Source organism: Tauraco erythrolophus, chromosome 3 (genome assembly GCF_009769465.1).
Source record: "Tauraco erythrolophus isolate bTauEry1 chromosome 3, bTauEry1.pri, whole genome shotgun sequence".
Taxonomy (NCBI): domain Eukaryota; kingdom Metazoa; phylum Chordata; class Aves; order Musophagiformes; family Musophagidae; genus Tauraco; species Tauraco erythrolophus.
Window position 1 is genome coordinate 73,461,401 of NC_141467.1, and position 72,089 is coordinate 73,533,489.

The 72,089-nt window shown below is 40.3% G+C and overlaps 2 protein-coding genes across 5 annotated transcripts in view; one reads left to right on the forward strand and one right to left on the reverse strand.

Moving 5' to 3' along the window:
* Positions 1 to 1,151, forward strand: part of CHMP4C (charged multivesicular body protein 4C) — a 16,427-nt gene extending 15,276 nt beyond the window's left edge. The window contains exon 5 of the mRNA XM_086609430.1: positions 1,087 to 1,151. Coding sequence (XP_086465556.1) covers positions 1,087 to 1,151 — 65 coding nt within the window. The remainder of the gene's footprint in view (positions 1 to 1,086) is intronic.
* Positions 1,152 to 15,783: 14,632 nt separating this feature from the next.
* On the reverse strand, positions 15,784 to 44,729 carry SNX16 (sorting nexin 16). Of its 4 annotated transcripts, none has more exons than XM_086609431.1 (8): positions 44,699 to 44,729; positions 39,421 to 39,887; positions 35,713 to 35,799; positions 30,257 to 30,405; positions 24,620 to 24,689; positions 20,133 to 20,269; positions 17,814 to 17,930; positions 15,784 to 17,526 (listed from the first exon to the last, which is right to left on the reverse strand). In XM_086609431.1, the coding sequence occupies exons 2-8, from the start codon at positions 39,790 to 39,792 to the stop codon at positions 17,418 to 17,420; spliced, it is 1,041 nt and encodes a 346-aa protein (XP_086465557.1). In that variant the 5' UTR covers positions 39,793 to 39,887; positions 44,699 to 44,729; the 3' UTR covers positions 15,784 to 17,417. The 4 variants fall into 4 exon arrangements, with proteins under 4 accessions (XP_086465557.1, XP_086465558.1, XP_086465559.1 ...); XM_086609432.1 differs by lacking the exon at positions 44,699 to 44,729 and adding an exon at positions 43,897 to 43,919; XM_086609433.1 differs by lacking the exon at positions 17,814 to 17,930.
* Between the last annotated feature and the right edge of the window lie 27,360 nt (positions 44,730 to 72,089).

The following is a 72,089-nucleotide window of genomic DNA, read 5'->3' on the forward strand; positions in this document are numbered from 1 at the left end:
AAATTAGCTGGTTACAAGTATATAGTTTAAGACCTTGCAAAACCAGCTTATCATTTCTGAAACTGAATGCTTATTGTTACACAGCAATGGCAAAATAAGAACAATTAATGGTTTTGTAGTGCTTTTAATTGGAGATGCATATTACCCTCCTGATTTTAAAAATGAGGAAACTGAGATGCGAGCAAGGCATAGTGACCTTCCCCAGTTGCACAGTGGGCCAGTGGCATTTACCTCTAGAGGAGGGACAGGACCCCAGGTCTCCCACATCCTTCTCCCAGCTTTAGTCTTCAAAGGTGGTAGTTCCTTTGGGGACTAAAGTAACAGTGTTCTACTGATATTTGGAGGAATGCAAATCCTGACACACAGAGCCCACAGATGGAGACGGCCTGAGGCTAAACCTGGGCTGTAGTGCATGCAGTTTGTCAGTCAGTGAGTGAAGACTATTTGGGTGAGGTTTTAGTTCAGGGAATGCGAATATGTGTGATAGGAGATTTGGATTAAAAAAAAAAAAAGAGAGAGAGAAAAAGTGTGTGTGTGAGACCTGGTACAGAGCTGGGAATTGCTGTTGCTGTGACCACAGCAGTTAACTGATATCACCTGAGCAAAGATAAGTTTAGGAATTTTTTTCTCCCTTTTAATAAATAACACCTCTCATTAAAAAGAGGTGAGTCTATTTGGAGACTGGACCAGCACATGCAGAAGCCTTCAGCACTGTTTGGAAAGGTGGCAGGATGCTACTCGTGCAAGTTCAAGTGTCGGTGACAGAACTGGCAGCATTCTTGTGCACACTTGCTCTCTGTGACAGCTTTCAGAACTTAAATGTATTTTCTGTGGAAATCTTTCAGTGGGAGTTACATCAGACCTATGTTGTTAACCTCAGGGTTATATGTGAGGTAACGGTGAGGCAAAACAGTTGCATCATTCATCAGCTTCATTACTGCGTTACCTATGTTAAGCTTGCTCCTCTGTAAATCCATCTGAGATTTTAAAACTGAAAAGCACTATACAAGTCCTCATGCTAACAAATAAAATGGTTCTGACTGTTACATCAGTTGATGGTTATTGTTAATCTCTCTTTCTCTGCAGTGTCGACCAGGAAGAGAGTGGAGGATGAAGATGACATGAAGCAGCTGGCTGCCTGGGCTTCATAAGAGCACAGTCTTTTTATAACACTCAACCTTAGAGTGCAGATATAAAGAACTGTGATGCTGTTTTATAACTGTACCGATTTAGCATGGTTGCATTTCATACAGGATGTTTTTTTTTGTGGCCAATCTTGCTAAGAATAGTGTTACTGCCATACTACAAAACTAATTTAAAAACAAACAAAAAAATGAAATAGATGCCAAAGCCTTTGTGTGTTTCATCAGAGTTTTTTCAGCCTTGGCCAGAGATTTGTTGTGTTATTAGTATCAGTTCTTATTAGGAAATGTCTTACTGTATCTGGGTGGTTTGTAAAACCTGTGTGCCTCACTTAGGCACACAGCTGGATTCATTGTTGAAATGGAAAAGTTAAATAAGTCATCGAGGCCCTAGCCTATAGGGTTATTTGGTTCAAACTATTTGAATATTAGCAAAACAGCTTTATACATGTCCTGATTTGTAAGTTCCTTTGAGCCCAAGAGCTAACAGCCATTCATTTGGGCATGGAGAATTCAACAGTCTGCCTGGAACAACTTCTGGTGTCCTAGATATAAAGAGGAGACTCTTCTGTACGTTTTTTTGAAGTGGCATAGGTTTTCTGTTTTGTTTTAACTTTGGCCAGAATATCCCATGTGCTTCTGTAGGTCAACTTGAATAATTTTTTGAACTGTTTCCAACTCAGTTAAATAATAGTTTTACAGTGATTGGGGAAAATGAAATGCCCAAGTTCTTGTAGATCCCTGCCAGACAAAACTGATTTTGTCAAAAATCCAGAAGAGATTTGACCTTCCTATGTTACTCTCCTCCACTGTGTCTTTCTAGGGTGAGTCTTTACTTTGTATACTACTTATCCTCAAAGGAATTATTAACAGGTTTTTTTTAATTATACAATTTCAAATAATTTTAATTTCTGAGCATTTGGTTCATTTCTCTTACTCAGTTTCTGAACAGAAATAATACCAGGGTGTTGTATTTGAAATGCCTTTTTAACCCTGGTTAAAAGCTGATTCTGGATTACTTGTAAAGTTGACGTGTTGCTGTCCAACTGACGGCGTTTTAGCTTAAGGAACCAACGCCACTCTGAGTGCTGAACTACTACATGTATAGAAAAATCACTGTTCAAATACAAAACAAAAAATAAATACACTGCTTTGTACTAACAAATCTTATTAAATAAGACTTAAGCTCTATGCTAGTAGCCTGCTGTCAATCACAAGGAAATGGTAAAACACTGTGGAGTTCCTAGGGATGTGGGAAGCAGAGTCACATTGATCTAGGTTTCTTGTTTTCAAATGAATGTAAATTTATTGATGACTGAACCACTTGGGGAATAGTGGGAGGCTTGGTTTCTGTAGATCTATAGCAACAAAAGACAGATCCCTTCTCCTGTGGGCTTTAGCCTGTGATTTTCTGGATGTTTAGCTTCAATAGGCTACAACAGGCTTCAACTGGATTTTAGGTTAAGCGTAAGCTAATGTGTGTTTTTGGACGTGGCGTGCTAGCTTTCTCAGAGCCTTTCAAGCTGAGTTCTGTGGATGAAACCCAAAATGTACAAACCCTGTGGAGAGATTCAGTTTTTCAGGACTTTTTCCTTCTCTATAGTGGAATTGCTTTTGGTTTACTTGCGTATTAAAGGAGAATCAAGCCTTGCCACTTTACTTTGGCTAAACTTCCTGCCAGAAAAAATTGTGCTAATTCTGTCTCAAAGTTTGGAGGTACCAGGAAAATTGTCCCTTTCTGTTGAGTGTAGAGAAAACCTGGAATGGTTCAATTTTTGTTTTAAAAACAAAAATAAAATTAAAGAACTGCCTTAAATTTAAAAATACATTTGAACTTTCTGTAGGAAACCAGACACTAACAAAATGTTTCAGTTTTAATGCTTGCTGAAATTCAGGATGAGATGCCAGCTGAAAGTAGGCATATTTAATAAAATAATAAATATTCCAAGTTATTTAGAATCCATTTGCTAATCCTTTTGCTTGGAATCCTGTTTTCAAGGTATGCAGTCTATGCAAGTCTCTGAATTGGGTACTGAAGGTATTAGCAAACACTGATTGCATCCGCAAGTGGGGCTGGCCATGTGCTTGTGGACACATCTGGTATTTCGAAATGTGAGGCCATGCCAACATAGTCCCATACTTAGCTTGGAAAAGCTGGCTTCTAGCATCTGGTTTTGTTTTCCAATACTTGGCACTTACCTAGCACTTTAATACTGTAGAGCGTATTTGAAGTGCTCTACAACCTAACCAAAATAGGCCTCTAAGCTTCCAGTTGGAAACAAAAGTGATTTGCAGTCTGCTTTATAAAATGTGGACCTGCTGTTTTTGTGCAAGGACTTTCCATGTGAACACCCTACAGGGGAGGAGAAATTCTAGGGAAGGTTCTAGGGAAGCTCCTTTGCGAGCTAGCATCTGACTGCTGACCTCCAGCAATGTTTTGGCCAAGTTTGATCCTGGGAAGCTTCAGGTGTCTTCAGCTTACTGATTTCAGACCAGGTGCTTCAGGAACAAAATCTGTAGAAAAACTGGTCATTTGGGTGAGATTCTCTGAAAGATTATGTGTAGAGGCTGGTGATTCTGGAATAGAGAGTCACATACCAGTTTACTGACTGGGACATGTGTGGTTGGTGAAGCTATACTCAGAGATAGTATAGTCATGTACACAAACTAAAATACAGTACGGACCTCCAGAACTGGAGTGCTTGTTGCTGTATTTGTTTGGGAGACCACAGATGGCTGGTTTTCTTCAAAAACAAAGGAGTTTTAGGGATTGAATTCAGCTGAGGAGGTGGCTCTTGCCTGTGTAAATTCAGATCACACTGGGACAAATGGCTCTTCCTTTTTTTTTTTTTTTTTTGAACATATGTGTTTCATCATGCCAAGATGGTATTTGTTTCGTGTGTAAGCAGATAAGAGTGAATAGTGTCAATGTGCCATTGTAAATGTGCTCTCTATTAACTGGAACATATTTTACAAGAGGACTGTGACAGCAGATGGTGTACTGGAGGTGACTTCCTTTCTTGTTTCTTGTTTGTTTTGAAAAATATTTTCTTCTCTTAACAGGCTTGGGCATTTTTAATCTGGATAGCTTTAAAAGGATTAAAGTGTATTAATAAAAAGTAAAAAGATTTAATATATATATGCTGTAAATAAGTATTTTGCTGTCATATTTGTGTTATATGATTCTATTAAATTTATTTTCCTATCAGGCAAAACTGTAAGTACTCTCCTTATACTGTCATTAGGGATACAGTGTTCTTTAGAGGATGTGAGGATATTCTGAAACATTTTTTGATATATTAATCTTTCAGCATCAGATTAGAATTCTTCAAAGGTGATTTAGTTTAAAAAAACAACAAAACAAACAAACCCCAGCGTATGCTATGGTGTTTGGGCTGCATTCCTTCATACTTAGCAGATGTGTTGCAAGAGATTCTTTTCTTTTAATGTGTCCAAAATACCTACCTTCCCCCCCTCCCCAGAAGATCTCTTCATTGTTTCAGAAAAGTGTGTATTTCACTTTCCAGGCCTCAGTTGAAAGGAAGAATGGTCAGGTCTTTTAAACACAAAAAAAGAAAAATTACTGTAGGCAAGTATGAATTGAAACAAATAAAATAATGCATTTTTTCATGCATCTCATTAGAATCTCCTCAAATAAGATGTGTCTGTTTATAGTATCTCACATTTTATGTACACACACGCGTATGTTTACACAGACATATAAAGTGTTGGAGCAGTGATTTAAGACCATCATTCATTGTCTGGTGTGGAAAGGGTTCGGTTGCTTGGGCAGGTCATCTTTGCCTCTTTGTGAAGCCGAAAGGCTCCATCACAACATGTCAAGGCACTGTTCTGGTATGAACACGTGCCTGCTGTGTATACAGCTGTCGGGAAAAACAGGATGGACATGTATGGGGAATATTTCCAATGAGAAAATCTCACAGTCTTTCATGATGTTGAGCTGAAGTTATTTTGATGATGTCTTTTTTTTTTTTTTTTTTTTTTAGATGTGTAGGGAGGAAGCTTTAGTCTCAAAAATGACTTCACAGCAGGGACTAGCTTGAACATCTTAAGAAACAGCAAATACTATAAGTCTAGTCTTACGTAGCCGTGTAATTTTCTCACATTTGTCCCCATTGCAGAGATCGTTGCAAGACCCACCGTCGTAGCACTGTTCAGTGCAGATGTGTATTGTAGAGAAAACCTGCCCGGTTCTTGTGACTTTGATCACGGTTTAAGTGGTTTGTTGTTTTGTTATCAACACGTAATTAACTGGCCACCGCTGAACTATGAATCATAGAATCATATCATAGAATCATAGAATGGTTAGGGCTGGAAGGGACCTTCAAAGGTCATCTAGTCCAACCCCCCTGCAAGGAACAGGGATATCTCCAACTAGATCAGGTTGCTCAGGGCCTCGTCCAACCTGGCCTTGAATGTCTCCAGGGATGGAGCATCCACAACCTCTCTGGGCAACCTGTTCCAGTGTTCTACAACTCTCATGGTAAAAAATTTTTTCCTAATATCCAATCTGAATCTACCTCCATCTATTTTAAAACCATTACCCCTTGTCCTATCACAACAGGGCCTCCTGAACAGCCTCTCCCCATCTTTCCTGTAGGCCCCCTTGAGGTACTGGAAGACCGCTATAAGGTCACCCCGGAGCCTCGTCTTCTCCAGGCTGAACAGCCCCAACTCTTTCAGCCTGTCCTCATAGGAAAGGTGCTTCAGCCCTCTTATCATCTTCGTGGCCCTCCTCTGGACCCTCTCCAACTGGTCCATGTCCTTCTTATGTTGGGGGCTCCAGAACTGGACGCAGTACTCCAGGTGAGGTCTCACGAGGGCAGAGTAGAGGGGAAGAATCACCTCTCTCGACCTGCTGGCCACGCTCCTCTTGATGCAGCCCAGGACGCGGTTGGCCTTCTGGGCCGCAAGAGCACATTGCCGGCTCATATTGAGCTTCTCGTCCACCAGTACTCCCAAGTCCTTCTCCTCAGGGCTGCTCTCGATCCAATCTCCGCCCAGTCTGTATTTGTGCCTGGGATTGCCACGACCCAGATGTAGGACCTTGCATTTGGCCTGGTTAAACTTCATGAGGTTGGTACGGGCCCACCTCTCCAGCCTGTCGAGGTCCCTCTGGATGGCATCCCTCCCTTCCAGCGTGTCGACAGCACCACACAGCTTGGTGTCATCGGCGAACTTCCTGAGGGTGCACTCCATGCCACTGTCCACGTCACCGACAAAGATGTTGAAGAGGGCCGGGCCCAACACGGACCCCTGAGGGACGCCACTCGTGACCGGTCTCCACTTGGACATTGAGTCGTTGACCACTACTTTCTGAGTGCGGCCATTGAGCCAATTCCTTATCCACCGAGTGGTCCATCCATCAAACCCATGCCTCTCTAGTTTAGAGAGAAGAATGTCGTGCGGGACAGTGTCAAAAGCTTTGCACAAGTCCAGGTAGATGAACACTTGGGATCAGTAGCTGCGGTGCAACAAATGAAGCTGGGCAATATAGTTATGGAATGTTCATATGCGCCTAGAAACTTCTCAGCATCCTTTGTATAACTAGGATGGCTGTGTGGGACAGGGTCATGTTGGTCCCTCTGCTGCCCTGCTCCCCTCTTCTCCTGCCCGCTATGCATCCTCATGTTTTTGTGTGTTGCTTGTATGTCTGCTCAGCTGACTCCCCTGCCCCCGCCCCGAAAAAAAAAGTCTTCCCGTAGTTCCCTGGTTGCTGTTTAATACAGTTGATCATTGTCTTCAAACGCTCTCAGACAGTTTGGGCGTCCCCCTCACCCAACACCCTTTACACCCCCGGTGCTATCTCACCAGCCAGTGTTCCCCAGGCTGGTTTTAAGGCAGCGGGGCTGTGTAGGTACCTACTCAGCTGGCTTTCTCAAAGAGTGGGCATCTGATTCTCCTAGGCTAGAATGGCAACGTGTGTCTAAATTGGGGATCTGTGGTTTGTAAAGTGAGCTAAATTTAATAAAAGAGTTGGGAGGCTAACTGGTCTGAGCTAGCAGTCATTCCTTGCAGGTACTGAGTCTCCATACCTACCATTAGTAGGACATCAGCTTTCAAAGGCGTACCGCTGCCTTAGTGGGCAAGGAGTGTTTTGTGGGTTCAAGCAGGGTTTACGTGGACCCCCCTCCGCCCTAAGTTCAGCACCCTTTCCTCAAAAAATAAAGCATGCACTTTAGGAGGAATGTAAGTCTTCAGATATGTTTAATATGTAAATAGATGTATTATATTTACTTTTGTGATGGGATTCAATTTACCACAGGGTAAGTCAGCCAGCTAGGACCACCTATGTGTACGCATACGTAGGGTTACTATATTACCCTGTACCCCTCTATTGTGTATACCCCATATGTCAGGTGGTTGAAGTGCCTGGTGATGAGCTCGGTGAGCGGCAGAGCTCTGCAGCCCTCCAGGAGGAGCTCTGGGTTCAGCCTACAGCAAGAGCCTCCAGCAGGCTCGGGAGGCTGCAATTTTCACACAGGACCCAATTTCAGTCTTTCTTATTGCTCATGCTGGAGGGAAAAGGGCCTGCTTGGAACTGTGGCTCAGAAAGCAAGGGGGAACTCTCCCCTCCCCTCCCAAATCCCCTCTTTTTCAAAGCTAAAATGCACTGTTAAGTACTAACCCACCTTCTCAGCTGCTTTTCTGGCATCTGTCTTGTCTTTTGCCTTCCCCTGTCTGTGGCCACCTTGGTACCAGCTTGGTTCCCTGCTCTGGACTTGCAAACATGCAGGAAAGCAGGACCTCAGAAGATACCTTCATGCAGAAGTTTACCAGTCCCCTCCTTAAGCACCCACACCGGGACAAACGAGCTACAGCTCAAAGATTAGATCAGTTAAAAGTAGCCATTTTCGCAGAGTTCAGCCCAACATAGGGAAGGGACTTAACCTCTTTAATACCAGTTCAGCTAATTGTGCCTTGCAGTGACCAGCTGCAAGCCGGCTGTCATTGCAACACATTGAGGACAGTGAACTGCAAAGAGGGATTTCTCAGCCAAGTCTGTGTCTCACTAGGCTTCAGAGCGTTGTGTGGTAACGTCAGTGTTAAACTGGGTTAGGTGGGAACACGTGAGGCGTGCCTATAGGAATCACAGCTGTTGGCTCTGAGGCTGTTGAAGATGTTCAAGTGTAGAATTGATCACTTTTTGATTTATTGAGGATCTTACAGGTAGTTTTACCAAAAAGGAGAAGTCTTATTTGTCAAAGGAAGTTCAGTCTGAACTGACACATTCAGCAGATTGGCCCCATTTTCAGGACGGGCTGCACAATAGAGCTTAGTTGAGTTTGGGCCCTTTGACCACTGAGGAACAAACTCTGCAGCCCTGATAGCCGTTCTAGTGCAATGTCTGTGTGTAACTAGGGTTGTTGACTGAACTCTCCAGGAAATGCTTTACCACACTTGAAGTATCGCTGTACCCTGGAGCACCTCAGGTACCCCCCTTCAGGCACCCTAACAGTACCTCAAGTAAGGCACTATAAAACCTTCCTCCTGAAGGATGATAATGGGCTGGAAAGAGAAAACCGTAATAGAATAAATCATATAGATAATGCTTTGATTCTTTCTCCATGCTTTGCAAACATACTTTTTACACCACACAAGCAAGAACTTGAGAGAAAAAGCCCTTCAGATCTGCAACAAGAGGCTGTTAGAGTGTCCTGGCTAAGCTAGAAATGATGCTAGTGGCAAATACCAAATTTGGTGGCAAGAGCAGGTAGCTCAGGGCTCCTCTGAAGCCACCCTGCTTACTTTAACCCCACAGCTTTCTTCAGTGGTATCATCAGGACAAAGAGTTAGAGTGCTCAAAAAAAAAAAAAAAGCAAGCACTGCCTTTGTCTGAGGTAATTTCTGCTAAAACAAAACCAAACACAGTGAAACTGTGTACGGATGTACCAATAAAACGGATTATGTTACTGCTGACCCATGTATTGGATTTGCATGGCAAGGTTTTGGTAGCTAGAAGCTACCCCTGTGTCTCCTAGAGCCAATGCCAGCTGGCTCCAGGATGAACACGCCGCTGGCCAAGGCTGAGCCCATATCGGTGACGGTGGTAGTGCCTGTGGGATAGCAGTTAAGAAAGAGGGAAAAAAAATTACTGCGCAACAGCAGCCAGGAGAGAGGAGTGAGAGTATGGGAGAGAAACAACTCTGCAGACACCCAGGTCAGGGAAGAAGGAGCGGGAGAAGGTGCTGCAGGTGCTGGAACAGAGATTCCCCTGCAGCCTGTGGTGAAGACCATGGTGAGGCAGGCTGTCCCCCTGCAGTGCATGGAGGTTAACAGAGGAGCAGAGATCCACCTGCAGTGTGTGGAGGATGCCATGCCAGAGCAGGTGGATGCACCCAAAGGAAGCTGTGACCCCATGGGAAGCCTATGCTGAAGCAGGCTCCTGGCAGGACCTGTGATCCCATGGAGAGAAGAGCCCACACTGGAGCAGGTTTGCTGGCAGGACTTGTGACCCTGCGGGGGACTCACGCTGGAGCAGTCTGTTGCTGAAGGACTGCACTCTGTGGAAGGGAACCCACACTGGAGCAGGGGAAGAGTGTGAGGAGTCCTCCCTCTGAGGAGGAAGGAGCGGCAGAAACAATGTGCGACGAACAGACTGCAACCCCCACTCCCAGTCCCCCTGCACTGCTCGGGAGGTGGACGTGGAGAATTTTGGAGCGAAGTTTAGCATGGGAAGGTTAAAACCTTCAGCTCCCAATGCTTTTCAAGCTCTGTCAGCAGAACATGTCTAATCAATTTAGTTTCCCAAGCTAGGGAAAAAATCCTCCTGCCCGGACCAAGGAATTCTGGAAAAGGTTTGTAATAGCATTAACCTGACAACAAATCCTATCTATATATTGTATCAGACACTTGTGGTGGAACACAAAGGGTTTTATTCCCACAAAGAAGACAATAAGAGAAAAAAAAATGATGGGGGAAAATGATAAGTAGTCGAGACATTAATTTATGTAGACTGAGAATCTGTCTAGAGCAGATATTGTGTCTGAATAAACTGAAATCTGAGCCAACAGCTGCTTCACCAGAGCAGAACAGAGCAGCTCCTTTGTTGAGAGAAGAGATCTTGTGCTCTGACCTTTGGATGATCATGGGTCTTGTGTAACTCACGTCATCTGAGGAGTGAAAGATGTTGGCCTTTCTGTGGTTTTCCAGATTCAGAAGTGAAACACGTATCCCACAGAGGATGCCAGTAGCTGACTACAGCATGCTGACAGCAAAGCTAGATAAAAGTAATTATTGCACGTGTTCTGTTTCTCAGGTTAACTCACAAAAGGCTGAGCTTAATTTTTCATTGTTTAAGACGCCTTCATAACACATTAGTTTGCACGTTAATTCTGCAATGCTCTCAACTCATTTTTTAATTACCTATTTAAGTAGAGACGATAGAGTCAGATCTGACTCGTGTGAGGCGAAAAAGCAGCAATCTCCACAAGAAGCTGGCTTATCTGGGCTCTTCTTGCAAACATAAACAGAAACAACACCCCTATAGGCACATTACCATCTTACTGAATGGCTGATTTTAAAGCTTTTCAAAAGATTCCATAGAAGGAGACAGTATTCTCACCTGCCTCTTCCCACGCAAGTCCCCTTGCCCAACTCAAATCTAAGAGGAACTATGTGATGTTTTTTGTTATGTTTGCATTATCCTACAAGGTATGCTGCTGCAAGTTTTCAGAATTAGCACTGAACATCAATACAGAGAAAATAAACTTCTCAGGGCAAGACTTCCTCTAAACATACAAAGCAGCTGCTGCCATAATAGGGTAGATCTCTGGCCCGATGCCTCTGCTTATCCCTGTAATAGGCATATTTATACTACAGAACGAGGAGGAAAGGGAGACCCCTTCACATCACAAACTATCCACCCCATAACCTGGTTATTGAAAATGCTGAGAACATCTAGGAAAGACCCACAGGAAATCTGGGAGGAGAGATCCTGTAGGAGGTTTGCCACATGTTGCAGCTGCTTCCTAAACTACATTTTATCTATCTATCTATCTATCTATCTATCTATCTATCTATCTATCTATCTATCTATCTATCTATCTATTTTTCGAACATGCAAAGCAGTAATGAGATATTGAAAGGTCAGTGCACAACCTGCTCTCATTAGGCACTTGCCAGACGAGCAGTGCTTGACAAACTCACACTAACTGCCAAACAAACGAGGAGCATTTCATAGTCATCCTCAACATTTCCATAAAACAGCTGTGGTTTCTTCTAGATGAAAAGCATCGTTCCACAGGGGGTTCAGGGAGCAGAGGCTTGTTCTCCACGTTACTGCGAACGTCCTAGTGTTTTCAGTTTGAACTGGCAGAAGAAAGGAATATTATAAAATCTAGAATAAGCTAATAACTCATGAGCAAGGATATTTAGACCTATTTGAAACCCAGTCAAGATATCCCAAGACACAGCCCCTGTATGCTGGCAGGAGTCTCACCGGATCAGCGAATCATCTAATTTTAACCTGCTGACAAGCCTATGGGATCAGCAGTAATACTAGGACTACACCAAGTGACTTACTGTGCAATTAGGGTGAATCATGTAATTGCTTTCTTCCTCATTTGCCCTATTTGCAAAGCACAGGGAAATACAATACCTACTTCTCAGATACAAAGTGGGGACAAATTCATTTTTTGGAGAGCACCTTGATCATCCTCAAGTCCCAGGAGTGCCAAGTATGAAACACCAAATGTTTAAGATCTCCACGAAGAGCCTGAAAGGGGTACAAAGGGGAAAGGTCTCCACGAAGATTGTGTTGAAAATCGTGAAAACACAGGTTAGATTACTACTCCTGAAGGCTTAACAAAGGGTTGTGCAGAACCTGCTAAGACTTAGGCAGTGGTGGGAGTTGAGCCCAGAATCCCATTTATTAGGCCAGTGCTTTAAGCAGACGAGCCACAACACCCACTGGCAGGAAGACCCATGCTGATGGTTTCTGCATTGTGAGGGGTGATCTCTTCTCTGATGATGCATGTTGCTGTCTTCTGGAGCTGAAGGATTCAGCTCTGGCTAGCAGTGACAGCACTTTTGAGGACTCAAATTATTACTCAAGTTTACCGCTTCCACTTCCAAGTCTCCTCTTTCTCCAGAGCCATGCTACCCTGCCTGCGGTTTGGGATCTTTACAAGCAATACCAGAACTCCAGCCTGGGCTGGTCCTCTGTCATATCCTTGATGAGACCGAAGAGGCACAAGTCACACAAACAGCGCCAGGTGGAGGGAAACCATCTGGGTTACACCCGAGACAAAGGAGTTGCAGACTACTTTGCTGCCTGTCAGTTGGAGGTTAAAGGCATAACAAGAGAAAGAGAAGTTTCGCCAGTTCAGCTAGAACATCATTAGCTTTCCTGAACTGTCATTTTAGCGTCAGGTGCTGTTCTGTTGCAGAAAGACTTCATGCTAAAAATTTTCAGTGTCTGTTAAGTAAGAACGGCTTATATATCAGGCTTTCTGATTTATCCAGCTACACAGAATTACGTTTGAGAACTTGGTAACTTTGGCCATTTGTACAGCTCCTTCAGCCTTCCTGTTACTTCTAAATGACAGTGAAAACCATCTGTCTTCCAGAAACAACCTGTCTGTGCACATCCTGTGCTCCGGGCAGCCTAAACGTAACTCAGACTGACCCTTGTTAGAGAGGATCCTACAATACTAGTATCGCTTTATTTTGATGACGCTAGATAAAAGTGCAGCTTGGGGCTTTAAAATATGCCCACCAGAAGAAAAAAGATGCTTTGTATGTGATGTATGGGGTTATGCTTAGACACATCGCACAACAGCCTTTTCCTTGCTCTGGAACAACCTTCAGAATCGTTCTGAATTCATCAGCCCAAGCAGAAATGTGGAGAGAAACATTTCCTATTACAGTGTAACACTCAAGTTATCCAACTGGAGAACAATCTATAAAAGAACAGCAGGATAGATACAGCCAACGATCACTATTACTCTAAGTGGGGATGACATAAGTTTGCAATTTGTATCTATTACAAGACAAGAACACGTTAACCTCTTACTGTTTAGAATAAAACACTGCATTTTCCCACCTTTCCACTCTTCCAAACCTGTACAGCTGCATCAGATAACAAAACATAAGTCAAATGTTGGAAGAAGACTGAAAACATTTAATGAAAGCCCTAGCTCAGTTAGTTTTCCTTGCAATGCACAACCCGAGAAGGACCAGATACAGAAGGCTGCCCTGTTAAACAAGACTAGGATAAAGGTTAGCACAACAAGGGACTCTCCCAGTGCTACGGGAGAAGAAACCTTAGGAAGAGGTGCCTGGATGGGTTAAGATAACACAGAACCTAAAGCACTCACAAGACAGAAACTAACAGTGGAGAACTGCTTCTGCTTCACAAACAACTGAAACAATTTTCACTTTCAAAAAGGAAAGATCCTCAAATGTAAACTACGGACAAGGCAATCCCCTCTTTCTCCTGTGCCTTTTCCACTCTCTCATGTTTTCTTTCAGCTAGGAAGTTAAGATCCTGTGCATTAAAATGTGATGAAGATTACAAATAAAAATGTAATACAAAAAACTCCACTGGTCAGTACATTGGCTGCTCATCTGGAACACAAACCATTTAAAGGAGACGTTTGTTTGGAGACACTGTGCATTATCAGTATGCCCAGTTCAAACAAAGAAACATGGACAGGAGGATACAATTCAGTTACCCTAGCATCCCTTAAACCATGCCCTGTATTTTATGGAAACACACAGATCTAATTTTGAACATTGGACCTGCCTAGGAAATCTGGATGTTCTGATCTCTGGGACAAAGATTTAACTGAAATATAGAAAGGAATGACAGGAAGAAAGACCACTAGACCTGTTACTCCATAAAAAGAGCGTTGCCCACAGGATTCTTCACTTTTTTGGCGATTGATGACCTTGGACTATTTACTTGTGTTATTTGACATTTCTTAAAAAATACTGATTGCAGCAGCAGCAACTTCAGAGCACAACTGTTCAGAACTCCTCCCCCCGTGTGTATTACAGCCCTGCTGCACCACAGGAGAAAGCCTCCCACAAACAAAACCATGTGAAACTTCCTATAGAAAGTTGCATTTGTTATCAGTTCCACGAGAAACGCATATTTCTGGCAGGATAATTGCTTCATAACTACATTTCAACAAAGGGACAGAAACTGCGGAGAGAAGAATCAAACTACTTAGTGGTCTGATGAGATGCATGAAGTAAAAACAATATGGGACAGACGTGCCACCTGGAACAGGAGCTTTCCATGTCCCTTTCTCTGCAACTATGACCCCAGAGGTGAGGACAGCAGCCTACACACTGCGTAGGCTACTCCTACAACTGTCAGGAGAATTCCTGAATTTGCTGCCTTCCTTGAGGTGGTTCAATGGGACCATTATACTCACAGGAACTAACGGTCATCACAGCAGGAAAGGTATGAAGTGGGAGTTTTGTAGGGACTCATTCATGATTCGATACTAGTCAGCGTTTTAATTGATTGAGGAGTGTACACAAAGCAAAAGCAGAGAGGAGGCATGGGCAGACTGCAAGTGCTTTAGAGGATAAAAAGTCCTGCAGGATTATTAATTTTAAGATGTAGTATAAAAAAAACCCACAACCAAACCCAAACCCCAGTAAGATTAAGCTGGGTACAATGTACTAAAATCTAAAACTAAAGGAAAAAACCCCAATCCATTGTAAATCAGTAACTGAACTATTAAGACAATTACTTTTGGAATGATTTAACTACAACAGAGAAGAACAAAATATTACTGGTTGCAATTCTTGCAATTAGTTCACTCGGATACAATTCCAGTTCAAATACTCCTCTGCTTATTGTGAAGAGCACAGAATTCCAGTGTCGAATTCTTGTGAATGACATAATTGAAAGTTGGCTGCTTCTGTACTAAAATTGCAACAGTGAGTGAAATGAGAAGGAAATGGGTGGAAAACAGTGCCAGAACAGAAGTAAACACACCATGGAGAAAAAAAAAAAAAAAAAAAAAATCACTAAGGGAGAGACTTGGAAGCCACCTCCATTGGGATGTTCAAGTCCATTGTAGGTTATACACCTCAAATTTTGCATGTCTCTTAGGGGGGTAACCATTCATTAACCAATACCATATGCCAACTGACACCGCATGGCTGCTCAGCAAATTCACATTTTTCAGTTCAGTTTAATTAAAAATCCACATCTGCCTAAAGGAAAATGTTTATTCATGTGATACTAAATATTTCAGGTCAGCAAAATATCTTCTAAACATTCAGGACAGAGCACAAAAAAATTTCCATTCCTTTGCCCTCTCATGACTAAATTGTAAATAATGCTTTTTAGTGACTAGATTTGCAGATTTACCTGAAGTACTTGAGAAATTCCTAGCCTGTATGACCCAAGCACCTTTTCAAGATTTTTAAAACATTTATAGCTGTAAAGCTAACGCTATTTTAATATACACAGTTCATTCTTCTTTTCGAATATGTAGGTGACATCTGACAAAAAGATTACATGAATTTTCAATAAGGTGTCAAAACTTTATTGAGTTCATTCAACATCTATGAGGATTCATGTAAAATATATAAAAAAAGATTAATTCCTTTTTTTATTTTAATCTTCAACACAAGTACAGTAAGTTTTCTGGTGTCTTGTTACAGCATTCTAATTCTCTTTCATGCAGACAATTTTTGGTACAAAGACAAACAGAACTCAGCCCAAAAGTTGAGTAACTGTAGGAAATTACTGAGGTAAGAAATGTCTTTTTCTAACAGAATTTTTATCCTTCTACTAGACAAGGCATCAAATGTGTTTTTTTTTTTTTTCTACAATGGAGAAGAGAAGACAGGTGTTTTGTCCATAGTTTTATTTCACCAGGAAGGTTTATACAGTTCTGCACAACAGTCATTGTATGCACAGCCCGAAGTACAAAGCTCCCTTTGAAAACTCCAGCACAAAGACACTGCATATTGTCAACATTAAACAACGATGTGGGTGGTATAGGGCAAAAAAAAAAAAAAAAAGATTAAAACAAAACAGCATTCTTCCTATTGGAAAAGTGGAATAAAACAAGGCACTTTCAGTAAATAAGTGAGGAACAGAAACAAGCTGTATCAAAGATTCCACAGAGCTGACCCAGAGCACTGTAACAAAATTCTGCAGTAATGAACAAGTAAAATACAAAAAGGCACTACATAATCCTCTCCCTGCAACTCCCCTTTCTCAACCAATTAGCCAACTGAACTTGGCACAACAGAGTCTTAATTATAAAGTGCATCTCCTGTCTCAATACATTTTGAAAAATAGGCTATAGAACATATGTAGCAACATCCTCATGTGTACAATATATTGAAACAAAAATACATTGCAACTAGATTCGATTTAGTCACGAACTGTGCAGGAAAAAAATATGGCTTCTTTACAAGTCTTTCAATAACCTCCATATAATCTAGAATATTTTTAAACAAACATGAATGCATCAGCGAGATGGTAAGAGGTAGTGTTCCAAGTAAAAGGCAAACTCACAGATTTGATTTTTGCATGGGTATATAGCAAAAGTATCCCAGATTTTCAAAGCAGCGTTACTGAACAAAAAGTATTACAGCATGCTGTCTTGGCATGAAAATACACAGTGTTTTGGGGGTCTCATATTAGTTCCTTCAGCAAAAATGACCATTTAAAAAAAAAAAAAGTCCAACTATAATCCCATTTCGTTCCCATTTCGTAAGTACTTTTCTCTTGGTTCTGTAAGTTTTCCTATTGCATTGCATTAAAATTTCCAGAGAAATATTCTTCAACTTTTGAATTTAAAACCAACACATTCTACACTCTTATTAAATGTAAGATGAGTCCATTTTTACTTCCACAAGCATTAGTTTATGGCTATAAGAACATGAAAAGACAAAAAAGATGAACACATCAAACATTTCACATCAGTGGCAAGACATGACATGCTAGTTAGGTGTGTTCGGTGATTTAATATGAAGCTTTTTTCGCTCCGCTAGGAAAGTCAGCCAAATTGTGTATGTACATTAACTAAACTTTAGCTGATTTTAGCCCTTATTAGACTTTAACATATTAAATATAGAAAGGCTAGATAAAAACTGAAATCAAAGCAGCACTGGATATATTTCTTATGTTAATAATTCGTAAGGATTTATGTAAACATTCAATACGTGCATTCCTGCTCTTTGCTGTAAATTCTTCACAGCTACTCCATGCCCCTACCCACAGAGTATGTCCCAAACATGAACCTTTCCCAGGTGACAGCAGCTGCTACTGATCTATTCTTCTTCACCAGCAGTGTATGCTACTTCAGCGACTTCAATTTCTGGTACAGAGTTTTCAGCCAAAGAGCCACTCCAGCATGCCTCCTGGTTCTCTTTATCTGAGCTGCAACAACAGATCAATAAGCTTTGTCAAATGGAAACTAATATGATGCTCCACAGTCATTTTATGCGTGCAATCCACAAAACATTTACAAAGCTTGTTCAAATCATCACTTATTCCAGATCTAAAATTATCTACATTGAGGGCCTTTATGAAACATGGGATAGCTGCAGAGAGGTGCAATAAAATGCTGAATTCCTTATCTGTGCAGAATTTATGCAAGATCAAATATTTAAAAACATACTTTAAGAAAAATAAAAATGTATTATAAGTAAAATAATAGTATTTACCAGCTGTCCTCACCCAGGGCACCCTGGTCTGCTTCTACTGCAGACGACTCCACCTCGCCACTGCACTCACTCTCTTCTCCTGACGTTTGACGAGTCATTTTTCCTAAAGATAAATCCCTACAACAAATAAGAACAGAGTACCACCAATCCATACAGCAAACATTCATCACTGCAGCTGTTTGTTTCATTTTAAACTTGATAGGTTCCTAGAAACTGCAAATCTCCCTCCTACATGCCTCATTTCTTTTATTACTACAGAGAGGCAGGGCTTGCACCGGATAGCTATTTAAACAGCTTATTTGCTCCAGTTGCTTATTCCTCAACTAAATTCAATCCTCTGGTTGCATCACAATTTAGTAGCTTTAAAAAAATTCAAGTCCCAGAGGGGTGATTATTACTTTAGGTAAGAAATTACAAGCAAATTATCTAAGCCACACACATCTTGCCTAAATGGCAGAAGGATTATAACCAAAACATAGTCAGAAGGAAGACAGGCAGGACGATAAAACGACTTCTTCAATAGTTTCCCAAGTTTCTGATTGTAACTTTTAGTTGCATATAAAGTTGCAGAGCAATAGGTTTTCCCATTAACAAGAGACAGGTAATAATTCCTGTTAACAGCAAAATGAGTTGGCAGTCCAACTAGCCTGGCTACAAATGGGAATATGGTCATGTAGCATTACAAAAAACCCTTGTCTCCAAAGTATTGCTCTGTGTGGAAAACATACATCAATTCAGTGTTGAAAGCTGCCACTTGAATGGGAAAGAAAAGCTTGTGAACGACTGTTGAAAGGGATACTACTATATTTCATCCCCTTTTTAAGTGACTCTAACTCCTATTGTTTCTATAGTTTTGTTTTAATGCATGCATTTTAAGTAATACTTCAGCAATATTCTCCAATGTGCTTATTGGACTATGTTTGGGCCAAATCCAGCACAAGATGGAAAGGTCTACAAGTCTGATGCTTTGTTCAATTGTCCCCTCCTACCTCACATACCTTTTAGGTACCTGGACTTTAGAGCATATAGGCAGAAGACACTAAATTCTTGTTAGGCTATCACATCGACAGCCCACTTCAACAAGGCCAAAGGCAGACCCATTTCTTTTGGGTTCGATTCCCATCAGACAAGCTGAATTTCTTAAACAAGGTCACAGGTTTACTTGGTAACTTTTACAACTAAAAATCACTGGAGTAATTTTCCATCAAGACTTCAGATACTACTTTGCTGACTTTCAGTAATTTTAAAGGTGTTTGTTGTTTAAAAAAATAAATATCTATTTTCAGGGAAAGTACTAAAAAATAAAATCCCCTTTTGTTACTCATGCCTTCTTATTTTGTTTTCAGTCACACAGAATTTCCTATCATGATGGTTTAGCCAAATGTGAGTTATTTAATTTTTGTTATTTCGCTGTTTAAACCAGCAGTACGTCATAACTTTCTTGTCCAACGGGGAAAGCATCTTTCAAATGTAATGACTTGTGTTCAGGAGTAAGTGACAGACTGAATATGGTATGCAGATCAGAACTTTCAATATGCCACAACAATCCCATTTAAATCCTTTTCCAAACGTAGTTCGCTTAGACCTTACATTCAAAGATGTGATTTGTTAGTCAACCTGGATACGCTACTCAACAACCCAAGCGGTAGTAAAATAACTTCTAAAGGGATCATGGGAATTTACTCCTTTGCTAAGGAAACCCCACAATGACTCACTCAGCAGGTCTATCAGGACACTGAATAGTCCAACATCAACTCCCCTGGGGCTGCTACAAAATTTATCAGACAGGCACCATAAAGTTTTGTAACAGAACTCCACCTTTTTTTTCCCCCTTAGATTTGAAGGGACAATCTGCAGCGCTATTTAAATGCTGTCTGCAGCATCATTCCACGCAATTCAGAACAAAGTTGAAGACATTAATTCAGACATATATTTGCTTGAGCAGTATGCTCTCTCAAAGCTTTCAGTACAGGTGGAATTTTGTAACTCAAAGCAATTTTTTCCATTGCTCTCATCTCTAGCATTTCAAAAGCAGAATAGAATCTTTGCCTTATCCTCACAGGATTTAAAGGATTAGGAAACATAATCCCAGTTACTTTAGAGGGGAAAAAGATGGGACAACACTTTCTCAGTCATTTGTACTAAACAACAGCTTTTTAGCCAGCATATGAGAAAGAACCTACTGGAAAATATTGCTTTGTGTGTGGTTATGTGAGAAAAATTGTTTCCAAGAATACATTTAAAGCTGGTGCTTGTGACTAGAGAGAGAGAATGCCTTCATGGAAAGAAACTCTTAAAACCCATAAGATTTCTACATACCTAATTCTCCTTTCAATAGCATCTATATGCAGTTGCTTTTCACTTAACAATTTCTTCAGCGATTCAACTTCCCTTTGTTTTTCAAGCAGTTCTTTTTGTAGACGGTAATTTGTTTCCTCCAGAGTTTCACAGAAAGCCTAAAAGACAGATTTAAGAACATCTTCCATTTAACTTCAGTGGACTGTCTTTATTGATTTTTCTTTTAAAAATATCAACCTGTAACAGAATTGTAGCTGCTTGTCTTTGTATTGATTACCATGAAGAGCTATATAAACTTTTTTTCTTAAAAAATAATAATAAAACAATGCTACTTTGCTTGGAACGATGAATTTATTATGCTAAACTGCAATGCAAATACTTTATCGCATCATTTGTTTGTCTCACCAGAGATTTTAGAAAGAGGTTTCTTTCTTTTGACACGCAGTCTCTAATTTCGAACTTTTTTTACTATATGGAGCATCAGCTGAACTCTCCTACTCCCCTTTCCCTTCATAAAAAAATTGAATTCACATGACCTGGAAGTCGATTTCAAAGTATCTTATTATTCCCAAGATGCTAGAAATATTTTGATAAAGTCCATGTTCTTCCCTTACCCAGAATAAAGACAAAGTTGTACAGTTCTGTAACAAGTAACTGTTACATATCTGACAATCATTAAGAGTCAGAAGACCGATACAAAAACATTTCGGAAAAGCTTAAGGAAATGCTAAGAACACTAACTACTCCATCATGACAAGTATGTTGTTTTACCTACTGAGTATGGCACGTGTGCATAGCACATCCTGACGAATTTGACAGTGTGCAATGTCAAAACTTAATGTGAAGAGTCAACATATAATGCAACGTCCACTGAAGGCAGGAAGTGATGGAAGTGTTGGCACAGAGCCTGCTGATCTATTACTGGAAAGAGCAAGCCTACCAACAGCAATCTGCAATTATAACTTAATAATTTACATGTTCTTGCTAAATAAGAAACCCACGTAGGAGGCTTTCTTGGCTTAACATCACATGCAGCTAACCACTAATTCACAGAATCCACTGAGTATAAACATTTTATATGAGCTCAGTTAAGAACAACGCTGTTAAGACACTGTTTTCCTAAAGTTTTAAAACGGGCTACAAACATCAAGAAGTTACTATTCTTTGCTTTAATTGAAGCAGACTTATCAACTTTTTTAAAATGTTAAGTTTTCCTATAAGTATACAATTCAAACAAATGCAGTGTTTTTCAATCCAATAACTTCTTGCATTTTTTTTTTTTTCACTGAGTTTTAATTTATTTTATTGACGTGGATAGCAAATTTATCTTGATTGACAGGCACTGAAGCCTAATCATCAGTTAAGCCACAGCTTTATACACATCTACTAGAGCTGAGAACACGTGGCATGGAATTCATTCTTCACACAGCAATTTTGGTGATTGCTTTAGCAATCATTCCAGTTAAGCAGTCATCCTCTTTCATCCAACCAGTTAAGGAAACTCTAGTGTATTTCATAAAACTGTTAAGGGTTGCTGGTGCTCTAACTGAAAATTGACTATTATTTCCTTAAGAATATATTTAAGTTATATTGCTTCTACTTTAGATTTATGCACATGCAAATTTTCCTATTCACAGAATAACTAAAAATATTCCACAGATGTTGTGAACTGTTTCGTTGTTCTACAGGAAAACTGAACAAAGCCTTTTGGAAAAACTCATCTCTAGCTGTAATCTGTGTATCAGCTGCCCAAGGAAAGGAAGTCACTGTTCACAACTGAGTAAGAAAACATCAACATATTCTGAAGGATGGCGTAATAGCAGAAAGGCGAACTGAAGCTGAGACACCTATCAGAGAATTGTGTGACTATTTTGCCTACATTTCTGTGATTAGTTTTCTGTCAGACCTAACTGTTTTCTAATGGGGGAGGCAGCTGTACCCCTCACAAAAAGATAAATATGTTTTGGCAGGTCCTTCTTGAAATGGAAACATAGAATAGACATAAAAAAAATAGAAGATATCCGTATTTTCCATTATCAGGAAAACAGTAATAGAAGGTTTGTGGTTTTTTGCAATGCTTTGTATGACAACAGTAACAGCAGAAAGGTGGAACAAAAGAGATTTCTGAGACACCTTTAAAAATGAACTCCAGGAATAAGTATGTGAAGCACAGCACTTGTGCTGTAGTTGGGCATTGTTAAAAAAAAAGCAAGGGATGGATACAGATGCTCTCTGGTATGGAGAGGTTCAGGATACTAACAGGCAGAAGCAGGGAAAAGAAAGCAGGATTCAACTATCAATTTCTGGTGAGCAGACTTCAGCCTCTTCAGAAATCTGCTTGGCAGAAAGAATCCATGGGAAACCACCCTGGAGGAAACAGCAGCCCAGGAGAGGTAGCTGATATTCAATGATCACGGCCTCCAAGCTCAGGAAAGGTCCATCTCAACAAGAAGGAAATCAAGCAAAGGTTGCAGGAGGCCTGTATGGATAAGCAAGGAAGTCCTAACTGAACTCAGACATAAAAAGAAAGTGTACTAGCAGTGGAAACATGGAGAGGTGACCCAGGAGGTGTACAGAGCTGCTGTCTGATCTTATTGGGACAGGGTTAAGAAAGCGAAGGCCAACCTGGAGCTGAATTTGGCAAGGCACATGAAAGGAAATAAAGAAAGGATTCTACAAGTACATAATCAGCAAAAGGAAGACTAGGGAAACTATGGACCTGCTGCTGAATGGAGCAGGGGAACTTGTGACAAGTCACACTGAAAAGGTTAACGTACTCGATGACATCTCTGCCTGTCTTGACTGGCAAGACTGGCCTTAAGGAATCCCAGACCTCTGCAACCAGAGGGAAAGACAAGGAAGGGCAAGACACTTACCCTCACTGGAGAAGGACCAGGTCTAGGAGCACTTGGACCATGCGGGCCGACTGGTTACACCTAGGAGTGCTGAGGGAGCTGGCTCATCTCCAGCTTGTTGTCCATCAGGACCCCAGGGCTCATAATTCAAAGATCATAATCAAAGATAATTAAGGGACTTGAGTATCTTTCATATAAGAAGATGAGAGAGCTGGGACTTCAGTCTGGAGAAGAGAAGGCTCAGGGTCATCTTTCCAATGGATATAAATACCTGATGGGAGGCAATGAAGAAAAGGGAGCCAGACTCTTCTCAGTGGTGACCACTGACACGACAAGAGATGATGGGCACAAATTAAAACTCAGGAAATTCAATCTGAACATACAAAAACACTTCTTTACTGTGATGGTGATGAAACACTGGAGCAGGTTGTACAGAGAGGTTGTGAAGTTTCCTCTGTAGAATATTCAAAACCTGACTGGACATGGTCCTGGGCCACTTGCAGTAGCTGACCCTGCTTGAGCAGGGGAGTTAGACTAGATGATCTCAAGAAGTCCCTTCCAACCTCAACCATTCTGTAATAAGGTGGGATATTCCCTGGAGACCAGAATTTTATGACAGCTGTGTGACAACTTTACAAAAATGGCTAATAACTGAAACTACAACAGCACAGCTATTTTAACACTTTGTCTAAAATCCTATGGTTGAAGAATAACCCTGAGACTTCACAGCATGCGTGACAAAAATCTCTATGAAGAAGGCACTTAATTTTCTTAATTAATTATCTGAACAAATAATTCCTGTAATTTTTATTACTTTTCATCAACTTAAATAGCTATGATGAAAAGTGATTGTATAGAAATCAAATATGAGCTCATAACACAAAAAACATACCACATCCTTCAGATGTATATAGTAATTTAACAAGAGCCAGGGCACTTTCAGTTACACACAATACAAACTTAAAGGAAAATTTATTTGAAGGAGCATCACTTAACATTTGTAATTTCTACAGTATTAACAACCAATGGCAATTCCAAAACATACTGTTATTCTATAAAGCAAGAAAACTAAGACGACCCATTCTAGACAGACTTGATATAACCCTGTGTGCCAGTGAAACTTACTTCTAAGAACAGCCTGCAGCATACAGTATTACTTGTATGTAATGTTGAAAGGTTGCTGGTTTATAACACTACTTGACACTACTCAATTATCTGCAAGAACACTATATTTAGTCATCAGAATTAATCCTTTCACTACATTCCATAGCAAGAACATTTTACTGCAAGACCTGAAGTCTAAGGTATATGTATTCTAATGACATGTTGAATGTAAACCTACAAAACCTCTCCTTATATTTAGTAATTACCTTATATAACTAATTGCCTTAAAAAACAAATTTCATCCACCAGTCATAAAATGGAAAAAGAAAGAGGTTGTATTTTGGGACAGGGATCAAATACAGCAGTCACAGATTATTAGTGTGCACCAATAATCAGACTGTCAGTTTTAGGAGTACGTCCATTTGAAAATTTTTGTGAAAGAACAGAAATAAAAGTGTTTCACTCCATACTGTTCAGCAGATTTTACAATATTCTAACAACAACTACTGCCTTTTGTATTCTGCTTTTATCATATTACATAGCACTTACCCTGCTCTCTTCTAGACTGTCAAAAGGACCCGGAGGATCGTCCAGACAAAGAAATTCTCTCACTGCAAGGCTTCACCAAACAAAAGAGAGTGAATTACTTCACGTACAAAAAAGCAACATTACTTAAATAAGATGATACGAGGGCAGTATTTCTTTTAGACACACCAACATCTATCCTCAAATTTACTCCCGAGTATCCAAGTTAATGTTAAGAAACTATGAAGTCTCAGTTGTATGAGTTAATCAGGGACAGTATTTAAAATGTGACTTAAGAAGTTGCACAAATACACTTAAAGAGTTTTCAGAGTAAATCAATTTAGAATATGATTTTTCAAATCTTCCTAGAATTTAGGCCTACATGACAACTGACAAGCAAGTTTATTACTTCAGTATTGAAGAGCTTTGACAAATTCTCCTAGTGAAAAATAAATATTAAAAGATGAATGAAAAAGTATGCTGCTAAAATCCATACACAAATCCCTTCAAGAAATATCAGTGGAACTAAGCATGGGTACTGAAACATGTTTATATGTCTCCATTTTGCTAAGATCACAATCCATTGACATATAAAAAAAGTATAGAAAAAAAAGAGTAAGAAGTGACAAGGATAATGTGCCATGGATATGCTTCACAGCATCTCTAAACATACATTTCAAATCAATGCATTCAACTTAGAATTGTGTAAAATTCTCTAACAGTTGTCATCCCCATCCGTGCATTGCTCTGCAAAGGTCAGAAGAAGGAACTATGTGTAATCCTGTGGTTTACTATAGAGTATTTTGAGCATCTTACTCATTCTATCTCCAAGTTTAGACTACTTTTCACAGAAGTCTTCAATAACTCCAATCATGCCTCTTCACCCACCTTTCTAAGGCTTTGCTGGTCTGTTGCATTCATTCTTCTATAAACAACCTCCAATCAGAATACTGTATTCACAATTAATCAGCAAGTTGTAACTTGTTAGCAATTCTGTGCTTACATTTACTACTACAAATCTTTAAATCATCTCTTACTGCAATGAACGCACAAAAATGGAAGATGTGAATCCAAACTAATTCCTTGTCTCTTCCTCCCACCTAAGTCCTGTGGGAAGGTGAGGGCAAAGGAAGTAATTTACTGCCTTCTGCTCATTTGCTGTGTTTGCTGCAGACAAAGCACAAACACAGAAATGAAACTCTTACTCAGCTATCAATCTAAGCAAACAGCTTCAGGTTTGGCAAGCAAAACGAGGAAAGATTTCTTCAGCTAACACTAATCATTGATTATACAACGACTTTTAGTTTTAAAAAGGCTCAGAAGAATATTTATCTAAAATACACTGAACCTTTATTTTGTTACTGGATTTTTCTAAGCCTGCTTTCAAGTGTGTACTGCACATGTGAAGATATGGGTGAGATTTTTTGGCCAACGGTTGGTGAGAATTCTTGTTTTCATATCCACTTTCACTTCATCAGCCTCTATACCAACTTGAAAAAATTTCTCCTATAATCACGATCATTCCTTTCCCCGTTTGATCTGTCAGATGTGAAAAAAACATCCTTTTTCAAGCACCCTCCACTGTTCTACATTAATCAATCCAGGATCTGTGCAAGCCATAGCCTAAACCTGTACTACTAGAACAGCTTCTCCCGTGTACTCAAGTAATAAAAAATTTTCTGCTACTTAAACCAAGATTACCACTCCAATTAGCACAAAAAATGATAGATGGTAACAAGTCATTAGTTAAATTATTAGAAAACATATCCTCGAACTAAATGAAAAGTTATTCAGGCACATAAAGTACATTTTCAAGAGCAGCAGGGTTGTTATTTTCCTCTGCATATAGTTTAATCTGTTTGTCGTGACCTGTTTCCAACATGATGCTCAAGTCCATTTTTTAATGGTTGAATTGTTCTTTTCATAAAGATGCTGAATGAAGCCACATATGCCTAATGCAGAAGAATTCATTATGTGGAAACCCTTCTGCTCACCGTTTTTCTTCAATATCTTCATACTTATTCACATAGCTCAGTTCAAATATATTTTAAAAGTATTCAATGTCTACATTTTGCTAGTAATTTTATTGTGTTATCAAAGGGCAATATTAACATGCAGTGATGCTTGTGAGTGAAAAAGGAAATAACCAGAAAAATAAATGTGCAAAAATATCCAATGTAGATATACCATCTACTTACACCAGGTCAACCCCTTTTTTTTTGTTTTCCCTAGAGCTGCTGGCAGAAAACTGTCTTTTTCCTATTGTTTTCAAAACTTCTTGAAATTCAAAGCTGTAGATTCATTATTTTAGATAAGAAGGTCAAAAACCTCAAAGCCATAAGTCACTGAAAACATAGTTTCTTTAAAATATGTACCTGATGGCATAAACATTCATTTGCACCCTAGTTTTAAGAGTTTGCTTTGCCCTTCCTCTCCCCTCCATGTGTTACATCTTTCATTTAACAAATAAGATAAAGTTCTGCCTTACAAGTATCACAGAAATCTTCTACATCATGTAACAGAGATCGCTGTATGTGGCTTCTTTCTTTGCTCCTATGCTAGCCGACATCCTTCTCCAGGGAGGCAGCAATGCCAGCGTACACCAGCATCAGGAAGAGCAGCAAGGGGCAGTGTTGCACACGGGATCCCTGACAAGACTCAACACCTGACTGAGTTCCTCCCTTTCAAGCTTCTTCTCATACAGGGTGGAGGCACAGGAGAGCTGTGTCATCTATATAAAGTCAGATGACACTTCTGTTTATCAGGTTAAACTTCTTTCTCCCAGTTTGTGGGTTATATGAGACTTTCTTCAACACATTAAACTCTGTGGGTGGATTTAAATTTGATCTTTCACTGAATCCTCAATACAAGGCAAAATACGAGAAGAAATCCATAAAATGTAGACTCTACATTTAATCACTTGCATACCATCCTACATGTTATCTTTAAACTACATTGTGAATCCAGTTTTATTAAAAAATAGGTATACCAAATGAGGCCTCCTATCCCTGAAGGATGAATTTCTCACTGTCAATACGTCTCAATGATAACACAGTGCATAAAGAGAAATGAAAGAGACTTCTCTACAAAGAGAAAAGTCTTATTTTGTTTTGGTGCAACACAAGCAGTTTTTTGACTTATTTGCAAAACTATAGAAGTAAATGGTGAGCTTTTAAGGAGGAGGCAGAGTTAGATGCTCACAATTGCTCATGTAAGGTGCAAATCTCTGGTAAGTGGGTAAAAACCCCATAAAACAGACAGATCAAATCTCCCTAGTTTTAATCACTTCCTGAGGAATCCAGACCTCCTATAGATCCAAACGTTAGAACATAAGCCATACCAATAGGTTATAAAGTTTATTAAAAAACTTATTATGCATGCAGAGCCTTACACAGCAATGATCAGAGTTTTCCTCAAAACCACATTTCAGTTAGTTTGTATTTTGGTTAATGAGCAGATAGCTGATTCCACAAACACTTAAACTCCCTTTTGTATCTACTGAGCAATGCAGTCTAAGAGTTATGTTTTGGGTTTTTTTGCCTGAAGTTATGACAAACACTCTTTTGTCCAGTAAGCACCATCATCAAGATACAAACAAGCTAGCTGAAATACGAAACTAGCTGCAACAACATGGAGCATACAGCCAGATCTGTTCAAGCAGACTAAAACTCCACCCAGCTCTCCAGCAGCATAACATAACTGACACTTACAGAATAATTCCTTTTTTTTGGTACACCTCTTATTGTGTAATTTAATAATCAGGAAGTTCTTAAACTTCTTAGCCACATATTTCACACATACAATCACACTTAATAGCCACTGACAGAGAAACTCACAGGTTGATCCCAATTTCTTTATTAAACCATTTAAGCTGTCTCTGACATCAAGCTTCAGAACTCAGCTGACATATTGAGAGATGACTATGAATCATCCAGAGTATTAGCATTCTTTACTCACCTCCCTATCCCCTTGATGATTTCATATGCCCTGTTTAGCAAGCCCTTTCCCAAGATGAAAAACTAAAGAGAACAGAACTCTTCTTGCAGGCAAGTTTGTCTGTGGCTTCATCTGTTCTTGCTTGCCTTCTCTGTAGCTCTAGCAGACCCTCTTTTGAAATTGAATGCTGTGTTTCAGCACTGGGCTACATGGAAGTGTTTTTCAGATTCTCACAGCAATAACTTTTTTTTTTTCAAGTTCCTCTTCAACAATTTTTATGCAACTTTTTTACTATTGCTGAACACTGAACTGATTAATAAAACTGAATCAGTACCAATAGATATTTTCCAGGTTGTAAAAAATTGAGTTTATGATTCTGTATGTATGTACTGTCATTTTACACTTCATGACATGAAAATTAATGTTCGTCACTCAGTGCCTTGAAATCCTTCTACAATACTTCATGATCTCCTTGTTCATTCCCCTTTCCAGATACTCTGAACATCAGTGCCCATAACTATGATCCAACATTCCGTATGTAATACTCCTGCATTTCCATCAATCCTTTTCCCCTTACCTTTCAACCATTTTATATGAGCTCTCTCATAACTACTTGATTTCCCTCTGCAAAAGACATTATTGCTTTTCCATCTATTATTTTTATTTACCTGCTTGCCACTTCAAGTTTTTCATTGTAACAGTACCAAAAGTCAGACATACTAATCTCTAGTTCCAGACTCAACGGTCAAACACCTCATAAAAATGTGCCAAATGTAATAATAGTCATTCTACTAGAAAGTAAAGTAGATATGAGCATTATATGGTCTCACACCACAGCTTAGCAATTTTACATTGTAGTTTCTTTAAAATTCTTGAGGGAATTCTCTAGAGAATTTCTTACTCTTTGCTTTTAATGAAGTTTGAGATGAAGACAGTTCCTTAGATTCATTCCTCAAAGAATCTCTGGTACAGCAATCTCACAACTTAATTTCTGGTGTTGGAAAAGGTTTTTATAACGAACTGTTCTGCCTCTAGCAACCTGCTTACTAAAACACTCTTTGGCCTATATTAAAATGATTTTACATTTCATTTTCCAGAATTATGTTCTACTCATCTTCCAGCTTTGGAAGAATCTTCCACTTTGTATGAAAAAAGATACTGTTCAAAGAGACTTCTGCACTTTGTTGCTTAAACACATTATGTTTTTTAGAATCTTTTTAAGTGTTTTGATTTGTGATTTACATTTAGTTATGTAAAGCAATCAAAAAGGTACTTCTATTACTATCATGTCATGTAAATTAAAACCCTTTAGTTTAATATAAATTTTAAGAACTAATCACAAGATAGAGTAGGTACTTTCCATTATGAAAGCCTAACATTTAATCTCAATATATATTAACAGTATATCAATTCTGGATTCAGCACACACAAGAAATGTTTTAAGAGTGAACACAGGATTACTCTAATGTTTTAAATATTACAGCTTTTAGTTAGTAGTTAACCATGTACAATTCAAAATACTTCAATTCCCCTTTTTCACTTAGGTTAAGAGGGGATTAATTTAATAGGACAACAAATAATTCACATAATGACCAAATGCACAACATGAATGATAATGAAATCCCTTTCTATGTTGCTGAAAGATATACTGCTAGAGTCTAGAAGCCTATATGAGGACTTGGAACAAGAGAATTCCCAATCCACAAGCAAAGTTTAATCACATACCAGTTAGCAATATCTTTGTGAGCTACTAGGTTCTGGAGAAATGCTTGTAGTCCCAACTGTCGATCTTCCAAGAAGTCAGGATTATAATTATCCTTGAACCAGCGCTTTGGTGGAAGGGCCAACCGAAAGCCCGGAAACATATCTTTTAGCTGAAATAGAAATCAAAGCCAAATGAAGAAAACCAAGAAAAAAGTCTTGATGAAATACTGAATTTGATATTGGCACTGACTTTAGTGAGAATTATGGGATCTTTGTATCTTCTATTAAGTTCAAGCACAAGGTAAGTCTCAACTGTAAGTACAATCCAAATCATAGCACAAATTGTGGATACAGTTGTCACTTGCTGTGTTGCCTTACACAATCAAATGACGTCTCAAATTTACCATATAAAAATAGGAATGAAAAAATTTGCTTTGCTATTTAATGTCTCTGAGTCTGCTATTTAATGCTTTTGAGTCAGTAAATTTAAGAAAACTGTATGTAAGTAAAAACTATCAGATGAGTAAGCGTTCCAGTGGTGTTTCTTCTAAAGTACTCAGGGATAATAAGTACTATATAAATAAAATATATAAAAAGCCATTACACATCTACAACCCTGCAACTCATCTTTTTTGGCGGGCTAGCACAATGAGTTACAACACCTGCATTAGATACTTTTAGCAAAGAGTAGCTCCGTGTACACCTAGAATATTAAAATTTCAATATGCATGGATGCTGCTCAAACCCTAGTACTAACATGCAAAACTGTATTTTTGAGTTAGTTAAATAGTAATGGAGTATACTCAATGTCAAAAATACCTAGAATTTTTCTTTGAGTTCAGGAATGAAATATGCAAGTGAATGGAAGCATAAAATTATATAACGATGGACCTGTCCAAGGATGCCAATTCATTATTTTTCTAATATGCATGAAGATAAAAAAAACATTAACACTTTAATAAAAAACAATTTTTAGATGCCTTGTCTTAGAAGGGATGCTTGTCAAAAATCTCAAAAGAGGATTTTCAACCAACAAGAAAAAGCAAACAGGTTTTATAAAATCTAATGTTCCTCCAACTGACACAAGAATTCTTTCATCTTTTTCTGAAGACAGGATCAATTCAACTTCTGTCAGAGATGGACTGCATAAACCTAATATATTTGTATGAATGTTCCAGCAACAGCAATTCCAGAATCTGCCTTGAAAACAGTTTATTTATTTAACTACTCCTTATGGACTCTTGGAAAAAGCTAACAGGTAGCTCTTTCAACAGATTACATCTTAAAAAAGTTAAAAAAGATACTGTGGTTCAGCTAGGATCTCTGCACACAGTTTAAGGGAAGAATCGCAGTAGTGGATCACCCTTGCTCATATAAATACCATTTCACAGCAGAAGGGCACTTTTAACATCACAAGCATTGTATATTTAAATAGTCCATGATAACTACTAGTTTCCTAATTATATCATAGAATGGTTTGGGTTGGAAGAGACCTTGAAGATCATCTAGTTCCAACCCCCTTGCCACAGGCAGGGACACCTTCCACTAGACCAGGTTGCTGAAAGCCTCATCCAACCTGGCCTTGAACACCTCTGGGGATGTATTATATAACGGTTTACTGTCAAAGCCTTCCTCTGTTTCTGCATTTAATATTTAAGTATATGTTTTCCTCTTCTCTAACTGAATTTCATCTTGATATTAAGAATCTTCTTGATGTTTTTAAGTTTATCTTTGGTCATCTGAAGTTCCTTCATCTCTTACCAAGTTATCATTAATACCATATATGTAAGTATCCTCTATGCTCCATAACCCCTCTGAAGTTAAAATACTGAATAGAACTGAACCAAGAAATGATAACAAAATGAGTTCCCGTGTTAGTTATACAGAGGACCACAGATAACCACTGCTGGGAAAGCTTATCAACCACACAGATTTCTGCTTAATCGTAGTTTCACTTGTCTAGTTACGTAGATCATGTAATTTATTTCTAAGGAAAGAGCATGCCTACCCACAGATTATTCCCTTTTGCAGATGAAGAGAGTATGAGAAAGGTAGCTGCTGTCAGCAGACTAACTTTCAACAGCACAGTCTGGGGGCATGCTTTCTTGAAGGCTACTCAGACACAGCAGGAAAAAACGTGGGTCAGATAAGCTATGCTGGCTGTGATGGCTTGCTTGGATCCAGCATCTTTTCTAGATGTCTCTCCCCTACATCATCACGTGACAGATTATGCGTGTCACATGAAGCACAGTATAAGAGAGAAATGGTTAACTTCTTGGTTCTTAAGACTGGCTGTTTCATTATTTGTTCAACATCTCTACCAGCACAGTAGTAAACTTCACAAAGTGCTTTTCCCATCATTGTTTGGGACAGAAGAGTATTCTTCACGTATTTCTCCAGTTCACTAGGTGTTAACAAACAAAACCTACGCGTCTAGCCCAATGCCTGTATTTTAGCGTTTGCTCCTAACCCCTCAAATTCAGTCATGTTCCAACATCCACCAAGATAAATTTTTTGTTAATATTACAGAAAAAGACGGTATTGTAGTCTTTGCTGTACCATTCACTATTTGCTTCCCATAGTTTGCTCTCAGGTAATGGATCTATTATTTAACTGCCTCCTTCCCTACTTCTGCCTCTAATGATTTACAGAACTTTACCTATTGCTCTTCGTGTCCTGTGACATCCCATCTTGCATCTCAGCATTTCTGCCTTAGTCTTTAAAAGTATGTATTACTTTCCTTGTGCTGATCTCTATTTGCATTTTTTGTAATTACTTTTGACTTTGAGATCACTATGTGGCTTCTTGCGTACCCACACGGGCAATATCTCATCCTTCCCTTACATTGGATTACTTCGCCATCATCTTCTATTTGTCTTCTTTCAGTAGGTATGGAGTTTTCATAACCTCTTCATTGCCTAGAAAGCACATAGCTTTGACATTCAAAGAACTTGTTGCTCATACTTGCAATCTGTTCTTTTTAAGTCTTAACCTGCTGCTGCTGCTGCACTTGAATTGTTTCATTTTGAGCTCTTTTACTCCATTCATTTCTGTTTCATTAGCTGTTCCTTAATAAAAATATTTCAAAAACTAGTGGAAGTACAAAACACTTTCTAGGATCCTACTGCTATTTTGCCTTATTTAATTGACAGCTCAGGACAAATAAAGAACACTATTACCAGGTTCACTACCTGCTTCTATTAGTTGAGCTGCATTCATTTATTTAGTCCCAATTTTACCTACGCATACCCCCATTGTGACACTGTCCATATTCTCACATTTTTAGCCACTGCCAAAGTCCAACTCTCAGTTTAGTTCAGACTTGTGAATAAATATATGTCTGACACATACAACACACACTGCTCTTTTGTCTTTATCTGGTCTTCTTGAAAAGCCATTCCCCTTCTGTTAATACTTCAAGCTGATACACATAGTGATTGATTATTCAATTCAGTTGGCATTTAATGCCAAGTTCCTAATGCCATTTCAGAGAATAAACAATTTGCCACCGACCACAAAAAAATATAAGGAAAAGGAATTACAGAATAGTAACAAAACAGAAGTTTAGATGTATACTGAAAGATGAAAGAGCTTCAGTGACACAAGGGAAAACTAAAGTTCCTCCTTTTAAATAGAAATCCTAGTACCCCTAAATCAAGCTAGAAGTCAAACATTTTTGTCAAAGATTTGACTGCAAAGACTAAGGACTTCACTTGTAAAATCTAAACATTTATGCTAAAATGAATACCTGTAGCATTTTAATTTTTCAAACTACTGATAACCACACTAAAAGTCAATGCATGTAAGCCAGTTCTTGGCCTATATTTGACAAACTGTTCTATGACTCAACTTCTGCAATTTGAGTTGTAATCCCCAGAACATCATCATCATCTGACAAGAAGTCAGACTTTTGCCAATACCAAGGCATTCCTTAATTTAGGATAGACTGAATTAAAACACACAAATTTCTTCAGAAGGAAATCTCTACACTAAATCATATTCAACAATTTGTAGTAGTTTTTGACTGTACTGGTGTTTTAAAGGTAGCCTAAAAGATACCTAAACAGGTCAAACCAAGAACCCAGAGAAATGTGTAAGTTCAAGTCCATATTCAAAATTTCAGCAGAATTAAGTTCTTAGTTGATTAGCCACACTGATCCAAGGAGAAAAGGTATACCAAAAATCTCTTACTACAGGTGGAAAAAAAAAAAAGGAGTGTTAAAAAGTTACAAGTTCAAACATGAAAGAACATAATAGAAGAAAATGTGTTAAACTTGCAATGAAAGATTATTTTTTGGAGTGGACAGTAGGACAGAGAAAAGCATAATTCTGTTTTTCTACTTTTATGTTTCTATAGAAATAATGGTAAATGAGACGGCCGAACGCTATTTACCAGTGCAAAACCTCGTGCTTTTTAGACAAAGATTTTTTTGCTTCCAAATGTTCCAAAAGTATTAAGTTCCTGACCCAGAACTCCTATTTACCTGGCATCTGTTTTCAGCTTTAAAATGTGATATAATGTTCCACAATTAACTTCAAAGATGCTGAAAACAACTGAAGACTGACCAACATACAAAGAACTTATGCTCATAAAACTTCAGTCTTCCCCAACACAAGAGGACATGGAGCTGCTGGAGAAGGCCCAGAGGAGGGCCACGAAGATGATCAGAGGGCTGGAACACCTCTGCTATGAAGACAGGCTGCGAGAGCTGGGGCTGTTCAGCCTTGAGAAGAGAAGGCTCCAGGGTGATCTTATTGCAGCCTTCCAGTACTTAAAGGGGGCCTACAGGAAAGCTGGGGAGGGACTTTTTACAAGGGTATGTAGTGATAGGACGAGGGGCAATGGATTTAAACTGAAAGAGGGCAGATTTCGATTAGATATAAGGAAGAAATTTTTCACATTGAGGGTGGTGAGGCACTGGTTGCCCAGAGAAGTTGTAGATGCCCCATCCCTGGAAGTGTTCAAGGCCACGCTGGATGAGGCTTTGGGCAACCTGGTGTAGTGGAGGGTGTCCCTGCCCATGGCAGGGGGGTTGGAACTAGATGATCTTTGAGGTCCCTTCCAACCCTAACCATTCTATGATAATGAAAAAAAGCAGAGTTTGTTGCACTGAAAATGACTGAATAATTATTGGATCATTCCTGGAAAACAGTAAGGCCCCTAGTTCCATGCAGGGGATACAACTATTAGAGAGTTAATTTCCTTTATCACATAGATTAGGAATAAATATAAAATATGAAGCACACTAACAGCTTCAGATGAAGAAATATCTTCTTTACACTAGTTGTAGTTATTTCATGTGTCTTTGAGGAAATGAAGAATCATTATGTTTTTCATTCATTAATACAGTATGTGTTTTATATGCAGTAAAAGACACAAGAAAACAAAATAAGTGACAAAAATGTGAGACACAAAGAAAATGAAACATGAAGAGTGAGGCAAGTTAGCTGAGAATTTACCAGTGTATAATTCTCACCTTGTCATTAAGCCTGGAGAAGTCAGTGTATCGTCTGAAAACCACCCAACTTTCCTCTGGACTTCTTTTTACTAGTATTTTGTATACCTGTGTGGAAAAACAGGAATATCGGAAAAGCGTGCAGGGCTTCATGGTGCATTGGCTGAAAGGCTGATATTACTCTTCTTAATGAAACAAAACTTGCAAGTAAAACAAAAATCCTTAATTGTTCGTGTTTTTTTTTTTTTTAAAAAAAACACATAAGTATCAGCACAAACAGTATAAATTAGTTTCAGGATTTAAGGAAGGAGTTCCTATAATTCCTAAATGCATTCGACTATTTTCTGTCTGTAAGAAAGGGTTTGTGAAACTGCATCCAGATTTCTTCCCCAAGAAAAAACAAGTCTCAGCTATCAAAGAGGTAAGTGAAGTATGTTTTAGTGATCTACTTCAACCTTTGCCGAGTTAGTTTTACTCATTAATCCTTGAGGCCAATGTGTTTTTAAGATGACTGTAAAAATCAGTAATGTTTCATCTGACTTGGTTCACCAGGAAAAGTGATGCAGGATAAAAATAATATCTTGATTTGGTTCCATTTGTCCTGAACATCAGGTTTTGTCTTTCCAGGCAGAATATGACCTCTTTCCCAGATAACTGCATTACACTAGCACTGTAAAACTGAAGTAATAGATCCTTTGAATCAGATTTAGCAAGATAACAGCACAGCAGTATTGTTCTCCTATTTAAAACAAAATGGATAAATAAAACCACCACCATCAATAACAATAAAATTACCCTTTAGGAGGACTGATACTCAAATCCCTGAACATAATGAATCTAACAACACGCAACTTCAACTAGAAAACACTGAACAGTGTCTAGGAACATCACAACCTTACTTTCTCTAATAGAAGGAGAAAGAGGCTCTGCAATTCTACTGGGTTAGCTTTCCCAGTCCAGGTGTTCTCTAGTTAAAACAATAAAATACAAGGAAGAAAAAGATATTTTTGGAACCATAATGATAACCAATCCCTTATAGGCATTTTACGAAATTCTATTTATAACATTTTCTAATCTGTTACATAGTAAAATCTTTCCCAGTATTTCATGTTTGCACAGCAGGCTGTCTTCACTGATAAATGTATTTTTCTTGTTGCAGTCCCAGCATGTGGTAACCACAGCGTTAGCCCGCTTCTGCACGTGTGAGACTTTTTAGCAATTTTGTATTCTATAACGTATGAAGTTGCAGACAGTAACACAAACTACAGATAACTACAGTGCAAATTATGAGCAATTTTTCAGCAAGTATTTCTTTCATCTACTTTTTCAACACAGAATTCCACTTTCAAGCAGCAGCATCCGCGGAAGTCATGTACTGTGATAGTGGCAATATTTCAGTCACAGAATCACAGAATGTTAGGTATTGGAAGGGAACTCAAAGGATCATCTAGTCCAATCCCCCTGCTGGAGCAGGACCACCTAGATCAGATCACACAAGAACGCGTCCAGGTGGGTTTTGAACATCTCCAGAGTTAACGTCTCCAGTCGTTAACAAAAAGCTATTAGCTCTTAAAATCCATGCTGCAAGACATGCCCGTGAAACCAGAATTAAAATCCAATTCTTTTGTCTTACATTTTCTGCATAAATGTTTGTCCAAATGTTTAGCTCTCTTGTCATACCAAAAGTACAAGCAGAGTTTTATTTTACAAAAATTTCATAAAGTGGAACTGCTATATGTAATTGTGAAGACTCTTTGTTAGTACGCAGCAAAACATGGAGCAGCTTTGGAATATGCTTGCTGACTTACTTGCTCGTCAGTATTCTATCTATTCTATTATTTTATTCTACTAAAAGTTCTGCAAATACATTGCTTACACACGAATTTAACGAATTCAAGTAACTCTAGTCATTCATGAATTGCCTTATTCTACAAATAAAAAATATTCAATGAAAATATGCCAATATTTAGTAACAATCTCTGGCTGATCCAGCATCTCATTATCATTTCTAGTTGGCTTAAAAAAAAAGTGCTAATTGAATGCTCCAAGATTGCCAACTCATTTGAGACCAATTGCTTACTAACAGAGATGTTTTTCAGCCCAGGTTTTCTCTCCCATAAGCTTCGGCAGCTACGTGCTCCAACACGCACTAACATTTAACTTTTGAAGTTAGTACCTCACCCAGCTTAAGTAATTCAGATTCATGTTTTTGGGAACTATGAGATGCTAACAAATATTAACAAGCTTCAGCAACTGAGTCTCCTCTCTTTTACAGATTATTTTAATCTACATTTCCAGTCTTCCATCTCATTGATTTTGCATTGCAGAAGCAACCAAAATTTCTAGTACTAATTACTTGCTGGTTTTAATGCATAACAGCAAGCTTATTTTCAACATGCAACTGAAAACAAACAGTAAATTATGTGCTTTCAGAAACAAACAGAGCAATGTAAGTAGTGGATTCAGAAAGACCAAAATGCAACCAAGCATTTTAATGGTGAAAGTGGTTTCATTTGTACTGTAACCTGGCCTTCTACCTACATGACAAATTTGACCTCTTATTTTAAATACAGTTGAAGGACATTTTACACACACATTGGAATAAGCCTTGGCATATTTTCAGACTAACTCGTGTCAATACAACAACTCTAATCATTGCTTTAGATTTGAAGGTATTATCTAAAAGGAATCTACATGTAAATAAAATTTGGCTCTTCCCAAGCTACCATGCATGAAGATGTTAGAAACTAAAAAAAACTTATGACAAGACAAGCTATCATTCTCAAACAATTAAAAAGCAGCACTATTTAATTCTTTGCAGAAGAAATTTGACAATTTTACCACTATTTGAACTGTCATAAGGGCATTAGTTGCCATTTTTCTAATCTGAAGGAAAATAGGAGAAAAGTCTTCTGCTATTTCCTCCTCCTTACCTATATGTGATTAATGTCACTCTCTTGAAGTAACATAATTAATAAACAATTAGAAACAAATAACTTCCATCAGTCCCACAACCATTGCTGAATATCTCAAAGAAGTGTTTCACCACATCCACAAAAACAAATGCACAAATGCCTTAATATATTTATGGCACGTAAAAAGAATTGAATTGCCAGCTACAGTACATTTTGACAAACACCCATCAGTTAAACTGGTGTTCTGTCATGGTAAGATACTGTATATGTGACATCTCATGTTTTCAGAACAGATGAACCTGAAACATCTGAAACTGATGTTTTCAGAATCCCTTATCAGAAGCTAAATCTAGCAATGCAAGAAGCTGTAAACCACATGTTCGCACTTCAAATGTTGTATGTTACTAGTAACTGTAAAAGGCAAACATCAGTGTCTTATCATTCATTTCAAATAAAAGACTACATTTTATTTAAGATGTTTAATTATCCAGAACTTCTAGAAGTCCAATTTCACCAGGAATTGTAACTTTGCAAGGAATTCCTGACTTTTCCAGCAGAAACTGATACCTGAAGTAGAATGAATCCCTCCTATCCCACATACACAATTACAGGAAAGACTGCTTCTGAGTCTGAATTTTCCCACCTGTAGAATGGGAATGGTATTTTCAGTCAGACAGCAGTACTTTCAAGCTAAATTGGTATTTGTACAGTACTCCAACATCCCTGAACTCCAAGATTAAATACTGAAAGAGAAAGCAAAGTAGATTCAATCATTGTCTTGTCATTACAGGACTATACTACCCCCAAAACTTACAGTGAATTTTGCCCTTTCCTCCATCACCTCATAACCCAGTATAGTAGGCGTGGATGGTCGATCTTCCCAGCTCCTGGAATCTGTATTCTGTTCTATTTCTTCTACGGGCTGAGTACAGTATTCTATGGATGTATCCATACCTGTAAATTTAGTCCTAACAAGTGGACTACTACACACAGATGACGTAGAACCAATCTGGTCAGACACGCTCATCTTTTTAAAACTACCAACTGTAGAGTCCTCCGGCTGTCCTTTTGAGGAGCTGGAACTCGTTGAGATGCTCCCAAAAGAGGAGCTTCTTTGGTTTCTGTTTGTAAAGCCGGATGATGAATTTCCAATAGGAATAGGAACAGGAACATATGGTGTTGCCATCCTTCATGAAAAAAAAACAACTCAGTTTTTGGTCCAGGAGTTTAAGGTTCATTCACTGTATAAGCCATGTTTTCTCTTCTTTTCAAGAACAGTATCTGCAGTGAAGGACAGAAAATACTGTTGTAATTTTTTAACTGAAAGCAACACTAAGATACTGCTATGAAAGAATCTGCGTCAGCATTGAGACGGTACATAGCGGTACTGATGGTTAAACATTTTCACAAGGAATATGGTTTCATATAAAATGCTGCTTTTAAATTATATCTCTACAATTTGATGGACAGCTTTACAGGAGTTCTCTGTCTTTCACAACTATTAAAATAAAAATTATAGAAAGCAAGATTATGAAAGTGAGAAATCTTTTTGTCCTTTATGATTTAAGTGCTATTTTGTTTTATTGAAAAAGTTGGCAATTTTTAGGCATAATCTAAGAAGTTGCTATAGTTTTAGTATGCACAGTACAAAAGCTTTCCTCAGAATTGCTTCTGTCAGATATCCAGAGCAGACTGCCTGAGCCAAACATGCATGCAGTAACATGCATGACATGAATCAAAGACAACACAGTAAACAGCTTAGTTAAGAAACATATTTGCATATATTACATATTCACTGAACTATGATGGATTTTTTTTCAAAGCAAAATATTTTTTCAAAACAACTGTTGTATATAATGCTGCAGACATTTGTAACAATGTTTACTGTGCACATTTTCTGTAGCTTGAATTGGAGCAATTAAGTTTTACAAGCCTGCACATCAAAAGCAGTGTTGTAATAGCAGCTAGTTTTCCATTCCAGAAGATTAAAATGGAAAAAATAAGTTCAGGGAAAAGAAGGATAAATAAAGGATTTGTTATTTTTATTCAGGAACATAATTTCAAGCTAAAATTCATCTTTTGTGTACATGTGTGTGCATTTCTAAAAAAAGCAAAAGAAAATCAAGAGGGTGGTCTTAAATTGCCTAAAAAGCACCACCTCCTCATGTTAACAAAGTACCCAAAGAGGAGCTCTTACGAGACGCAAATTAGATGACGCCTCTTTGGATTAATAGGATTGGAGTCACCACCCATTTCACCCAGGAGTATAACAATCAACCACGAGGCTGCAGGTGGCTGTGAAACGGGAAACCAAACGGATTCACATCATATATATAATCAATCAACTACTGGAGCAAAAATCAAATGAGTTTCCTAATTGCCAGGGTGAAGTGATGCGTTCATTCTCTTGCTCTAATAAATCTTAGAGAACATGAATAAGGAAATAAATATAAAATGAATCAGCATCAACAAGACAGACTGAAAAATACTCTTGAAAGAACTCCTTGAGTGAAGGAAAAAACAAACTTCCTCATCCTTTCAGCTACATAGAGAAATATTCACACACACACTGTATGTCAGAAAACTCAGCGAACTTGACCAAAAAGAACAATTTCAAACTGGCAGTGTCTCCATGGGAGCACCTCTGCTTCACTGTGGGGCAAGGCTGGACACTCAGCAGCACCTGAGGGAGAAGAAACGTCATTATCATAAACCCCTGCTGATCGACTTTGCTGGTCAGGTGCCGGATTTGGAATATCCAGCAGCTTCTACTGCAGCATAGTCCTGTGTGGCTGTGTACCTTAACTCCACATGTCAGACAGCTGACCTGCTTTAGCCTCATGCAGTTTGAAAGAAGCAAGTCACACCTGTCTCAAAGACAAGACATTCTCCTGTAGCTAGACTAAGATTTAAATCCCTTTTTCCACCTTTATCTCAATAAGTCAGTATGTTTTCTGCCTCAAACAACAAACTTTGTGATGAATTTTTTTAACAGAGGTAGAAATATCAAGACATGAAGTATTCTCTGGTAGATTTTCTCTAGCAATGTTCTAGTCTGTACAAAATACCCAACAAGGAACTCCTTTTTCACTTGTCACTTCTCTTTCACATTACCAGCATAAGAAATTAAAGAATGTCCCACCCAGCTATGTTCCTGGGAGGTGTGGGATTAAATCCCTATGAACAAAACAATTCAGTTGAGTCCAAGTTTGCAATAAATCAAAGGATTTCCAAATTAAAAAAAAAGTGGTGGTTATATTCTGCTGCATGACTTTATGAATCTGAACTAGGAAAGGAAAATAAGCCCACATCTCAGGGAATGTGGTGAAGTTCAACCAGGAGTTGGTGGAATTTTGAGAAGGAAAAAGCCTGTGCTTTTCAGCGCTTCTTGAAAAAAAGAAAAAAGAGACATTTTCACCAGTTACAGTATTTGTGAACAGTGTCTTTTCTAGAAGAACTTACCTTTAAAGTGAAATGCCAGTAAAGAACTTACTATCTTGAACTTATACTCACTACTACTCTTAAACACACATGCATTACTGAAAGGCTGTACCTATACTGGCAAGGAGCACAGCTTAACACGAACGGACCTCGATGTTAAGAATCCAGCATCTACACTACACATGCTTCAGCAGCTTTTACATCAGGCAAGCTATCATTTGGTACCAATGACTGAATGCTTATTAGCAGCTGGACTGCATTAGTTCTGCTCCCAGGGTGCATCTTCTGGTTTAGTTTCTTTTGTATGCTGCAAGACCACCCCAAGTTGTGAGCTAATGCACATTAAATGGTGACAATCACAATAGTTCCTTCTAAAGGACATTCTTCACTCACACTCAGTAAACACACCCACAGATAAATAAGAGGGGCTGATTCTACCAGTAGCTCACTGATTCCTAAAACTCCGAAGAATAACAGAAAAGTATCAGGTCAAGTAAGCAAAGGGCACACCATGACATTTAACCTGATATATCTTTTCAAGAAAACAGAAAAAGAAACAAAGATATTACATTCGAACTTACCAGATTCATGAATACCTATATGTGCATATAAGCCCACCTTAAACTCTAGAAGTATCAAAACTTCCAGATATCTAAAATACTTACATGCTATGAATCACAGCAGGGTTTAAAACAGAATTAATTTGCACTTTGTGAAGGCTAAACGTTATAATGCTCAAATGAGGATCACAACCTTAGGACTCCAGCCTTTCCTATGAATATAGAGGTTTACTGCCGATTCATGCAATAAAAGGAACAGAAGATAAACCACATTGCTCCTTGCTTATGTCAGTGCAGCAAGGCAGGAAGATTTAGGTGCAGTCTGATTCTACCCAAGCTTCACTGTGGACTGGTCTCACATGTCACTGCACTAAACCAGTAGAATCATTGCACCACACCAACTTTCAGAACACAGATGACTCACCACACCTAAGAGATAATCCAGTCACTGCACTCTTTTTCTTGCCTAGATATTTCCTTACTTTACTTTTTATAAGAAACTTGTCTCCTGTTCAGTGCCTGTATTTGATTCAGTTTGATTGCCAACCATAAGACTGAAATAAAACAAAGAGAACATTTGCTGGAAGTACTGAACTGCTAGATCCGAAACAGGATAGGAGAGTCCCAGGAATCCTACCATCGCATGCTATAAAACAGTATGACACCAATTCACCCCACTGGGTGTTCACAACAATAACAGCCACCTCCCCTTTTGCGGGTAAAGCAAACAGGCTATAATAAAACCACTTTAAAAGGGTTTGCCTCCAGCTTGCAGCTATCGCAATTCCAAACCCTTTTAAGCTAATGGTTTGTATGTTCATTGAGAAACATGTAAGCCACGCGATTCAAGGATAATAGATTAGAAACAAACAATCCTTATTTAACAGTCCTAATTGGATTTAGAAGACTTTTAGCTATGCAATACTATTTGTGATCTGGTTACATACATTACGCCTCTGTTTGGACAACACAGTCAGGCTGACCTCTGTTGTTTAGGATTTAAGTGTTACTATGGAATGTCAGCTGAAGAACCAGTGGAAGATTTAACGCAACAACTTGCTGAGTTAGCTTTTATCTTTTTTTTTTTTAAATAAGCGTTTTGTGTCAACTTCAATTGAGTTACATAACGTATTTCAGCTGTTTATGATTCAAAATCGGGGCCTATTTATCACACCTCGCGTACACACAGAGGAACGCAATTCCTGACCCAAAGAGTGTTACCGAATTAGAAACAACTGAAGGGAACTCCCCTCCCAAATTCCATAGTAGGATGTGCTTACGCTGCCTACCTTTGCCTGTGATTTAATGTTCAGAAACAGATGAAAACCAAACAAAAAGCGCAGGTATCGTTCAGTCGGCCACCAGCGACCGGCACAGCCCTAAAGCGTAGGGAACCCGGGGCACGCGTGGGGCGGGCAGAGCCGCCGGGAGCGCAGCGGTTACGCCGCTGAGCGCGGCCGCCCGGTTCCGCCAGGTGCGCGGCGGCACCGCCACCGAGGGGACGCGGCTCCCGGCGGCCACGCTCGCTGGACACCGCTCACGCAGTTCCACACAACTTCAGGAGCGGCGGCCGAGCCCGCGGCACCGGAGGGGCCGGGCTGGCACAGCTGCAGGGCCCGGCAAACCTCGTCAGCTCTCACAGCTTCGGAAACCGGCACGTTTCACAGCAGCGCCGGCTGAGGAGCCACCTCCGAGGTGAGGCGCCGCTTTTAACCCCTCCCCGCCCGGGGGAAGGAGTCCGGGGGGGTTTCGTCCTGGCCGTCCCGCCCGAGCGGGAAAAGGACCGGCCCCGGCCGCGCCTCAGTCTGCGGGGCGGCCCAACCGCCCGTGGCGCTCCCCCACCGGCTGGGGCCGGCGCAACCGCCTGCGGCCGCCTCCGCACAGGTGCGCGGGCGCTGCACCACCGGCCGGCGGGGGCCGGCCGTGCCCGGCGCGGACCGGCGGTGGCAACAGGGCTCCGCTCCCCGCGCCGCCCCAGCCCGAGCTCCCCGCCACCCTCGTTCCTCTCGGTGCCGGCCGCGCCTCCTGCCCCGCTCGCCCCTTCCCGCTCGCCGGGCGGGCAGCGAGGGGAGGGCGAGCGCCCCCGCTCACCTGCTTGCCGCCGCGCTCGCCTCCCTCTGCCGCGCCACCGCCGGAGCCGCCCCTCCCCCTCGGCCGGGCCCGCCCCGCCCCTCCGCGCACCGACAGGGAGACAGGCGGCGCCCCGGGCCGGGGGGGCGGGAGAGCGGGCCGGTACCTGCGGCGCGGCGGCGGGAGGAAGCGAGCAGGGGGCGGTGGCTGCGTAGGGACCACAAGTACCGGCGGGCGCGCCCGCCGGCACAGCCTTCATGTCCCGGCAGGCCGCGCGAGGCTGCTGGCGGCGGGACTCGGCCGCGATGCATTTCGGGTGCTGTAGTTCCTTGGCGTCGCGGTGCCCGCTGGGACCTGTAGTTCCGCGGGGCTGAGGAGAGCGGGGGAGGGCCCTGGGGGCGGGGGGGTTCGCACAGCGACTGTCAGCGCTGCGGTGCGCGCAGGCTGCTCGCCCGGGCGGCCTCAGGGCCTCCAGCCTCCGGGCTGCCGTGCAGGGGGAGCGGGGAGGGGGCTCCGCGCCCCGCGGCGGGGTCAGCCTGTCCCTCGGCCAGCGGGCCCTCGGCGCCCCCGCCGCGAAAGGGAGGAAGGAGCGGGGAGGAAGGGGGCCCGCGGGCACGCAGGGAAGGGCGGTCGGTCCTCGCTGTCCTGGCTCCCGGCCGCGGAAACCCCGGGAACTCTTGCAAAGTACGGGGTGTTAACGTGATTTCGCGAAGCGTCACCGTAAGGTCCTGCTGAACCACGAGGTGGTTTTGCATGGCAGCGTTACAGGTGGAGCGCCGTGCGAAATTTCATGGATAAAAGTGATTAGTGGATTTGCTGGGGGGGAAGATGGGAGGAGGAAATAACTGTTCTTAAATAGTGGTGGAAATAAAACAGTATCTTGCTATCTCGTAGTGACCTATGTACTTAAACAGGAATATGGTATTCTGGAGAAAATGAAAACAGTACAATTTGTGTTAAACGGTGCATTTTCTTCATATATTTTATATTCTTTATACATCACTTAAAAATGTGATACCTAGGATTTCTGAGAAAGTCTTTCTGTTAAATTTTCATGTGGAGGTTACTACACCTGATTTTCTGGAATTGCTTTTCCCCCTACTTTGAATCTTTTACCAGGAAGGTACTTGAGCACTAGGGGTTTTAGGGTGTCAGCAGCCTGCTAGAACTGTAGCTGTGGCTGCTGTGTGACATCTGTCTCGTGTTCATGGTTCTGGAAGCCATTAGAGGCTTCCAGAAAATATTGCACCTCTTGTTCAAATGCCGTGCAACTGATCTGCTTGTTTATAATAAACCTGATACTTTCTGCAGGGCATGGGCACACAAATAGGTAGCAAAACTGTGCTGGTAAGGTGATCTGATCTGTGATTGCAAACAGTAGCATAGGCCTGGTGCATTACCCGTGTCAGTATATACTGCTCTGGGGCTACTGTTGCCACCAGAGTGCAAGTCTTCTGCTGCTGGAATTATATTCGTATGTTCTTAGGGAATTTTGTTCTTTGTTTTTCCCGTGTTATGTTGTTTAAGCAGTCCATCAGACTGTTTGGAATTAATTTTGAACTTAGTGGGTTTTATGAATGTTGGTCTTTCAAGCGATTTCCTCAGATTTGGCAGGGTAGCTAGCATTCATTATGAGTAGAATTAATAGATTTGAAAAGCATTTGTGAATGACTAGTTCAGAAGCCATGCCACAGGGAACTTTTTTGGATCTACTTCTTGCTTTAGATTCCCAATTCTGTTTTAAATATGTAGTACTCAGAAGAGATAATACACCGGACTTTTGAAATACGTTATACTAATGGATATATTAAATCAGAGGAAGTTTAATCAATTACATTTTGAAAATTGCACTGCCAAGCCTGATATGCTGAGCATGTAACTGTTATGAACTTTAAACTTTGTCTCACTCAAGATGAAAATGTCCTCTAACATACAGCAGCAGAGGAGAAAAAAACCTGCTAGAAACAAGAGAATCTTAACTTCCAGTTGATCAGAATGCTTATTTCTATAGTAGTTGATAATGTCAGAGCATTACAATAATATAGTTGTAAATTCTATTTTTTTTAATTTTACTGTAAATAGTTATTTTTCAAGTTTTCTACCTATACTCAGCTACTTTTTAAAAACAAATGAGTTATTTTCACCTTTAGAAACATAATTATAGATGCATGTTTTTCAGTCTGTTAGTCAGCTATCCTAACAGCTTGTGAGATAACATTTATTGCACAGGTTAGCATAAAATTTTTAACAGCCCCCCTCAACGATAGCGAGGTCACTTTTCACTGACGCTGTCGATCAAGCAAGCGTCCTATCCCAAATCCTTTGAAGAGAACAGGACATTTTTCATCACTGTGAGCAGGTATAGGAACAAGGCATGAGGCTGCATTTCTTTGGTCGTTTGGAAATTCCAAGGAAGTCAGTGGGATTTTTGGCTGCTGAGGAATGTGGGCTCAGTGCCTTCCCATCACAAGGCACTATTTACCCACGAAGTCATCAGGAATAGCTGGTGCTTCACAGGGTTAAGAACAACTATGCAGGTTAGGGTGAATTAAAATTGGTCTTTGCCTTTCCTGGTTTTCTCTTTATAGTAGTTCTCTGTGTACTCCGGCTGCAGCAATCCGTAAAGCTTTGGGATAGCCTTGCTTCAGCTGCTTGTGTAAGCAGAAAATCTGTGGCTTTCATTGCAGGCCGGACGAGCCACCCTGTGGCAGTGCCGTGCATTTCACCTTCACTGAGTGGAAAGGACAACAAAACTGTCTACTAAATGTAGAAGAGACTGGAAAGTATTTGTTGGACTGCCCCGGAAAGTATTTGCTGATTTTTTTTTTTTTCTGCACATATTGGTACCAGATGCAACCCATATTCTACCTTCATCTGCTAGTTGCTTGGTTTTCCAGAATATTGATATATTGATATTACAGGCCTGATCAAAATCTGTCAGGCTGTCATAATCCTTTGTGCCAAAGACATGATTTTTCCCAAGGCTAGCTGGTTAGCTAGCTTACTTTAGCCTTGTGTAGGGGCTAGGGCTTGCAGAATCAGAAAAGCCTATTAACATAAAAGAACTTTATGCAACCTCTTTGAACTTCCCAGCATTTTCTCTGCTGGGAAGAGGAATGCAGGAACTGCTAATCGTGTAACACTAGTGGCCCAGCAATTCCATCTACTGTTGTAGAAAAAATGCAAATAATCCTATAGGTGGGTGAGAACTCTGGGATAATCTGTTATTGAATTAAATGTAGCTTCTGCTGTGCTAGTTGAGGGATAATGTGATATGTTTTCGAAGTCCCATCTGCCCTCATGATCACATGAAACACAGAGTAGATTTTCAATCAAGTTATAGGATTTAGGCACTCAAATCTCATTGCATTTCAATTGGAGGTAGGCACTCAAATTCCACTGTATTTTAGAAGAATTCAGGTATTCAATCCCATTATATTTTAATGGGATTTGGGCTGTTCTCTCTCAAGATACTGTGAAATCTATGACTTGGATGATATTTGTTTTATGAAAAAAAAGCAATTTTGTTTCTCGGCTGTAGAGTCTTCAGCATTGGAAGTAGTGAATTTTCTCCTAAAGAGAATTATTTCTGTAGTTCTAAGAATCCTAGAATTCTAGAATGATTTGGGTTGGAAGGCACCTTCAAAGATCATCTAGTCCAACCTCCCTGCCATGGACAGGAATGTCTTTCACTAGATTAGGTTGCTCAAAGCCCTGTCCAGCCTGACCTTGAACACTTCCAGGGATGGGGCATCCACATCTTTGGGAAACGTCTTCCAGTGTCTCACTCCCCTCCTTGTACAACATTTCTTCCTTATGTCCAATCTAACCCTACCCTCTTTCAGTTCAAAACCATTGCCCCATGTCCTGTCGCTACAGGCCATGATAAACTCTTTTTACAAGAACATGTAGTGATAAATCAAGGGGTAATGGCTTTGAACTGAAAGAGGGAGTGATTGACAGGCTGTAGAAGTGGGCTGTTAGGAGTCTGAGGAAGTTCAACAAAGGGAAATGCAAAGTCCTGCCCCTGAGGAAGCATAACCCCATGGGATAACCAGTACAGGCTGGGAACCAGCCAGCTGGAAAGCAGCTTTGCAGAACAGACCCTGGGGGTCCTGGTGGACACCAGGCTGAACATGAACCAGCAGGGTCCCCTTGCTGCAAAGACAGCTAATGGTATCCTGGGCTGCATTAGGATGAGTATTGCCAAATGTTATTCACCAGTGCGAAACAGAGGGGAAGGATCATCTGGAGTGCGGTTTCCAGTTCTGTGCTCCCCAGTACAAGAGAGATATGGACATACTGGAGCAAGTACAGGAAAGGGCCATGATGATTGCGGGCTTGGAGCATCTGACGAGAAGAAGCTGAGAGAGCTGGGATTGTTCAGCCTGGAGGAGAGAAGGTTCAGAGGTGTCTTATCCACATGCACAAATACCTAATTGAGAGTGCAAAGAAACTGGAGCCAGGCTTTTCCCAGTGGTGCCCAGAGACAGTACAAGACACAAATGGAAATACAGAAAATTCCATCTGAATGCAAGAAAACACATTTTACTGTAAAGGCGATCAAACACTGGAACAGGTTGCCCAGAGAGGTAGTTGCTTGATGATATTTAAAACCTGACTGGACACAGCCCTGAGCAACCTGCTCCAGCTGACCCTGCTTTAAGCAGGGGCTGGGCTAGGTGATTCTGAGAAGTCACCTGCAACCTCAAATCTTCTGTGATTTTGTGAGCTCAGAGGTCCACCGTCCTGCTGTTGCTGCAGAACAAAAAGATACCAGACACAGTTTTCTATTTCTGTTTTCTTAAAAGGATCTAAAAGCATTTACTCTTCAAAGACTACGGGAGCAAAATTTGTTCTTATTTGCCATGGTGTGATGAAACAAAATGCAGCTTGTTGCAAGTTGACAGGTAATCTTTGAATGTGCTTTCTGATACTTTTTCTCTGAATAAGGTTTTTTTCCCTTATTTTTTCCTCCCTATAATCAATGTGAAAAGCAAAGAACATTGTAAGGAAAACCCAGGGAGTAGAGAATAAAGCACCATTGTTAATCGAATAGTAGACTACATGGTTTCTTTTCAATCTAAATAAAATTATTATGGCAGAGATTTCAGGCATTTTGATTGAGGAGTTATATTCATATGCCATAATCACTTCATTACATGAATTTGAAGCTTGAAGTTTAAAAATGGTTAGTTTGGTCTTAGCTAGAAGTGGTTTTAAATGTTCTTTGTTTTGCATCATTGAAACATTCACTCACTTCCCTTGCAGGGGAGAGGTGGTTCTTTCCCATAACCTTTTGGACGTGATGCTGCCCTGCATTGCGATTTGACACGGCAAAATTTCTGGTCCTTTGATACGGCCTTTGTAGAAGGTTTTGGTTTTCCCTCCTAGTTCTCTGCAGCTTACTGTTTTGCATGGCACAATATATTTTAATATTGATTTGTGGGAGGTATCAGAAGTTTCTTTCTCTGTGGGGTGAAGAAGAAATTTGGTCTTGTTAAAACACGAGCAGACACACAAGTGGGACAGACTCTGTTCTGTGTGACCTTGGACAAATCACTTAAATTTCACCTTACTGTCGATTCCCAGGTTTTGCCACAGGCTCATGAAGCAAGGTAACAAAGTTACAGTGAATATAATCTTCTAAATCTGGAAGGCATCACTGTTACTTGCGCAACCCTGTGTTCTGAATTTAAAGTGATGCTTGCCTTCCTGCGCAGCACAGCTCTGTTACAGCGCACTCCTCCTGCGCGGAATCACTAACACAGCTCTGGAAAGGGCAGTGTTCATTAACTGTATCCTGTGCACAAAGGATATGAGTTTCATTGTTTTTTAACAATAATACAGAAACCTTTTCCTTTATTTCCAAAGTTCAAATAGCAGCGGTGGTTTGAAACAGCTTTGTCTTGGCGAAACATGTGTCTCATTGATATGGAAATGAGCACGTCCTGTGCTTCAGTAAGTGCCAGGGTGACAGGATTTGGTACTGCCACCCTTAAGTGAGCTTTTGCATTGCGCTAAGCTCGTGTTCAGCCAGCCAAAATTCTAGCAGTGTTTACTTCGCTGTTAGAGGTAGACTTTGAAATACTGCTGTACTTGACATCATTGCATGTAAAGTTGGATAGAATCATACTTTTACCCTTTCCTTGTGAAGTAGCAACGTGTAGTTAGTTATTTTTAGATGAATATTTTATAATAATGTATTTTGCCTATGGTAAAAACACCAGATAGTTTTGACTTCTGGCTTTAAAGTTTGAAGAAAAAAAACTTCTGTCCTTCAGAAGGACTCTTATCTATTGCTCTCTATTTATTTAGGCTTTTAGTCTTTTTTTATTTCAACTCCACCATGTGAATTGCAATTCAAGAGTATGTTGCACACTGACATGTTAATTTAGCATTAACATTTGCAGGCTATTCAAGAGCCAGAGGCTACTGTTTAGTGATTATTACTATTGCTATCTTGCAGAGTCCAGAAATGTGCTAAACATTTGCAAACACATGGAAAAACATCATTATTTTCTGGACGGAATTGTAACTTTATATTGAACAGGATGAAACAAATAACGATAACAAATATTTCAGGCAGAAGTTGATAAGAGAGAACAAGGGTTATCACATGAAGATCAATCACTTACTCATTTTAGGCCTTGACATAGAATTTTTTATTATCAAACAGTATGTATTGTGATGGATGATTACACGGAGCAAAGACTTTTGGGAGAGATGCGTTCTAGTGGGAATGCCTCAGCTGATCTCAGCAAGTTTCACTGAGTGAATGTGATAGGAAACCCCCAAATCACAGAAACTGAGAGGCAAGTCTACAGCAGTGCATTCTGCACTACTTGTCTCGCTGTCACCTGGACCTAAATCTTACGTTCTGGGTGATGTTACAGGTTAATCTAAAGAGCAGTGAACAATTCTATGACAAAGGGAGCTGGACTTCTCTCACTGTAGAATGTAGGATTTTACACCACAAAGCTCAGTGTATGAATTTTCCTTGCCTGGTATTAAATGGAGTTTCTTTGGTGTGAAATGAATTGTGTGCTGTAATTTGAATGGTAGCAATCTGACTTTTGTGCAAGAGAGATGGTTGAGAGAAAGCATAAATAATACTTTACCTTTTCTTTCTGACATGTAGATCGTGCTACACATTAGATGATGAAGATATTTCTGTCATTTGATATCCCGTGTTCTCACAACGAATTATTATACATCAAAGAAATGAGCTCTAAGTCAAAATGATAGTAAAAGTGATGAGCTAGAAAATAATGTAAAGAACTGGTACCTATGAAACTACTGCAAATATCTGAAGAAATGGGGTAAAGGAAATTGCTCACAAAGTTGTTCAAATGACTTAAGCTGCTATCTGAAAAATAAATAATCTGGGATATGACTATTAAAAATGAAATATGGTTAAAAGCTGAATTTTTTGAAGCACTGTATCCAATACTGCATTACAAACCATCTTTCCTTAGCCTCCTATCCCTGATTCAAGTTTTAGAAAGATTGTAGTGGGGGCAAGTAGAGGGCGAAAGGATTGCCAATGTCATAAAGAATCTTTCATATCTAAGCCATTAGTCCGTTTCTATCCCTGTCAGTAGTAGGTTGAAGTCATTATTGCCAGAAGCCTATTCGGTGGTCTATGTGAAATGAATTGATTGTTTCGTTCTTGTTCCTGTTAGGTATTTACATCACAAAAAAAGATTGCTTGGATCGATACCACCCAACTGATACCAGAAACAAAGTCGTGGTTGAGGATTCATTGTAAATTGTAGTTATCGTGATAGATGATCCTTTTAGGAAGGGGTTAAGCGAGTCATGTACAGTGATAGGGAAACTTTTCCTTTTTGCTGACTAGACTCTTGTGCAATCTGGTCTAGTCTCACTTCAGTCTTTGCATACCCGCCTGGAACAAGGCTTCTTCTTACATATGTTTAGCTATGTAAATTTATGTTTGAAGTGGTTGTCTAGGATCAGACAAAAGCATCTTCAGAGGACTTTGTTTCTCCAAGATGCCCATTTTTGAGATTTTTTGGATGACTTTTCACAGGTTGTGCATGTAGTACTATTCAGAAATGGTGAGCTCCAGGTCGTCTTCTCCTGCAGAAATGGTTGGGTCTTGGTTTTATTCATATGCCCAGAGAGGAAATTACTGTAAAAACTCTTAGTAAAATGACCTGTCTATTAACTTTTCCTTCATGGCTACAAGATTAAGAGCAGAGATGAACAGAAGACAAAATGTTATGTATTCTGGGAAGCTCTGCCTATGAAAAAAGCAAAGGAGGAGAATGTAACATTTTAGTGGACGTTAAATATTCACACTGAAAGTGTTAGTGATGAAACTTACTCTGAAGGCAGAAAGTAGTGTTTCCTATTACTCCCAGCATAGACTTTCCACAAATTCCTGCAGTGTAGTCTTGTCTTTGATTGCTCTTTTTTTTTGAGGCCTCAAATTCATTACTTAGCTCTCTATTTTAGTTTCTAAGTCAATAAAATGAGGATAAGAGTACTTTCTATCGTCTCCCTCAAAAAATATTACTTAAGAATTCAGCATTGAATTCTAGATGAATGGTGGTAGGTATGTGCTATATGTGCCAAAAGGCCCAAACTAGCACCAAGATCTCTTAAAGCGGATGGTACAGGCTTAACTTAGATATCTATCACATTTCTATCAGCAAGCAGTTATAAGCTGTACATAAATTTTTCAGCTGCAGCTTTCGACCCCTTCCTTGTGCTTCCTTTTTTGGTTGTGGCTGTAAATTGTTTTGTTTTTTTTTTTTCCCCCAGGAAGAAAATACAGAGCAGAAGGGTTACTCTAAGCTGTGCTCTCGGTGATATATTTGGATGTTATGGAAAATTGGAAAACAAATTATTGCCATGTCTTATTAAAGATCCATGTGTCTGGACCAGATGTTTGCTCTACAGCCAGTTCTGCTAATGAGAAAAAGGGTAACTAACCATAACATGATTGATTTCTTAGTGAAGGTCCATCTTTACTTCTAACCCTAGCAGGTGTGAGTATTTTCTGTATTGCAGAGAATACACATTTTCTATATTGCAGAGAATATTATATAGCCTGTCTGCTACCAGGACTTATGAAAAAAAAAATGTTGTCAAAGACTGACAGATCAGGACTCTTTTGTTACAAAAAAAACCCCTCCACATTATTTGTTAAAAGTATCTAGACAAGTGGCAAGTGAGTTGCTTTGATTATACTTATTTTACTGCTTTTGTTGCCTTGCATTGTGAATTGTGATTGCTTAGATAAATGCACTGAAAGACTGTCTCTTCTCACTTTGGCTTCCAGAAATACCTCTTTATGTTTTTCAGTGAGGTACTGTTTTGTAATTTACAACATCAGTCTCATTGTGTGAATCTCTACAGGTATCTCAGCAACCTCTTCAGGCGTAATACAGTGTGGATACTGTTTCCCTCTGCTTTCCAACAGTGAAAGAATAATGCTCTTACAAAGCTGTGCTAAATTAGAAGATGAGCTTTTTCTGTGCTAACTTCCTATTGTTATGTACGATTTTAGTCAGTATGGTTAAAGAAAAGGATGAAGCATCCCAGCTTTCTGGGTGGTCTAAAAAAATCTGTCATCTCCGCTCAGGTTTTCCACAAATGTACTTGAGCTTTCCTTTAAGTCTCATGTCTGAATTTGAGAATGCCCGTAAAGGAAAGAAAGATTCAAGCAATCTCTGAATGTAACTTTTAGAGGTTGGAAATAGGACTAATGAAATCTCAGTGTGAGTCCCTAAAAGATAATTTAGTGGTAGGTACTGAATAGAGCATGCTGTGTGATTTGCTGATGAATCCTGTGAGATTTACTTAGACGCAGGATCAACCACACTGAGAGAAGAGCAATAATTCACACGCTTCTCCTGGGTGACAAAATTGCTGTCTTCTTGTAGCTGAGTTAGTGCTGAAAGGTGCAACAAGCTAGCTCATATATTTTCAGTAGGAATTTTTTAATAAAAGGCGATAAATTTAAAGCACCCAGCTGTTCTATAAAGGCATCATAAAAAAGGGACAGTGCGTAATAAATTACCCATCATTTATTTTAAAAAAGGGTTTCTAATGAAAGCTTAGCACTAATTTGATCTAATCACACTGGGAAAATTTGGCTGTTTTTCAAGACATTTAGATCCTGTTCATAGCTATGCTGCTTTAACACTTTCTAGATTTCTGTCTCATCCACAGTATGTCCACTGTGATTCAAAATTACTTTTGCCCTGAAGACCAGAGCCTGCATATCCTGTTATAACTTTATGTAGGTGAGCAGGCTTTGAATCTTGACTAACTAGTCGCACTTACAGAGCTAACTTTTCCTTTCTGCAACAAAAAACGTGTGGCCCTACTAGTTGTTAGCAGTGTATGTTTGCTCTCACAAAGTCTTTAATCTTTCCATGTTTTCTTAGCTTGGTGTTATGTTTTCTGTTCAACAGAAAAAGCTTTGAGGTTTTGGTGTTTTTTTTTTTTTCCCTGTGTCAGTCTTATTCTAAATTTGTCCCCATTTAACTGCATATGCTGTCTGCTTGCTTGGGGATTTAGTTTAAAGTTCTTCTGCATTCTCTATCATTATTTGCTGTCCTTCCAATTAAGTGTTGTCTGAAAATTTGGCCATTTCCCGAGAAATTTAAACAACTCATATTTTTCTTTTTGCCTATTTTCTTTTCTGTTTCTTTAAAAACCCTTAAAAACTAAAGCAAACCAAAATTAACCTGATCTTTAGGTAGGTTAACATCCCAGAAAGGGAAGAGGCCTTGTTAAGTAAATGGGGCCATGCTAGTTCTTGCAAAACTCACTTCTATTCCTATTTAACTTATTTCATTATGTTTGAGTCCATTCAATTAATTTACTAGAGAATATGAAAACCCCCTGTCGTGGTTTTAGGCTGATCCAGCAACTAAAACTCACACAGTCTCTCCTTCTCCAGTAAAGTAGAGAGGAGAGAAAAAAAAAACAAAGGGACTGAGGGTTGAGACAAGAACAGAGGGAGCACCCACCAACCATGGTCCTGGGCAAAACAGACAGGGCTTTCTCAAAGCAAAACGGTTTATTAATGATTACTTAGAAGGACAAAGGGAAACAAAAACCGATTACTCGAGAGGACAGAAAGAAACAAAACCAGATCTTAAAACCGACACCTTCCCCCCCCCATTTCCTTTTCCTCCCGGCTCTGCCTCCTCCCCCCAGCAGCACAGGGGGCAGGGACTGGGGGAGTGCAGGTCAGTTCATTCCGTGCTGTTACTGCTGCTTCTTTCTTAAAGGAGAAGGAGTACTTACACCCTTTTCCCCTGCTCCAATGGATCCCCTACCCACGAGGAAAAATCCACAAACTTCTCCAGCATGAGTCCAGCCCACTGGAAACAATCCTTCCCCACAGATTGCTCCGGTGTGGGCTTTACCACAGTCTCGGGTACTTAGGGAGCTGTAGCCACTCGCTCCGGCGTGGGTCGTCACGCAGACTCCAGATGCCTCTCTGCCTTGCCGTGCACCCCAACACGACCATCCTCAGGCTCAGGCATCTTCTCCCCACGGGCTGCGAGTGGGTCTCTACTCCACCAAGGCCGTCCTGGTTGCAGGGGGGCCGCCTGCTATCTCACCATCAGCCGCAGGGGAAACTCGGCTCCGGCACACCTCCTCCCGCTCCATCCTCACTGACCTGCTGTCGATGCAGCTGTTTCTCTCAGATCTCAGTCCTCTCCAGGTGAACTCAGCCCAGTGGGCACCCCAGGAGTGGGGTGCCCCCGAGTTCCCCAGCTGGCTCTGCCGCCGCCATCCTCCGTGGGCGGCGCCGGCCCGACGCAGGCAGCTGCCCGGCCGGGAGCCAGGGAGCGGGGGCAGTGCCCTCCTCCCTTCTCTGCTCGATCCTGGGCGAAGCACCTTTTCCGGTTCCTTTGTCCTGACTTAAATAGGGCAATTCGCAGAGGCGCCCTATTGGCTCAACCCCGAGGGGGATGGCAGTCTGATCTGGTGGCCAGAACTAAGCCTAACCCGGTTCCAACACCGGGGAGGTCGCAGGGAGCAAAACCCCTCTCCTGCCACCAGAACCACCCCCCCCTCCACATCAAACCATGACACCCCCAAAGTTTAATGCAGAGCCAAGACGCTGATACATAAAATTTTGCATTTAATACAATCTAATATCCTATTTTTTTTCTTTCCATGCAAACAGGGGAGGCTTTCAAGGACAGTGACTGTATATGGAGATTGACTGGTTTCCTCTAATAATTTTTAAAGATTTCTACAGATACTCCTGTTCCTGTGGTCTGCAAAATGAAAAGAAGAATTCTACCTGCAGAAACTCTCTGCAATGAATTGAGACATGAGGGCTTCTTAGCACTGACAAAATAACACCTGTCAAATATTTGATGGTGGAGGGATGGTGAGTTGCTCACTCTGATGACTGACCAAGTCATAGTCCCAAGATTTCAGGGTAGAGGCAAAAATACGGCTTTTGTTAATGCTTTCTCTCACCTCAAGGTACTAAGAAGTCAAGTAAGGTGAAGTTGGTCTTTTATAGGAGAGCAGCTTGCCTGAAGACACTTTTATGTTTCTACCTCATACTTGATTCATGTTTAACTCTTTTGCCTTCATCTAAATAAACATTGCATATCATTGGTAGAAAATGAATTCATCTCCTTCAAAGCCAGTCTTCCCAGGACATGCTGCTTTTTTTTTTTTTTTTTTTTTTTTTTTTTAGTGCTGCCTTCCTCTTACTGAGTTTTGAGCTGTGGTTCTTTGGTTCTCAACATTTATGATAGACCTATATGACTTTTTATAAAATTTGTAATAGAAAGCATTAGGAACTAAGCTCAAATGGTCTCAGGGACTTCCACTGGTGGGTGGTCTAAGGGCTACAGTGCCCACTGCTGCTGTTGTAGGGTGTTATACTTTCCCCTTTTCTATGCAAGGATCTGTGGCTGGCTGTTTGAACCTCTGATGAAGGAGCGGAGTGCTGACCGTTTTACTGCTTTTACTGCTGCTGACATTTTGTCACACACACCCATTCAGTCACTCACTGTCTGTCTTCTGTGGGCAGGAACACCGCCTGCGTCTCCATCAGTCACACCGTGCACGTTGCTAATGGCTTTGCAGTATGCATACCCAGAAATGTGTGTGGGCTGGGCCTTGATCTGTCATTTGTATTTGCACCCCTTTCAAGGTCCTTTCGTGCTGCCGAAGCAGGGTAAACAGGCAGTAGTGGTGTGTACCTGAGAATTAAGCCCTGTTCAAATAGGAAGGGCTCACTTCTGCCACTCTGTCTCAATTTCGCGTAGTATGTTACTGTACGAGTACTACTAGATTCAGTGAATCTGTTTATGTGACAAAGTGCCGTTTATGTGAGAAAGGGCAGCAAAATCAAACTGCTTGCGCTTAAGCCCAGTGGGAAAAAGGATATTAACTGACTCTGTTACAGACGAAGAGCTGTCGTAAAAGAAATATTTGACGCTGGGAAAGAAAGAACAGGTCATCAGGGTAACCCACCTTGAAGAACACAAGCGGTGATTATATGTCGTTGTTTGTCAGTGTTCCTCTTCTGTAATCTCGAGCTGCATTGGCAAAGTTAGCTTTGGGTAACTCTAGTGGGATATTGGCGTACCTGAATGGCTTAAGTAGTGCGAACGGAGCGTGATCTACCTTTATCAGCAGTAAGCAAACAGAAGACAATTTGGTCAAAATTCCTTCTATTATATTTTCAAGGATGTTCTCTGTAGAAGGAAACGTTGCGTTGAAATGTATTTGTTTTGAAGCACTTACATCCACAGAGCTCATATTACCTCTGAGAGCTCAAGAATAAAGGTTTGAGAGGAACCTTTGTGCATAACAGAAACTATACTTAGGAACTACATTTTCCCAGCTTGCATTATTTTAAATATTGAATGATGGCAATTACTAAGGACATTTGAAGAGTGGGACGTTGAGGAGTGTTGTCATATTATATTAGTTATGGGTAATAGCTGCTGACTTTGGAACAGTGATGTGAAAATCAGACCACTTCAGAAGCTCAATTTGGAAGGTGGGAGAGTCATGCAAGGTGACAGATGAGTACCGATGTAGGAAATGTCTTAGAGGCAGATAACTGCTGGTTTATGCATAAGTAGTCAGAGTCTCAATATTTTTCCTATGCAAATCAATGTCAAAATTCAGGTTAACCTGAATAGGATCGTCTCCTTGCAAAGAAGGATTGTCTGTTGCTATATCACAGAGAAGAATTATAATTACATTTTAGATGGAGAAAAGTTATGAATTCCATCATTTACATAATATGTTGAATCTAGCGTTCCCTAGGAAAGTTCTTAATGTCAGTTATTCTCTGTACAGAACAATTCTTGTTCAGAGAAACAAATGAGGAAGGTGCTTTTCCATGAATTTAGGAAGGCATTTTGAATTGGTATGCACGGTATGCATTTGTGCTGATCCTGCCATGTGCATTTCTCACAGACATATTCCTGACTCGCGCTTACATTTGGTGAGAGTACATTGAACATTCCAGCAGACTGCTCACTCATCTTTTGCCTACAACAGTGTGATCTCCATAGCTAATGATGCTTAAGGTTTTTTGTTGCATCTCATCCCTCATCTACACGGGGTCACCTTTCCCATTCTTGAAGAAAGACTCCCACAAAAGAAGGGTGTTCAGAAGACATTGGCAGAGACGTGCAATATGTCTCAGGGAGGAAGGAAGATTCCTTCTAATCTGTGCTATAAGTAATAAAATGTGGCCAGGCAAATGATTCTTCTTCTCTGGAAAAGTTCAAATAAACCATAAGGGAGATATTGTGAACTCATCCAGCATGTAAAAACCCTCATGTTCTCATTCATTCACAAGGCGACAATAAAGAATTTATTTTGTGTCTTGCATATTTATCATTTTCGGATGTCAGAAGTATTGCTTTCTGTCATCACTTAAAAAGATTTTCTGGTGAACCCCTCACATATTCGAAGGAAGATGTATATTATACCATGAAAAGAGTTCTTCTGCTATCATAATATAAGCTGTATTTTAGAATGAAATTAACTGTATTCACAAAGGACTTTTTAACATCTGGGTATCTAGATTAGGAGTGTTGCCATTGTAAACAGAATTTCCATATGGGAAAATGTTATAAATGTGGAATTACTTTGGACTATGAAGGGCTTACTGAATGTAATAAAGTATATCAGTCTCAAGATTTTCATAAGCTGTGCCTAGTTAGCAATAAGTGTATGTTGCAGTGAGACTGGTTCAGTAGGATGTTTTGTTCAAATATAGCAACACTCAGTGCTCTTGGCAAATACATAATTTCAGTTAGTACCCCTGATTTGTCTCTGTTACCCCATTCCCCCTCTCCAAACAGTGAGGCTCCTATTTCTAGAATATATCTAGTATCATCATCAACATTAACCCTCAGCAAATAAATCAAAACATTAATGGAAATGTTTGGCCATTGAAAATGATAGAAGTGTTTTTCTATATGTGCTCTTTCAAAGTAATTCCTTTGCTCCTTTGTTCCTGTGCTACTTTTTGCATTTGTACAACCTGGTTTTCTTTGAGTGGTCTGACAGAGAAATAAATGTGCTGCTGTTTAGATTATTGCTCGCATTATTTTAGGATTAAAATTGGATCGTTGTGCTGTGACGTGTTACTGATTATTTACAGGGATATGTATCCTTGATTTTTAGAGTAAGAAGCTTTTTTTTTTTTTTTAGGAATATAAAAGGAAGGAGAAGCAGAAAAATGCACAATTTTTGAATATATTAATTCCTATTGTTATATCTTGGATATAGCTCCATTCTCTAAGTAGTAAGGCTCATGCTGATTGTAAGTACAGAACTGCTGTGTAATTTTTAGTGCTTAAAGTAAGGTTTGGTTTTGTGTCTTTTGACAGTTCTGGCCTCTATTTCTTTTTAGCTATTGTTTTATGTTTCAAGCAAAGCATAATATAAGTGTACCTAAAGTTCAGAAATAAAAATAGAGCATAATAGGCACTGAGTCTGAATCCATTATGTGACAGTAGGTGTTGCTTATGACAAGTGATTGCATTATTACTTGACCTGGACTGCTTTTCCTATAATTCCTGTATTAATTTTCATAAGATTTCCCTTTCTAAGTATTCTTCTAAAAGGGATTTTAGAGAGAAAATGGTGGGGGAATGTCTTCTTTTTAAAGCAAACACTCTGGCTTAATTCCTAGGATGTGCTACTGGTATCTCTATCTTCCTTTCTTGATATCTCTGAGGAATAGAAATTAAATTGCAGTAAATCTCAGTGCATACTGTAAATTATATATTTAGGTATGTGTGTTACCTCATAGATTGGTAGGAACTTTAACATTCCCAGGTCTGCAATCGAAAGTTGTTATTTGTTGCGATTTTTTTTTTCCGAAGTAATTGCAATGGAAGCTTCCTTTCTGGAAGCAGGATGGTGATTTTTTTTTCTGCCATTTGAGAAACTTCAAAACAATAGGAAACTCTTGGATTGCATAAATTTGCATGTACATGGGAAAAGTCTACTTTTAAATAGGACAGCACTGTATCATTTTAAAGCACTGAAGTGTAAGCGATATAAAATCAACCAAGAGGATAATCTCTGACATTTACAAACATTTATAATGGCATTAGTTCCAAGTAAGTTAGCTGAGGCAATTTGGACCTGTAGACCTGAAAAAGTAAATAAGCATGGCTTGCCATCAGCTATTTCAGAAACGTACCAGTATTGCCGTGGAGCTTTGTGCATCCAAATAAGCAGAGAGATCTACCAGATTTCTCTGGGACTTCCTTCCATCAGGACATTGTCAGCTTTACTAGGAAGTATTTCTCAAACAGGTAAAAATGCTGCGCTGCAGAAATTCCTGGGCTTTCTGGCATTTCTGCTGCAGCATTTTAGAGCTGGTCTGAAAATGATGGGCTTACAAAAGACTCGGTGACAGGGCTTAAAGGTGAAATTAGTTTTGATGAAATGTCCCTGACTGGCAGGTCTGGCAGTAGTTTCCGTGAAACGAATCCGTTCTTCGTGCAGCTGTGTGTAGTGGGTGGGCGGTGGTGCCGGCGCAGCCAGAGCTTGTGCCCGATCCCAGACTGACCCGTCCGAATCCTCGGAACCCAGGCCAATGCCAAAGCAGCTTTCTGCAAGTGCATTTTCCTGAGGAGTGCAGGAGAACAATAACTGTGCCAGTGCGAATTTTTAGCTTGAGCAAAATGTGTGTTTAGTGCGAGGAAGGAGAGCACAGGCGTGCCTGCTCTCGCTCGGTCCCCATCCCTGCCATATGCACCACAGGGCCTTGGCGCCCTGTCATGGGGCCACACCTGTGCCAGAAGGACTGATACGATGGTCAGCACGCCCTTATGGCCGGTGGGCCTGGCTGCAGGGCTTCGCTGCATGCCTCGCCACCAGCATGTACTGCTGCGTGAGGGACAGAAGCACTGATGCTCACCTCTTCGGACTGAAAAGGTTATTTAGGTCCCTGCTTTCTCAGTTGCAACCTGTCTTCAGAGGAAATCTTATTTATCAAAGGTATCATCAGGAATCATAGAATGGTTTGGGTTGGAAAGGACCTCAAAGATCATCTAGTTCCAACCCCCATGCCATGGGCAGGGACACCCTCCACTACACCAGGTTGCTAAAAACCTCATCCAACCTGGTCTTGAACACTTCCAGGGATGGGGCATCCACAACTGCTCTGGGCAACCTGTTCCAGTGCCTCACCACCCTTGGTGAAAAATTTCTTCGTTAGATCTAATCGAAATCTACTCTCAGTTTAAAGTCATTGTCCCTTGTCCTATCACTACGTGCCCTTGTAAAAAGTCCCTCTCCAGCTTTCCTGTAGGCCTCCTTTAGGTTACTGGAAGGCTGCAATAAGATCACCCCGGAGCCTTCTCTTCTCCAGGCTGAACAGCCCCAATTCTCTCAGCCTGTCTGCATAGGAGAGGTGCTTCAGCCCTCGGATCTTCTTCGTGGCCCTCCTCTGGACTCGCTTCAGCAGCCCCATGTCCTTCTTGTGTTGGGGGCCCCAGAGCTGAACACAGTACTCATCCAAATTATTCCTCAGGAAAGAATGTGAAGAAGAGGAAGAAGAGGTGTCTGAGTCAGCAGTCTGAGGGCCAAAGGAGTTTGGAGACTATTAAGCAAACATGGCAGCAATTCCTGCTCAGAGACTCAAGCAAGAGTGTGCAGAGTGTGGCTGACCAGTGGCAGAGACGCTGGGTAGGACAATATTCATCAGGGTCACAAGTCCCTCCATTAGTGGTGCTCTGGTAAACCTCTAGCCCTCCAATCTCAGCTCCAGCAACTTGAAATATTTGCCCTGAGAACCATTTAAGACAATCAACCTGATGTGGCATTCAAAACTAAAAGCTTGATTTAAAAGTAGGGAATTTACAGAAGCACAACTGAGAGTTAAATTTGACTTGTGAAGCCTTTATTTCTGGTACTAACGTTTAAGATGGAAGTAACCCAGCTTGACTTCCAATTCCCCCCCTCTGGGGATTTGTAGGCCTGAGATTTAGAAGAAAAAGCCCTTTTACTGGTACATTAAGATATTTAACCTGCAAATCTATGAAAGAAGACAAAAATGCAGTTCTTACAATGCTTTGATTGCATTTTTCAGGGGGAAAACATTTTAAAACTGGAAGCAGTGCTAAATGCCAATTGTAAGATGCTGATTTCCTGCTACCATCTGTTCTGTGACAAAAAGGCAGTCTCTTAGTTTCTGGGTCAGAAAGGAGGCTCTGATAGTAACTTTGTACTTCTGGGAGTATGTCATGTGCTTTAAAGCAATTCACTCCTGTGGTGCTGTGCAGTGGGAGGTCATCTGAAAAGTTTAAGGTAACCCAGGACAATTTAAATCACGCAGTTTTAGCAAGGGTCTGTTAGTTTTAAGCACTGGCACAATTTGGCCAAGGTCTATGTGTAGATTGATTCTTCAAAGTTGAGCGCACATCTAAGTAAGACCTGGAGGCTTCCTGCAAATGGTTTTATGTTTATTCTTTTTCAAGACTCTCTTTATAAAAAGTTTCTGCTCTTTATAAAAGTTTCTAAGTGGATGATGCTTTCTAGTTTATACTAAACTGGTATAAACCATCCTATCTGTAACTGCAACTACAGCCTCAAGGAACGTAAATCTGTTGTCCCATTCTCTACATTGTTGTTCTAATGAATACCTGTTTTGTGAGTTGTTGTTTTTTTTGTTTTTTTTTTTTTCCAAAGATTTGACAGAAGTAATCTTCTGAGTTAGCAACATATTATTTTTTTCAAAATTGTTAAAAATTTGAGGTTTTAGGAGTATCCGAAATAGTTATTGACCATTGGTAAAAAGTGAGAGGGCAAATTATTGGTATGCCTTAGTGTGTAATCTAATGCTTTTGTACATATGGGGTTTTGTGAGAGCTGAAAGGCTTGTTTTTTGCTACCAACTTTCTGAATTTACTCTTCTGCCCAATTTTAATCTCATTTTCATTCCTTTTCCAAATGAAGTTCATAGATTGTTTGTGAAAAAAAGATATCAGGTGGTTGCTTAGAAGAAGCCCAGGAGACCGTTACAAGTATCACCATTTTGGAAATTAACATTGAGTTTTCTAAGTAAGTCTGGAAATGTCTTGAAACTGGCAAAAGAAAAACCACCAGCATTCAATGATGACCTGGTCTTCCTAGTTCAAGTGTCTTCCTCTCTCTGCTGACACTTGTAGGGAATGTAGCACCTCCAGCATGTCCAGTTAAACGGGGACTCTTCAGCTGGGAATATAGGAAACCCATAGGACACACAAGGTGGTCCTAGTCACCAGTCTTGTGTTGGTGTTACCACCCACCTTTTACACAGGTGTCAAGGAGCACCCTGGGCGAAAACTGACATTACAGCCTCTGCTCCTTGGGTGTGACACATGCTTTGTGTGGCTGGATAACCAGATGAACACAGACGTGATTCCCTGTGAATGGACTTTACTGACTCCTGTTCCCTTCTGTGGGATGAGTGGGCATCTAGGAAATCCTGCTGCCTGGCATTGAGGCTCACCTTTCCTGGGACAGTGCCCTATGGACTGGCCCGCTGCCCTGACATCGGGGCTGTCTTCCCTCCCATGCCAATGATAGTAAATCACTTGTAACTTTTTCAGGGATGAAGTGGAGTCCTCATGCTTGTCTGCCTTGTCTTGCCTTGCTTTGCCTTGCCCTGGACCTTCACTTGCAGGTTCAGTGATGGGTTCCCAGAGTATTTAGCAGCCTACAGTGTCGATAGATGTACTTAGTCACTTAATCATAGATTATGCTGGAAACTGCTTGGATTGCTGTCTTGGACAATCAGTGGGTTTTCTGGAGCTTTCAGAATATTCTCCTGTCCTCTTTCTTCCTGTTAACCTGGGAACACTAATAATTGAAATCCCCTCTTTATTCGGAGAAACATGGGCAGTGACCCAGCAAGACTGCACGTATCACAAACGCTTGTAATTTTACCTTGTCCATAACGGAAGATGAGGACAGAATCCAAATGGAGAGATTAGAGTTCATCCTTGGAAGTAAGGTGAAGTTCACAAATTGTTTATTTGACAACTTAGTTTATTTGTCTAGCTGCTGCCGTCTGTATAGTCCACCTATCCCTTCTTGATAAAGAGATCATTTATCGTTCAGAAACATGGCTCAATTTTTTTTCTGTGCTGGTGCACACAACTAATGCAATCCAGAGGGAGCAGTTTGGAAGATGAGAGAATAATTTACTCACCATGTGCATTCAGTCCTCAACCTCCTTGCCGAGATTCCCCTGCTAGTTTGGATTCTGTTTTCTGACAGAAACCTGCCCTACCTGTCATAATTAGAAATGTAGTGAGCCTACCAGTTTAATTCAAGGATAGGATGGTACAAATTCTGTTTGCAATCTTCAGAATTTGGAGAGCTCAATTCTGTTTTAATCTGCAGACACATGCCTACTTCTGGCATTGCTACCTCTGTATGAGTTGAGAGCTACGTTAGGAAAGACTGTGAGATAATTATAATCATCAAAATGTGAATAAATTATTCATTTTGATTACACTGGAAATAGATCTGGTTTGACTCTGCATGAGCAATAAAGTTCTGGCAGGGCGAATGAATTTCAAGACGTGCTGTGCTGCAGGGGTGTTGCATGGTGCTGTCGGTACCAAAGTGCCTTGGCCTTAGCAAGCTGCTCCTTGCAGCTTTGTAACCTCCTCCTGAAGCTGTTGAGCCCATAGCTGGAGCCTCTGTGCCAATAGTTTTCCGTTATTGTTTTCATGCTGTTCTTCTTGCATCATTCACATGGACTCAGCACCTGCAAATCCTGACACTGTTGTTATGGTGGGCTTTCACAGAAGCAGCTACCACTGGTTTGAGAATCACCCCTCCTTCTTTCCCCCCTGTTTTGTAGATTTTACTTGATCTTAGAGAAACCAAACATTCTGCACAACAAAATAGATAATAGTGATCTGAATGCTCAACAAACATTATCTGATAATATATGTGGACAAAAGCCTAACAATCAGTCAATGTACAGCGCTTGCATCTGATTAGTGTACTCCGGTCAGTGCTAACAACATCATAAGCTGGAGCAATCCATAGGGAATTTGAGTGGGTTTCAGTGAAACATTTAGGATGAGGGGAGAACTCCTCCTCCTTCTCTCTTTGTCAGCACCACCTGCCTTCATCACCACTGGAGACACTGTCCAGAGGATTACACTCGCCTAGGACCTCATGACTGCCCTTACTGACTGGCCTCTGGGGAGTTTTTCATCCCCCTCTCCTGTCCTTTTTCTCTGTCCTTCTCCTCTGCTTTTGTTCTTGTTTTTCCCTCCAAATTACTTTGTCTGTTAGAGTCAATGCGTGTCATCAGCAGCTAAATTCTGCTAATAAATCTTTGTGCACGTTACTCTGCCTCAGCATCCTTTGTGCAGCAGGGGAATAGATGATCAAGGTTGAAGTAGAAAGCTGTAAGAGAAAGTGGAAAGTTGAGATCCAGACAGGTAAAAGCTGAAGAGGAAAGAGGGTCAAGCAGCAGGACGTTAGGCCAGACATAGCACTGGTATGGATATGCAGGTATGGATATGCAGGTATGGTTGTGCTGATCTCTGCTATCAAAGTGCTCTTGCTGAGGGTACAGTTTGTAACAGGAAAATTATGGTGTACTTTCAGCTCTCTCTGCAAAAGCGCAGTTTTTCTGGAATAAATGCATCTGTGCAAGGACTCAACTGTCACTGATATGTCAGTCACAAGGACTCTTACCGTATGACTGCTAGCAAATGTTTGTATGACACCAGAGTGTGTTTGTGCATGTGGAAGAAAGCAGGATGTGCACAGAGGCACAGGCTTACATCCCCAGCTGAGCCCAGCACCTTTCCTCTGACAAAACGGGGCACAGAATGTGTCAAACTTCTTTTGCAGCCCATGCATGACTCTGATCTTCCCGCAGTTTGCTTCTTAAATGTCTGGTAAATTGTTTCTCCTCCTTCGGGGTACAGAGGATGCCGGACACTACATAATCCCCCATATAGAGAGGCAAGCGTCCCAAGCAGTGGGCAGTCTTGAGGGTGTGTTAGCTCCAAGGCTGGCTTGTGTGCAGGCGCTGCAGGGCTGAGGTCCCCAGCATGGGGTGGGCTGGGCACTGCATCACGCCAGGGGTCCCTGCCTCTGCCTGTCACCCCCAGCACAGCTTCCAGCACCTGTCAGAAGCCTGTCTGCAGATCTCTAGGGCCAGGAGACTCTGTAAAGTGAGGTATGTTCACATTTGCTACTCCTTTTGTTTACAAAAGCAAATGTAGCTCGGTCCTTATTTTGTTTCAATTCCATTGTATTTATACACCAATTGTATATTCCATGGAAAAATATAACTAGCTGACTTACTCACTAAGAGATACAGTATCAAATATAGCATTATTTTTTTCTATTTGTAAGTAATTGATAGAAATCAGCAGGTGTTATATTTTGTCTTGGAGCAGATAACATTCATGGAAGAAGAAAAGGAAACCTCTCCTTTTCCCATGGGTAAGGGACTGACAAATTATTCCATGATAGATAAGGATTGAACTTACACAGGTAACAAAGGTTTGGGAAAAATGCATATAATAGTGATAATGGTAGTAATAGTAGTAATAATAAAAGATGAACATATGTCTACACTGCTAAAAACTTGTTTGGATGCAGAGCTCTGAAACTTTCCATGTTATTGAATATAGAAGAAAAGCTTTTTATTGCTCTTAAATTAAAAAAAAAAACACAACACAACAACAAAACCAAGCCGCTGTACAAATGCAGTGGATTTGAGGTTTTGACAGACAATAGATAACCCAAAACTTGCTTTTCTACATTTGCATGTGGTACAAAATTGAAATTCCAGTATCAGAAGAATTTGTAACTCTGGCTGTCTTTGCATCTATCAAATAGGGAGAATAAATATGTTGAATGCTTCTAAAACCCAAGAAAATTCTCCTGGGAGCAAGTTGAAATAAGAGAAAAGGGGTAGAAGGGTACTTTACCCATTCCTGTCCCCATCTCTCCTGTTTGTCTCCCTTTTGTTTTCAGTGACTTGTTCTTCATCACAAGGAATATTCCTTCTGCACGTTTCTCCCATTGCTATGGAGCTGCTATTAGTACACAATAAGTATATCTATACCCAGTGAGTTGTCAAGGTTCCTGGTCTATTACACAACATCTCCAAGTGTGCTGTCAGATCACTTAGCTTGGGAACAAAATCAGGGTTTCCATCCTGTTTGTTCAGTCACAATGAACTTTCCTTGTTCTGGTGCTCCTTGATCTATTCTTGGTGACGTGCTGGGTGGTTTGGCTGATGGAGATCAGCTCCACAGGAAGCTGTATGCCAGGTCTGGGTCTGCCATGCCAGCCATGCGATCTGCTGACCTGTGCCTGGGACGTGCAGTGCCGCTGTGGTTGCTCTGGTGGGACCAGGAGGATGGTAAGAGAAATCCATGCGAAGTTCAGCAGTGAAATCCACACCTATACCCTGGCCAAGACGAAATTTTCCAGTGGTCTGGGCGTTGGCTAGAGTCTGTCATTAGAATAGTTCTGGCAAGAACAAGGCAAAAACATTTTCTGATTATTATGGGCTAGACCATGGTCTTTGTGCACAGACTTACACTACTTAAAAAATCTTGTCTTGTTTACTCCATCCAATTCATCAATATGAAAAGTGAAGAAAAGATTAAAAGTTGGTTTTAATGAAATACAAGAGAATTAACTCACAAAATGTGTCCACGTTCTGAGATTTCATGCAATCTCCTACTGATTACATCTTTTATTGATATCCATCTGAGTTGGTGATGAATCTCTTCTATGTATTCTTCACTCCTCCGGTGTAATTGAGCCTTACCTAGCTGAGGTATATTTAGATAAACGGCCGACCGTGGTGCTGTGCGATTGATTTTAAATTGATGCTGAATAGTGGCATAGTTGCTTGTGTTGCAAAATAATAAATGGAAGCAGCTCTGAGGTCTGTCCAAGAGCAGTTTAGAGATCAGGGTTAAATCAGACCTTGTGAAACTGAGCACAAATATGCACTGGTCGATGGAATCGCTTATGCCAGGGCTGAGTGCGGCACAGTGAGCTGCCAGCTGAGTTTGCAAAGCTTTCTGGGTGCACAAAATACCATTTGAACTGAGCTTTTCTTGTTGCTCTTGATCTGATGTAGAGAAATCTTCAGATATTCTAAAATTTGCTAGAAAATAATGAGAGCAAAAATGGAGACATTTCTGTCTTGGGACAGAAACTATCCAGGTATTTAAGGCACTAAAAGTACATCATGGTAAATAAAGATCTGAATCTCTGCTTTCTCTTGCTTGGAAAAAAGACTTGTCCCCCTTTTTAAAGGCCAACATACATAATCTGCCATTTGGCTGTCCTGTTAGGTCATTCTTCATCTGTCCTCTGAAATGGCAAATAGATCTAATACATGTTTCCAGCACAGAAGTTACAAATGCCTCATTCTGGAAATGTTTACATGAAATGAACTTTTGTCAGAAATTAACATTTTTTCACCTAGCTCCTTAGTACGTCCTTTTACCTGAGAATGTGGCCTGGCCTGATCTTCATCCAGCTGTTTGATCTGTGTCTTCAAATCAGCTAAATTTTATGTTAGGCATCTAATGGCTCTTTGGAGGTGAAAGAGAGTTGTAACTTGTGATTTTAAACATTGAAGTTCTAATATGGATGTCTACATAGATGTTTAGGTTTACTAATATGGTAGGTAGGAGCTCGTTGCAGCTTCCCCAGTTATGTAAAAAAACTTTCCATTTTATTTACCCTGGGAAAATGGTGTCTCTGCTAACACCTGTATGTCAAAGACAAAGATGGGCTTATTTTAAGCTTAGTTTATTAGTAAAAAACTCAGGATCTACTCTCTCTCTTGGGCTGATGGTTTGTAAATAGGCTCAGAGCTGTATCAGAGGTTTTGTGTCGTGTTGCCATTCATTAAGTAGACTGTAGTAAAAGAAAGGGCTGAAGGTCTTACTTGCTTGGCAGGCAGCAAGGAAGAAATCCTGAGCTTGCATCTCTGCCATTCAGTTAAAAAATGTCAAATGCATCTGATGAAATGAAACATTATTCCTGCCCATTTTAATTTTCTCTAAAACTTTTGTAAACTGACTTTCCACAACAAAAGGTGAAAGTTTCTCTGCTTCTCTGGACATGTCCTGCAATTGCCTCTGGACATCCTGGAATGCCTATTGCTCCCAGCTGCCTTTGAACTAACTGAGCTGCAGCTCAGATAACAAGACTCTCAGTTTTGCCAGTTGTATTAATTTGAACTTTTTGAGTAGATGAGAAGAGAAATGAAAATGACTGAGTCAGAGTGACATTTTTGGTGGCAAAATTTGCCATAAGGAAAATGTCCTTTTACTGGTTCTAGCTGAACGGGAAGGTATATTTTACACATGGAAAAGAGTTTTTGCTGAAACCATTCTTGTCCATTTTTCTTCAAGTGAAAGAATGGAGTCAAAGTCTCAAGCAATTTATTTTAAAATCCAAAACTTACTAACAGGTTGCAAGGAATGAAAAATAGTAAAAGCATGTCTGTGGACTAAATTGTATATTGGAAGGTTTTGTTGGTTATTTCCCTTGATGTGGTTTTCTGTTTACTTGAGATATTATATAGGTAAGAATGTTTCAGATTTGTGACACAATAGTTGTACAGATGTTTACAACATCATGGATTTTAAAATAGCAATATTTTTAGTAATGTTTTGCAGATACTAATTATGATTTTGAATTCTTACAGTCTTGCTCCATCGAATGATTTTGTAGTAGTTTTTTCCATGGGCTGACATTATAAAATGGGGATGCTGTAGTAAAGCATTTACGTTGGCTTTGACATTTTTTCTGTGATGGAGGCATGCTTTCTTGTTTTTAGAGTGTTGCATAGCTTTCACCTGACTGTCCTCCCTTCTATCTGCTTACATACTAAATAATCTATGTAATTTTTGATTATTCTTCTAATAGAAAAAATATTTTTGGGTTAAAGTACTAAGCTGATTAATAGCAGGTCTAGTGTTAGTGCCCAGCTCTGCCACAGACTTCTTGACTAGTCCTTGGCAAGTTGCTTTATCTCTCTAAGCCTCTTTCCCTTTCTGTCAAAGGATGGAGGAGGGTTGATGGTTCATCCTTTCTCCCATTCTTCTTTTAGAAAAAACTTACCCTGGAGAGTGTTTAAACATAACTTAGATGCCACTGTATCAGTAGTTTAAGTACGTTTCCAGTTTTGCTTAAATAGGCATAGATACGTGCCGTTAAATCCTTTCCTGAACCAGGACCACAGACTGAAGGTTGTTGAAGGTAAGAAGCACCCTTCAGAGCGTGCCTGTGTTTGTACATTGTGTAGGGGCACACACCAGGGAGGAAAGCTCAGAAGGCTTGAGTGGTACAAAGGGTTGTAAAAGGTGTTTTGTATAAGGCCACTTGGATAATCACCATACAGCGAGAATGTTTTGTTTTGGCCTGGGCGCTCTTCAGAGAAAGGACTTTTCTTCATGCCTGCACAAATGCTTTCGCATGTTGGTGTCATCTTTGAACCGTTCCCTTGCACGCTGGACCTGAGTCAGTTCTGCTACCACGGCGCGTCTGGAGGATGGGCTGAGGTTGCTATTTCTCACACCGAGGGCTTCATTTGTGGTCTATTTCTTTGATTTCAGCATGATCGTACCAGGGCTGCGTGTGAACCTGCTCTGCAATCCTATTAAAATGGGAATGACTTTGTCTTGCTGTCCTGCAACAGAGGAGTCAGCAGCTACTGTCAGGCTGCCTGAGAAACTGGGACAGGGAGTTCTTGGCTGTTTCCATCTTGCTAAGGTAATGGTCAGCTGAACAGCCCAGTTAAGAGTCAGGTCTGGTCTGGTCTCTATACCAGTCAGTGCTGACCATAAGTGCTGTGAGAGGTGCCATCATTTAACTAAAATTCTCCCTTTGGTGAAAAAACTGTGCT

Excerpts from the sequence above, each read along its gene's own strand:
- SNX16 (XM_086609431.1), bottom strand. The coding sequence starts at position 39,792 with ATGGCAACACCATATGTTCCTGTTCCTATTCCTATTGGAAATTCATCA. Across the intron at positions 24,690-30,256 it reads CACAAAGATATTGCTAACTG|CCTTGCAGTGAGAGAATTTC; the intron begins GTATGTGATTAA and ends TGTTTGGTGAAG. Across the intron at positions 17,931-20,132 it reads GCTATTGAAAGGAGAATTAG|GGATTTATCTTTAGGAAAAA; the intron begins GTATGTAGAAAT and ends TATTTGTTGTAG.